This window comes from Spinacia oleracea, chromosome 3, assembly GCF_020520425.1.
Source record: "Spinacia oleracea cultivar Varoflay chromosome 3, BTI_SOV_V1, whole genome shotgun sequence".
In the NCBI taxonomy this organism is placed as follows: domain Eukaryota; kingdom Viridiplantae; phylum Streptophyta; class Magnoliopsida; order Caryophyllales; family Amaranthaceae; genus Spinacia; species Spinacia oleracea.
In genome coordinates, this window is record NC_079489.1 from 4,519,476 (window position 1) to 4,580,423 (window position 60,948).

The window sequence follows — 60,948 nt, forward strand, 5'->3', positions numbered from 1 at the left end:
TGATTTAGGCAATTAAAAGTGTAATTATATAATGACGAAGTTTAACTATTTGATTGATTATAACTAATTAAACACATGTTAAAAACGAATCTAGGCCGCACTCGTTATCAAGGGTCATTAATTAAACATATTGCATAATTTTGAATTTATTTTTTAAAAAGAGGATGTTAAGAGGGTGACACATGATATGCAACTTTTTTTTGTTTTAAAATATTAGTATACGTAGTACATATCAATATAGGGGGTCGGGAGTAATCAAAAGTGATCATTAACCACTACAACATATAAGATCAAAGAGGGCGAAAAATGTCTAATATCGCCCTCTTTGATGTAAATCTCGCCCTTTCAGGCTACCCATCGCCCTATTAATTAGGCTCGTTGTATTAGCTCTTTCTTCTTTTGCTAATGTGGGACACTTATAATGTGATGTGTCATGGGTCAGATATTAACAACATAACTATCTATTTTATATTTTTATCACAACGTATAACTGTTTAATTAAAAAATACAACTATTTAATAAGAAGTTGGTTTATACATAACACCGTCTACTGCATATAAGTTTTTGTATTCTTTTGGGAGGTGTTTGAAGGAGGGGGAATCATGATTCATATCACAAGATTCATAGTACTCTACGAATAAAGCAAGATCTATTTTAATAGTTTTTCCCAATTGTTAATTAAGAGTTCAATATTTTAAATTAAGAAATGAACAAGTAAAGAAAAAGCGGTTGATTAAAGAATTAGTCTATGATGTAAGAAATTTGATTAAAGCTAGTTTTATTGCATTTATTGGAATTAAACTTGTGTAAGGCCCTTTTCACTTCACCTTCATTTCGTTCTAACTGAAATTAAAATTACTAAAACTAAACTAAACTGTACTTGAGATCAAATTGCAATATGAGGTTGAGCTACGTCCGGGTTCAAAAAATAGGCTAATGTTAGCTTGAGATACACGGACGAGGTCTAATCGATTTGAGTCTAATCGGATAGTATATATTATTTATATGGTCATTATACTCAAAAAAATAAGTGTATTGAAAAAACACCTAGTATAATCGGACAAAGTTTTGTGAGAGGCCATCGTGCACATACACGTTAAATGTGTATAAAAAAAATCGGTTTACTTCGATTATTTTCTGATGTCGGTTGGATCGGGTTAATTTTTTACAGCAATATTATCAGATACGTAGTACATAGTATCAAAACATAGATAATTGGTATTGTTCATTATGATTATAATAAAATGCATTATATATGTTATTAGAGAATCAAAATTGTCTTTTGATGCATAATATATGTCAATTGAAGTTTAAAATCGTCTTTTCATGACTTAAAAAGTGAATTACTTTCATATATTAGAGCATAAGCATAACTATAAACCTATAGTTTACATAATCAAATCCAACTTTTTGCTTAGACTAAATGAATTAAAAGAGGTCTTTTTACAAAATCTTTTACTTTAAAACTCTTAATATCGAATAATTACACAAAAAGAAGCCTCTTTCTGCAAAATTAGTGTAAAACGTTTAACTTTGTCCCGTACGGTTTTTATTACAAAGGTCTGTTCGATTTACTGCTTTACTTTGTATCAATTGGTCAATTTAATTACTTAATTAATTAATTAAATTAAAGTATATATTAAATACATAATTAATTAAAGTATATATTAATTTAGTGTATAAAAATGAAAATAGGAAGGTCACGTGAGGGGAATCGTGGTTAATAAGAAACGTACAAGGCTACTAAATTGTGTATTTTGTTTGATTGAGATTAAGAAACAATAATAGATCCTCGTTGAAGGAATGTTTTGCTTAATCCAAAATATAAAGCTTAATGTTTGACAAAATCTCTGCTGTTTCTTTCTGTCTTCTTTGTTACGTCAAGTTTTAAATTTTTTTCAACTTTTTAATTCAATTTTTGTGATAAAATTCTAGTGGTCAATTTCTATATGCACAAAAAAATGTAGTGACATTGATACTCTTCAATTAATTGTCAAATTAAGTTGATTTATTCAGAATTTTAGGCAGTTGGGAAATTTGGGTTAATTAGTTTGGAAACTGTATTGATTATAAATTGAAAGCTCTTGACTCCATCTTTCATTGAATTATTTGATAATATAATTTCAGTAATACGGTTGTACGTACCTAACAAGCTCCCTTGACCTCTGAACTCTAGTTTTACTAAATACACGTATTTCTAAAACCGTGACTTGGAGTTGAACTAGCGTTACCAGAAGTTTGTGTACAAACCCAATCAATTACTCCATTGAACTAACGCAACAGATGACGTTTATTCACTAGTGTGAACTGCATGTGAAGACTATCTTTAAACTTTGACAACACATTAAAATAGTGAAAAGGGATAGAATTTCACGGATGAAAATTAACGAATTTTAAACTTTTATACGGATCACTTTCGTGTTGGGTTATACTAGTAACCTAATTAAATTGAAGAGTGTTGCCCACCACATTCTTCAAATTTAAAGTTTTGGTTGTCCGTTGAACCTTATGTTACAAATACGAGCAAGACACCACCCAAAACCGATCATCCTGCCTTATAAAATTTTATATAACTCCATCAAAAATCAATTTGTATCAGTCAGGTCTCAACACGCTATTGTAACCCATTACCACCTCAGCAACTACTCTTTCGACCACAACATATTTAAGTGTATGTTTCTCCTCACTCATTTCATAAAGTACACATTTTTGTGTAAATCCTAAAAACGACTCTAGGAATCTAGGATAGTACAATAAGCAAGAGACATGAAAGATTAGTTTCTTCCTCTCAAACTCCAATGCTAATGACATACATAAACCTTGAGCCACAAGCAAAATGGAAACTTGATCATATCATTTGCATACAAAAAACACATTAAAAATTAAATAAAAATACTTCACATAGATGTTTGGAATCACTTATCATTTGGTCCAAAATTTGTAGGTTTCTCGTACAGAACACCCATGTCCATACACATGAGACCACCCATCTCCATTTTGCCCCCTTTTTATCAACTTGCTTCTTGTCTGAAATATGAAATGTCATTATTACCCCTTTGTAGTTATACACTAGCTAACTCAATTTTCTCTAGGTCCCATCTTCGTCTGTGTGGTGCAATCCACGCGCTACTTTTGCGAAAATATACTTTAGTTACGTTATCTTCACCTTATTTGTATTGCGACAAATTGCTTATTGGTTCAGTGGTGATTGAGGTTGAACTTGGTAGGGAGGATCCGTGTTCGATACCCCGCAACAACAATTGGGAGGAGAATAGAACCTATCCACCCAGAACTCGACCCGAACTCGGATTAGTTCTAAGGATGAACCAGGTGCTAACACCAAAAAAAAAAAAAACCTTATTCTTATTGCTTATTAGATCTGATAAAAAAAAGATAATTTCAGATCAGGAAAAAAAAAGTACCTCCAGAAAACAACAAGATCTGAACAGACCTAATCAGATCAATCAGATCAGACCAGTCCAGTCCAGTTCGGATAAAGAAAACAAGGCCTTAGACAATTGGAATTACATTGACCGTTGGTTACAGAGCGTGGGGTACACGTAGTAAGATGATACGTTGTAGTGGAAAACAAGAAGATACTCAGGGCCGTACATTTCAAACCGAATTATAAATGGCGGTAAATTCTAGGTTGCCCGCCACGTTACTTGCAGCTGTAAAAAGTTAAATTTAAAATCATTTTGATTTTTTGATTTTTTTTTTCTAACGGTTGTCCAGCAAAAAATGCACTGGTTTGATATTTGTTTTTTTGGTTGGTTGGTGTGATGGTTGAATTTAAATGTTCAATTGTCCTTGATGAAGATCATCATCATCATCATAAGTCCTCTTTTGCTCCATAATTATACACTATTGGTGTATATTTATGGATAAACGTAAGAAGATGTCTTAACCATCAAAAAGTTTGTTTTTAGTATTTATAATTTTATCGGAGCTGGATTCGTGGATATCCAAATTAGAAGAATGGTAGGAGTAAAGGAACTTTATACGCATTAAATCAACAAACATCAAATTAAATGTACAATCTTCACCTACTAAGCCAAACTTATTCGCTTGGTATGTGTTGGTGAAGCATAACATTTGCCAATATCATGATGCGTTTTATGCACGCGAAATCACTTATCTGAAATAAACGTACTTAGCTATACTTATTTTAGAACTAACCGTAATATGTTACAGCTAATTTTAGGAAATAATAACAAACTGTCAATACAGAAGTACGATGAACGAGTATATATTAAGAAGTCTTGTGTTATGCGGTCAGAATAATTTTATTAAGTTAATTTGTAGCTATATAACTACGTACGCCAAACGTTTATTTCTTTTTGGTAGGTAACTAAAATTGTCTTGTTGTACATAATTCTACACAGGGCATCCTTAGGGGGAGAGGGAACAATTTTTCACACCAGGTCAAGCTTGACTCGTAGTTAGTACAGATGAAGCGTCACATTGACCAACATTGATTAAGACGCGTTATAATTTACTTTTTTTTTACAACAACCTTAATTACGTGGGAACACGATCTTGATTTCTCTGAGAAGCTTCATATAATTTGATTTATTACCATAGACTATACATTTTCCCATCGAGTCAACAGGTAATGTTTGATTCAATTCCCTTTTAGACCAGGTTGTAACATGAAGTTTAATTTCACGTGGCACTCCAATAATTGAAGTTACGTCATCAAACTCAGTTACTGATGATTTCATCCCATTTTGACGCGTTGTTCACACACAAAAATTTTACAGTAATAAATCTATTCATCAACATTAAACTAGTTTGGCCTTTCACATTTTTCTCCCTTTGATCATAATTAAGTACTTCAATGAAAGTAATTAAACTGTAGAAATAATATTTCATATCCTGTTCTCATGCTTCGTTCACACACAAAATTTGTACAATAGATCAGTTAATTTTTCAAACATTAAGCTAGTTTGGCCTTTCACATTTTCCTTCCTTCGATCATAATTAAGTACTTTGATGAAAGTAATTAAACCGTAAAATTAGTACTTCATATATTATTATTATTATTATTATTATTATTATTATTAATATAGGATTATTATTATTAAACTATAATTAAATGTTTAATTGAATTAATTATTATTACTCCATAGTAATTAGTGAGTGAGGGAAAGTGATGACCCATGAGTGAAGAGTGATGAGAATTTTTGACCGACAAGTTAAAACGAAGAAGGCCGGGCATCTTGGGTCTCACGTGATAGGCCAACACGTAAACCAATGTTTTTTTTTTTCTTCCTCACAAAAAAAAAAAACAAAAACTCATGTTTTGCTGACTCACTTGTAACTATCAACCTCTTCACTACCCAGTTGGAGCTTCCCCCATTGGATTAATCTTCTCTCTCTTTGGACCACATTCCACGTGTCCAAATCGTGCCCATTCACACACCCTATGCGGCGGTCCGTAAATTTGTGTTGTCTTCCCATTTCACCTCCCCTCGCCGGTTTGTCACCGGCTTGTCACTCTATCATTTCACCTCCTCCTCCCATCCGCAAATATTGTTATGTTCTTTTCGCCTTATTCTGACTGCTTATTAACTTAAATTAAAAAATAGATCAGATTGTATCAGATTAGATTAGAAAAAGCAAAAATATTCACAGTAATCATAGCTCCTCATATTTTATTCACAAGTAGTACTCCGTTCTGTCTAACTTATTTTTATTATTCATTAGATTAGGTCAGTAAAATCAGAACAAACCAGATCAGACTAGACTAGAAAAAACAAAAAGCGAAATCAAACCAGGTGAATAGAACATAACCTTAGATTTCTATAATTAGAGATATTTTTGCCCCCCCTCTCAAGCCAATTATACAAAACCAACAAATAATTAAAAAATAATTAAAAAATTTAACATTTCCAATTTCGGCTGATGGGTATCCTATATAAAACCCATCTCAAGTGTCACTTGCTTACCTTCTTCACTCTCCCTCATTTTTCTCTATCTCTCTACATTTTCTCTCTCTAGAGTCATTAGTAAAATAATTTGAACTTTCCCATAAACCTCCAACCCCTTTAATTTCCTTTTCTCCCAACATTGAATCTTTCCTTTTCAAAGATATTGAGTATTTTTTGGTATCGATAATCTTTGATTTCTTCCAATTTCCACCCACCCCTTTTTTGACGCCTTTTTTCCATCCCTTCTTGATGTTAAGAAGAAGTGGAGGAAATCACTGAATTTGTTGAAGACTGAAAGAGGAAAAAAAAAACAATGGATTATTCACAGTTGTTATGCCCGGTGAAATACACCGAACATCGCAGCGTGACAAAGAAGCAGAATCTTATCAAACCAACGAAGAAATCGGTCCCAAAACCACCGCCAAGGGTGGTTCGAGTATCGGTTGTCGATAACGACGCCACTGATTCCTCCAGCGATGAGGAGGCGGAGATTTTCGGCCGTCACCGTGTGCGACGGTACTTGAACGAGATTGTGATTGAGCAAACGACTAGTTTGACAACAAATGCTGTAGCGGCGGTGCCACCGGTTGTTGCCCCTGTTTGTAAAAAGGGTGGTTCGAGGAAGAAGTCAACTAATACAGCCGCGACACCGCAGCCCGGCGGTGTTCTGATGACTTCCGGTGGTGTGAGGAAGTTCAGAGGAGTACGTCAACGGCCGTGGGGAAAATGGGCGGCGGAGATTCGAGACCCGGCTAGACGGGTTCGTCTCTGGCTCGGCACTTACGACACCGCTGAGGAAGCTGCTATGGTTTATGACAACGCCGCGATTAAACTCCGCGGTCCGGATGCGCTTACTAACTTTGCTACTCCTCCGCCCCGTGAGCCACCGCCACCAGTGGTGGTTGAGGCTCACGCGCCATCAACCTCGACCGGTTACGAATCCGGCGACGAATCTGCCTCACACAACCTCCTCTGCTCTCCCACCTCTGTCCTACACTTCCGCGGCGGGTCGGAGGAACTTTCCCGGTTCAAACCGGATATCGAACCCGAACCCGAGAATGAGCTTATTTTTCCGGTTCATGAACCAAGTACTACCCATAGTGTCAGCACTAGCAGTACTAGTTGTTACAACTTGGAAGAATGTCAAGGTGAGTCATCATCGAATATCGGCGACTTATTAGACACCCCGTTTTTGAACGATTTCTTCAACTTCGAAACGCCGGAACCGATGATTTTCGACGATTCCAAATCGTCGGAAAGTCTCTTCACAATAAGCGACGATAACGATCAACAATTTCATCATCAGTTCGATTTCGGTGATGTGTTCGATGATTCGTTTATGGATGATTTTGATTTTAGTACGATGAATAACAACATCAACAACAATGATTATTCATCGTCTAATATGTTGCAAGTGGATGATTATTTTCAAGACATCAATGACATTTTTGCGTCGGATCCTCTTGTAGCTTTGTAGTTCCGACACTAAAAGAGAAAAAAAATGGAGAGAGGTTGAGTTGAACAGTCATCTTTCCGGCCGATTTATCGGCAAGTTTTGTACCGGCGGCGGCTAATAGATTTTATTTTTTTATTTTATTTAATTATTGTTGCTTATATTTAGTAAGTAGTACTAATATAGAGTATTATTCTCTGTTAGCAAATATAGCGGGGAATTTTTGAGTGTTAGTGGAAATTATAATTATTAATAATAATAATAAAATTATATAGAGTAATTATTAATTATATAGGCTTTTACTTATTTATTTTTTTTGTTAATTTTGTGATGATGAGTTGTACACAATAATTTTGGTTGAAAAATGGAAATAAAGATATCAATTTGTTTCCTACTTTTTACTATTTCATTAGTTGTGCTTCTTGATTTTCTACCATATTTGTTTTGTTTCCTTGAGTCATATCATTCGTTTCTTTAACTATCAACCTCAAAAGATATTTCAAAAGATTCATGTACACATTGATTGTCTGGACTTACTTTTACGCATTACAACTTACCGCCACGAGAACTGTCAAATAATATTATTACTATCCTTATTATCAAGATCGTTTATACTATTCTTAACCATTTGCAAGTTTGCAACGTAAAATAAATTTTAATTAACAACAACAATAATCGCCTATAAATTATTTGATAATAACCATTTGCTAGTTCGCAACGTGTAACGAGTATAAATTAACAATAATAATAATGGAGCAACATAGTAAGAAGTATATTTTGGACAATAATTAATTTGGTGGCCTAAATATTTTTTGTATAACAAAGGTATCTATAAAAAAAAATATAAAAGGGTAGAATATGGGAAGGACGTGGGATTGGCAGCTAAGATACTACAGGATCTTACTACTAAAGAATTGACTTACAAATTTAGAATTTATAAGATCCTCCAATAATATAAAAAAATATAAATACTATGGGAGTACAATATTTTGGTACCTTGTATAACTATATTTTAGGTAGGAAATATGTCGTATAAATATTATGGACCCAACTGTTTTCTTGTACAACTTTCTTACCTTAATTGTTATATTTCCTCAATATTCTATTTGTTGCAAACTTGCAACAGTTTGACGATTTCATTTTAGTTGCAACGTTAGTATTTTTCACAAATTTTTCACTATTTGAATTACAACTTTCTCCTTATTCCAATGTGACGTTAGCTGAATCTACTAACACCTTGTTATTCTTGACTTTATTTAGCTAAATTGAATTGAATGGAGTTGAATTGAACTGAATTGAGTTACATGGAGCTGAACTAAACTAAATAAAACTGAAACAAAACCACAAAGAACAGGGCCTAATTAAGTGGAGACCAACGCTCCAAAATCCAGTATTTTCCGTTTTCTTAATTCTCTTGCCCAAATCAAGTTGCAGTAATTAGAGAATGGAAGAAGTACTACTCAATCTGCCTCCTTCCGTTTCTAAACAAATGCATCACTTGAAATTAGTCTGAATATATTATTCATATACTACTTTTGGCTTGATCTTTTACTAATATATACTTCCTCCATTTTTTTTAACTGCACCATCTGTGATTTCACGCTTGCCAATGCACTATTTTAACCACTAATATCTCTCATTATACATTTTAAAAAGTTATAAAAATTTGATATTCCCTCCGTCCCGGAATACTTGACCTGTTTTACTTATCGGGTCGTCCCTTAATACTTGACCTGTTTCTAAAAATGGAAATATTCTAACAATATTATATTATTTCTCACTCCACCCCTATTAACCCACCTACCCCCTACTCCATACAAAAAATAATTAAAAATTCAACCCCTACTCTCCCCCAACCCCACCTTCTTAACCCACCCCCCACTAACTACATTAAAATAATACCCCACTATCAACTACTACGTATTAAATTAAATAAGTCAATTCAAGTCCCTTAAACTCTGTGCCGGTCAAACCGGGTCGAGTATTCCGGGACGGAGGGAGTAATTTGAAAGTATATTTCGAGACGAATCTAACAAGATCCCACATGAATATATTTTTCCTTACATATAAATCACAAAAAATAACTATATAAGAATATGTGAATAGTGCTAAAACCAAGATGGTGCAATTATTAAAAAATGGAGGAAGTACAAAATTAAATGTTCTTATGAGTTGTGAAAATATAATTTTAGATTAGCCACGATATATATTTTCATTAGATTAATTTTTTTATTATATTTTTCAATTAAAGTGATGCTTTTGTTCACAAAAAATGAATGGAGCAATATTTGTACTAGGTGCTAGTGAAAGGGTGAAATTAATTTTGGCAATGATAAATGTTTTTAAATTTTTAAAAAGTCAATCAAAAAAACTGGAAGTTAGTTGTGGTATTTATTTTAGTTTAATTTAATTACTGAGGATGTTGTCCCTCTTGTGTCGTTGCAACAGTGTGAGCACGTGGGTTGCAAGATTTACTACTTCAACTTTGTGTAAAAATAAATATAAATATTAAAATAAAAGGAAAAAGAAAAAAGCTGAAAATTGATAAAGAAAAAAAAGTTTCAGTCAAAAAACAGAAAATAAAATAAAAAAAAAAATATAAAAAAAAAAAAAAAAAAAAAGTGTGGAGAGAGAGTGTGGGGATGCCATGGTGGCATTCTTTTTGCCGCTCCAACCCACACGAGTAGGCGCAATTTCCGCTTTTTCTTGCGGTTTGTTTGACCCCTTACAAACTCCCCAACTTGTCTTTCTTTTGTTTTGTTTACTTTTTGGGTTTTTATTTAGGGGAATTATTTAGGAACTTTTTTTACTTATCAAATTACAAAATATTAAACTTTTAATTGATATAAATCTGGTTTAAGTGTAGTTTTTCTTTTTGTTCTTTAGTTAATGGGAAAGCAAGGGGCTAGAGTGAGATTTATGATATATTGATATTGGTGGTTTAGTCAATCTAGTTAGCTATGAAGTCAATGAGTTGAACACTTGAATATATATATTGGTCCTAATTTCTTTAATTTTGGTAAAAATAAGTTTCACTAATATTAATTTTGATATTGAAACTCGACTTTTTTTTTTAATTTTTTTTTATTATTCCGGATGATGTATGATTACGTTATAAACGATATTACAAACTACAAATAAGAAAGGGAGTTTAAATATGTGATTTGTCGTACAGAATCCGTCTTTACGTTCTTATGGGATGTTCAAGGAATAATTCAATGGATACAACAACATCACTGTCAAATGCAGATGTCTGATCACTTACAATAATGTAAGGAAACTCAGGAAAGTCGTCAATGACCATAGAAAAATGGGCGACGGATATTAGAAACCCGACAAGACATGTTCGTTCATTGCTCAATATTTACGACAACACCGAGGAGCTTGAATGGTCTATGACAACGTTGCGATTAAAATCCGTGTCTGGCAGGAGCCAGAGATAATGCACTTACGAACTTTGCTAGTCATTTGGGTGTGTTGAGTTTCACGCGTCATCAATCTCAACTGATTATGAGTCGGGTGACGAATCTGACTCATACTACACCCTTTGATCTCCCACCTTTGTGCACTGATTTTTCGGAATCTGACTCATACTACACCCTTTGATCTCCCACCTTTGTGCACTGATTTTTCGAGTCAACTTGACGCTTGTCCACTACTTGACTACACCTTGAATCGAGTGAGTTCCGACCGAGTCAAGTGACTCAAGTGTGCTCGTGTATTAAAGACAATTATATTATCTCATTTACTCGGAATTTTCTATTTAGGTTTTTGTAAATGACAAAAGAATACCCAAAATTCAAAAAAAAAATGTAAACTCTCGTATAACTTACCGCCTCTATTCCAGAATAAAAGAATCACACACCTTCTCATAACATATCTACAATGGCGTACTTGGTGAAGATGGAATTTTCTCTCCAGTTCACAAAGTAACTAATATTGTCATCAATAGTTGAGTTTAACTGATTCAAACCAGTAATTTGTTACGAAGTTTAACAAATCTTCATAAAATTTAGCAAAAACCATTTTGTAACGACTAAAGGCCTATTTTTTAATTTCAATAACCAAAACTACAGAAAAATCTTGTTTTTGATAACAAATAAAAAACAACTTAGCTCGAACATCTACTACAAATTGGTCCGTAATATTGTAGCACACATAATTACAAGGTGGAATACAAGTAGTAGCTTGAAGTTATTTTTCATGGTTTTATGTGCACAAAGTGATGGATCACTTTGACATAAATTGATTTGCTATAATAAAATGTGCACTACGATACGATTTTGTTAAGGGTGAAAGTATGCAAGAGAGTTTCAATGGCTGTTTTTATTTCTTGAGAGCGACTACAATTTTGCAACTATATATACAAATGAATGGGGGTGTCTATATATACGTACCTTAGTCCCTAGAACATTCCTACTCTACAATACTCTATAATCTCCTCCTACAATCCTACATAGTGTTCTTTACAATTCTAGAAAGTTCTCATTGCTAAAAATCAATTCACAATAGTTCTCGCCTTTTGATGCTAGAACCTTCGGCAACTTTTGTGTAAGACCGCCTTACCAGAAAGACCACTTTAGTTGCTTAACTAATTGGTTCAATTTGTTAACTAATTGGTTACATTACTTAATTAATTGATTCATTTGCTTAACTAATTACTTCCTTTGCTTAACTAATTGGTTTCAGTGCTTAACTAATTATTTCAAGTGTTTAACTAATTGGTTCCATTGCTTAACTGATATGATACCAAAGTGGTCTTTTGTGTAAGACCGTCTTATAGAAAAATTTGTATAGAACCTTCCACACAATTTTCATGCTACCCCAATTTCACTTATCAAAATAATAAAATCTGACATTTTAATTCCTTAATATAGGTGTACCCGACGACCATTCCTACTACTTTCTTTGGAGTATTCAAATACGTATGTAATATAAAAAAATATACTCCCTCCGTCCTAGTTTCCAAAGGAGTTTATATGCCACGTGTTTAAACAATGAAGTGTTTACCATTGAGCTATAACACATTACATGCTATCATTGTAAAAAAATATACTAATAAATGTAATAAAAATGAATTGGTTAATAACATTTTCAAAATACGAAATAAGAATAATATAAATGTTACTAATGCAGTAACCTGGGACATCGTCCAGTCCTAAAAACTAGTTTCAATGTTATAAGTAGTCTCATACAAATTTACATATTTATTCGAAATACGAGTAATTAAATTAGAAATATGTTAAGTACCACTTCCCGTTAACAATAAAAAAATATATTTAAAAGTGTTTTTCTCCTTTTCTTATTTAAAATTGTAGGAGGTGGGTTCAGAAGATCGAGACTTGCAACGATCAAATTCAACCTCGAAAACAAAATGCCAACAATTATGTAATGAGAGAGTACCATATACACATTACTACGACTATTTTAAGTGAATATTACTTTTAATTTGGTTAATTGGACTTCTATGCTAGCTTAATTAAGGGAAGAGAGATCGATCATTTGGTTATATAATTGAAGTATAAAGTCTAAACATAATAATCTGTAAAGTTTATATGTATAGATGGAATGCATTATGCAAACAAGAATTACTACTAATTGGATATACTAATAAGAATGTTTATTTAACCTATATTAATCAATAAAATTATCACCTAATTTCATGTTAAAGTAATATTGTTGTCTGCCATATTATGTTAATGAGCGAAGAATTTAAGTTCTCATTGGTTAGCCAATAATAATTATCATATAACGACAAATTAAAAAGGAGTGAAATGCTGAATTGCTTAGCTCAAAAAGGCAAAAGATGTGCTACCACTAATATCATATTAGCTACATTATAACTATATATTATCTAATTATACTATGTATTTGTAATTTTGGGTTTAATATTAATGTGGTTAGTATGTAACAAAAAGTTGATTTTGTTTGACCATGGCTTTTATATTTGTATTTCTTAGGCTTTTATGAACTTGTCGGTCTAATACTAGCCGAATTTTATTTATTTTCATACAAAAATATGTCATTTTTGTCCAAAGTCAATTGTACTCCTCTTGCTATTTGCCTAGTGGTTTGATTTATTTTATTTGCTCATTTGGTTCAATTTTATCCATTTTCCTCCATTATTTTTGACCCATTTAAGCAATGTTTATTCAATAAAGTAATTTCCAAATTACGTAATTTGTCGATAATATATTACACCATTTTTTCTATTTTAGTGGCGATAAGTGACACGACAAGACGCAATAGCACAATTTTCTATTCAATTTTTCATATATAGAAAAGGGAGAGGGTTGTAATGAATTGTGATATTTTAGTACAATTCCTACCATTAGCTCTAAAAGACCAAAAAAATGAAAGATCTAGCTAACTAAGTTGTGGCCAAATATTTTTAAAAAAAAATCCTCTATTCACGATTTTTTTGTCTCTTAGACAATAACAATACAGTTTAATTAAATGGATACAATAGAACTGATCAACATGAATGTTACCCACACAATGCCTGAGGTTAATAGTATTAATGAGATCCGACTATGATTATGAATTGCTCAACTTTGGTTGAAAATGGAAAAAAAGATATTGTATAATTTGTTTCCAACTTTTACTATTACATTAGTTGTGTTGCTTGATTTTCTACCATATTTGTTTTTCTTCCTTGACTCTCAATAAATTCAAATGATTTATCAAATATTCTTGTTGCTCAACTCTAATACACTTCTTATAATAAAAAGATAAAAAATGAAAAGAGCAAGAAAATCCATTATATCTTTGATGAATTTTATATCTACCTCTTAGCTCCAATTTTAGAAATTTGATATTAATTTTTTGATGACTTTTTTTTATAATTTTTAAAAGACTATATTATTTGAATATAAGATGAATGTTTTTATTTTTCCTTAAACGAATGACTTATGTATTTGTCAAATGTAGAATGAAAATTAGCTCATCTATACATTAGTTCGTCTGAGAGAGTTTAATAGTGACTTTGCGTTACCCTCAAATCTTAATGATAATGCTTCTAAACGGTATTATATACTCCGTAGGAGAATGACCAAAGAAATTCGTATTGGGTTAGTTTGACAATTCATCTAAGAATTAAATCGAGGACATAGAAAAACAATGTACGTGTCAGCCATATAAACAATAAAAAAATCATAGTATATTGTTATTGTATGTCTTATATAGACAAAATGTGTCCCAAAAATTTTACCGTATCGGGAGAGTACCATTCTATGATGGGTTGTGGATTAGGCTAGCAGGTCGGGCTCGTATAGCCCGTTGCCCACTAGTATCACAATTTTTCATAACACTAATCAAGATAGCCAATTGTTGTTCTTGTGCTACAATTAGGCTAAGGAAGAAGTAAGAGAGTTTGGAAGAAATTGCTTTGGAGAAACTACTAGTGTGTTAGTTGAATGTACAAAATTACAAAGGAAGGGATGTCTATTTATTGTTCCTTAATCCCTAGCCTACAATATTCTTTAACCTTCTCCTGAGGACAATTCTACAACAATCAAGTATAAATCTTTCTATCTAGAATGCTCCACCTTTAATTAAGGGATTAAATATGTACAAGAGTTTTCTACATTACACCTAACTACTTCATAGAACGAACCTTCTACATTAGATAGAACATACAAAAGATCACGAATTTCATCCACAACCCTTTAGTTTTTAGATCAAGATTAATGCTAGTTTGAGTAATAGTTTTATTGAGTATTAACCTAAAACTTTCCATTTATGTGGGAGAGTATGAAAAAAGTTTGAGCAAGAGTCTTGGAATTTCAAGACTCTATTTAAGACGTTTAAATAGTAAATTCTATTTTAATTATTTAAAAAATTAATTTTTATTTTTTAGTTTCACAAGTTTGAGAAGTATGAATGAGTATCAGCGGAAAAGTGAAAAATTTAAGTAAGTCTGAAAAGATCTCGACAAGAATCTGAGAAATTAAAAGTAAATATAAATTAATAAAAAGTTGACGTGGAAAACTCAAACTCGCGTTAATTTGGACGTTTCAGAGAGCATCGTTGAATATGTTGTGGACTATCTCCTATTTCAGGTTTTATTCCGAAAAAATGGCACAACCATTTAAAAGAAAAGAAAAAAACATTTTGACTTTTTTTAATTTTTGATTTTTTTTATTATTAAGGAAAGATAAGCAAGAAAATATGTTGCAGCTGACATATATTATTGAGAACTAGCTATAGTGTTATGAATAATAATCTAGGACACGTTATACTCTGGGATTTTCTGGCTTGCTTATATTTCACTCAAATTAAAGTTGCATGGCATGAAATATTTGTCCCCATCGCATAATTATTATGTCTATATAACAAATCAACAAGATAACGTTATTAATTTTATCATATAGTTTTATAAATATAAATATATTGTAGGACAAGGAACACAATACTGAGGAAGTGAGTGAGTAGTACTACTATAGATTACGGTCACGCTTGTTGCACATGCTACACCAAATTTAGTATCAGCATATAAGAACATTCTACAATTATTATGTTTGTTCTAAAATATATACCATGATATTCTACTATTGTACTTCAACCATTTTGACTTAATTATAAATCTCATTAGTTAATTTAATTAGCCTAATTGTGATTAAATACTTTACTTAATTATACGGAGTACGTAGCTAACTTTAAGTAAGTAGCGTGCTTAATAGTTATTAGCCTGTTAATGATTTGTGTAGGCATGCAATGCAGCGTAATGTGTACTCAAGTATATATAGGGATGTTTTGAATGTTAGTTATGTTAGTTACAACCTAGTACTGTTTTCTGTTTTTATGGTTGCATGGAAATGCATGACTAGCAAGGGTAAGAAGTTAAAACTTGAAATGCTAATCTTTGTTACATGGAAATGCTAACGATTATCATCAAATTAATGATAATGTGATTTTGTTAAATTATAACACTTTCAATATGAGAAAAGGAGGAAATGATTTTGGCACCTAATTGTATTTCTGCACTATAGGTATATACGTGCTAGTCTTATTATATTGTGAGAGCAAATTTTGTACTCTACTCGCAAAAAGCAATGTAAAATAAATTTTAGAAGGGTACAAAATAATTAAGTTCCTCATGAAATTCCTTTTATGTCATTGTAGCACGATCCATGTGTTTCGAGTCTAAATAATATGGAGTAATCAACTATTTAATTCTCCCTTCATGTCACTCGTACTACACGACTATGTACATTTTACTATTTTAGATAGGGAATACATATATTGTAGCTCGCGCGCATACACTTTAATTAGCTAAAACTATAATCTGATTTCCACGTAGAAGTCATCTCGGACACTAGTTAGCTTTCTTCTGTGTAGAAGTCATTTCGGACACTACCTTTGTTCCAGGTAAAAGTCATCAAAAGATACATCCTACGTGCACTGTAAGACAAACATTTTCCCTTAACGAGTGAGGAAAAATTTACATTTATACGGTATTCCTTAGCTTATTCACCTTTCATTTTTCCTTCATTAAGCGTATTTTATAACATGTTTCCGGATTGGTTTAGATTAATAAAAAAAATCTTGATGATGTATGAACGTGTCTATAACATTTTATTGACCTTTGATCACCACACAAAGTCACAAATAAGTTGAAATAACTTTAACACTCCATAACTTTGGGTTTTTGCTAATAAGTTGAAACATACACAAAATTGTCTCCAAAAAGCAACGATATAATGCCGACTTCCAAGCTTAATTTCATGGGTGCATGTTGCCATTTGCTAATCCTTTAGATGATTTAATTCCAAGTGATTAGACATTAACCATATTAATTATAAGTGGAAAAAAACTTAATAATTAAATTATTAAAATAAAACAAAAAACAAAAAAAAGGAGGTGTCACGTGTGCGTCTTTGCTGGTCCGTGTTCCATATGATAGTGGTTGCCGGTCGGATTAAAAGGTTAACAAAAAAAAAAGTTGGAATAACAAATTAAATTGAAGAGTCCCTATCAAATAAATTAATTAATTAAAGAAAATAGATTTTCCAACATAAATTCATAATTAATAATAATTAGATTAGGGTCCCATAAATATGAAAGTTACATTAATTTAGAATAATGTCAACTGTCAAGTCAAAATTTCCAGCCTCATGTAAAATGTGGTGCTCACATCTTCTTGCTTTTAATTTCCTTCATTTACACCCTTATTAATTGGACCCCCTCAAAAAATTAAAGACGATTTGTGCGTGTGATTATGTAAAACATTAATCGACTTATCAAAACTTAAATTATATCCCGTACTTCCTACTTCCTAGCTATGAGTATTTAAGTATTTTCCTCTATGTTCTATAGTACGGAGTAGCGCGTAATAATATTGATAACGTTCATACGTACTATTAACAATTTTAGAGTAAGTATGAGTATTATGTCTCACATTTTAGAGTAAGTGTGAGTATTATGTCTCACATCAGAAGATAAAACAATGAGTTTCTAGTTTATGTTTCAACTTCTAAGTGGGCGACTCATTTTATAAGATGAACACATAACGACGCTCCGCTCTATTGGACTTATTTTGACTGAACTTATATTATCTGAACTTATCTGAACATAACTGAAATTATCTTAACTTATTTTATCTGAAAAAAACTTATTTTGTCTGAATAGACTTATTTGTGTGTAAAAATGTCTAGAAAAAACTTATTTTTGCTGAACTTATATCTGAAATTAACTGAACTTATCTGAACTTATTTTGTCTGAAATAAGTCAAAATAAGTCGAACAGAACATGGCCTAATTGAGCTCTGTTCAAGGTTCTGCTTCTTCTTTGATTTCCCCCTTAATTAACATCAGTGACGTACGGAGTACACAAGATCGTATCCTGATTAATCACAAGTGTGTTAGATCGCGTGATAAGTGAAAATGTCGATGACCAATTGGACATGAAGTCACGAACTGTCCATTTTATTACTACGATAAGTGTACCCTAGAATTTACTTATTGATGCAATGATGCCAAAATTGTTATGAAGTTGAGCTCCATGACTTAAATTAGATTTACTCAGGGACAGAGCTACTGTATTAATTGTGGGGTCATTTGACCCCGCTTACAATATAAACTCGCTTCAATTATTAAAAGAAACAGTTTACACCCACTAATATAATTGTTCTAGATTTGCCATTTGGTTTACTATTCCATAATGATTATATTATAGGTTTTCATTTATGAAAAAGAATGATCATATTATAGGCGTAGTTCTACATTAATTTGTGTATTAAACTTCAAATTAAGCATAGTAATTATAATTATAATTATAATTATATTTTATTTTTTTTGGAAAGAGGGTCCTCTGGAAAATGATTGCACTACTTTTTCAGAAAATATAAATACAAAATCTGAGCGTAAGAGCAGAGATTGTAACGGCATGGTTAGACATGATGAGCTTCTACTAAATCATCATCATAATCACTAAATGATTGCATTTTTAAGCGTTGTACATTATGGCACTAATTTTATACGTTATCTTTTTTACGCTTTTAAGTATTTCTTAAATGATTTTTAATTTAAATTATACATGTTTAATTTTATATAATATGGTTATTAGTTAGATTTTTATGGTTATATATATAATTAATTATTTGAACCTCTATGTATTAGCAAAGCGTATGACATGCACGTGAAATAGAATGGGAAATTCAGCTTTTGAATTTTGGTTTCAGACTTTGTTTAGTACTTTGTTGATTTTTATTGGGAGAGGGTGTGTTGAGCAGAAAGTGTTTTTTTCCGAGAGCTTTAATTTTTTAGGATTTTAATGGTTACTATTATTATTATTAAGTACGTTTATGCTTTTAAATGTATAATAAACTAATACAATTATACAAAATTATATCAATATTCATTACAAAATTATACTTCATACATTATTAGAGACCAATACTATAAACGTACATCTCAAACTTGAGATGAATTACTATGATTTTGTCTTTAAATAATACGAAGAATTACGTACGGAGTATTTGAGATGGAATTGTTTGGAGATTTTTTAAAATTCCGTCTTAAATTTGTATCAGACTTGTTAAAATTTCGTTTCAAATATATTTGAGAAGATCTTTATAGGGCGTTCCCTATTTCATCAAGTACGTCTCCAATCAATATTTGATAGACGGATTTGGAATAATTAGAGACCGAATTTTCAATCTATAAAGTAATATATTTTGTAATGATTTTGTTATACTCATTCTGTTACAAAAAAAATTGCAATAACTCTATTTATATACTTCATATATGCTTGCAATTTTATTTTTTACAATATTTTTTTACTAATACATGAAAATACTAGATTAGGTTCGTGTACGCACGGATATTCGAAAATTATTATTTGACCATTTTTTTGTAAAATATTTAACTGAAATATTTCACCCATTACAACTAATGCATAACTAATAAATCTATGAACATACTCATTTAATATACAATTTTTCATCTTATTACGTATTACATATTTTATGCGTAATATGTTAATTTGACAAAAATATTCGATAAGGTTAATATTCTAATATGACCAAAATCTGGAGTAAGTACGGAGTATATTTCTATTATTGATATAATGATTTGACTAAAATATTTCAATATCATTTTTAGCAAATAATTATTATGTGGTACTACGTATCTATTATTGTCATATTTTACAATCCAATATATTTTATATACAGAAACAATTCGAAAAGAAGAAGAGAAAAAAATAAATTAGGAAAGGGGTTTTTGGCGAAAAAAATTTGCACCAGAAATTGACATGTGTCATTTTTGGACTTTTGGCGTCTATTTTAGTATAAAGTTATAGAAGATGATACTATGTACCTTGTAATATGTTGATTGTTGGATTGCCATAATTTCAGAGCATTATATATTTGATGGTAAGCAATGATATGTTGCTTTCTTTTGCCACATCAAATTTTCTCTTTACGTTCAACATATGTCTACCCCTTAAAAAAAATCCTTACTGATGCGTTCATATATAATTAAATTATGTTTTATTTACAAGTAGGTATATACTCTAATAGTAAATAATTGTAAAAAACAAGTTTGCTAAAATTATACTCTACAAGACCGGCCAAATTGATCAAATTAGTAATCCATATACATATATTTAACACAACAAGTTAGTCATACAATTAACCTAGACAAATTACCATCTACTCCGTAGTAATTTATAGTTAATGAGATGCATTGGACACTGGCCACCATTCTTCAACATGGTCAGGATTTTACGTATTGTGACATAAAGTTGATCGAGATCAGGTAAGTACATCTCATGCTTTGGCGCATATGTCAATCAATGGATGCATTACATTCGCTATCTTTTCTCGACCCCACTAGTAGAAAAAACCCTTGTTGCAGCGGGCTTTTAGACCCCTGTTGCAGCGTACATCGTATGCTGCAACTGGGGGGCCTGCAACAAGTATTGACTTGTTGCAGCGTACAATGTACGCTGCGAAAAGTACTTTTTTGCAGCGTACATTTGCATGTACGCTGCAACAAGTGTGTAAAATTAGGCAAAATTCAAGACTTGTTGCAGCGTACAAAATGATGTACGCTGCAACAGACTGGTTTGTTGCAGCGGGCTTTTATTTGTACGCTGCTGCAACAAACCAGTTTGTTGCAGCAGCGTACAAATAAAAGCCCGCTGCAACAAACCAGTCTGTTGCAGCGTACATCATTTTGTACGCTGCAACAAGTCTTGAATTTTGCCTAATTTTACACACTTGTTGCAGCGAACAAGTATATGCCCCCTGCAACAAAGCTGTGCTTTTGGCGGGAAAATTTTAGTTTTATTTATCTATACCTAGGGTGTCTTGCACCAAATATAGGAACCTGTCAACAACAATAAATAAAATATCGCAACCTGTAGAACAAATATAAAAAATAATAACTGGTGTTTTGTATACATATATATATATCCCAAAACCAAAGTGCACGTACTACATTCAAATATACGTTCCAATTTCAATGTACGCATACATTTTAATGGAAACGATTGTTCTATAACAACTAAACCACCTCGATCAAGCGCGCTCAAGCCAATAGTAAATACTTGCGGGTAAAACACTTAGCCCGTTGCTCACTAACCACATCAATTTCCTCACTAGTATAGGCGCATTCCTCGGAGTGTAGACCTTTACAAAAACAGAAATTTCAACTAAGCATTAGATTAAATTCAAATTAAATATCACACTTTAACATTCAAGCAACTAATAACAATGTCCTAATAGTCTTGGAAACTTAAAGCTAAGCATATTAATCATGTAAAAGGTATAAAATGAATTCTTAGGTTATGTAGCTCAAATTTGGGAGCGAAAATGTCATTTTAGCCTAAATAAAACCTATAACGACCCAATGAGCCTTAAATGTGCGTAAATAGATTGGAATGAGTCTTAGAAAGTTAAAACTATGCATATTAAACATGTAAAAAGTTTAAAATGAGTCATTAGGTTCTTTAGTTCAAAGTTGGGAGCGAAAATGTCAATCCAGCCTAAATAAGACCTATAACGACCCAATGAACCTTAAATGTGCATAAATAGATTGGAACGAGTCTTGGAAACTTAAAGCTAAGTATATTAATCATTTAAAAGGTTTAAAATGAGTCCTTAGGTTCTTTATTTCAAATTTGGGAGAGAAAATACTCATTTTAGCCTAAATATGGCCAATAACGACCAAACAAACCTTAAATGTGCATAAATAGATTGGAATAAGTCTTGGAAACTTCAAACTAAGCATATTAATCATGTACAAAGTTTAAAATAAGTCCTTAGGTTCTTGAGTTCAAATTTGGGAGCGAAAATATCATTTTAGCCTAAATATGACCTATAACGAACCAATGAGCCTTAAATGTGCATTAATAGATTCGAATGAGTCTTAGAAAGTTAAAACTATGCATATTAAACATGTAAAAAGTTTAAAATGAGTCATTAGGTTCTTTAGTTCAAAGTTGGGAGCGAAAATGTCAATCCAGCCTAAATAAGACCTATAACGACCCAATGAACCTTAAATGTGCATAAATAGATTGGAACGAGTCTTGGAAACTTAAAGCTAAGTATATTAATCATTTAAAAGGTTTAAAATGAGTCCTTAGGTTCTTTATTTCAAATTTGGGAGAGAAAATGCTCATTTTAGCCTAAATATGACCTATAACGACCCAATGAGCCTATAGGTGCATAAATAGATTGGAACGAGTCTTAGATCGTTAAAATTATGCATATTAAACATGTAATAAGTTTTAAATGAGTCCTTAGGTTCTTTATTTTAAAGTTGGGAGCAAAAATGCCTTATTTTAGCCTAGATATGACCTAGAACGATCAAACAAGCATTAAATGGGTATAAGTAGATTAGAATAAGTCCTAGAAACTCAAAACTAAGCTTATTAATCATATAATAATTTAAAAATGAGTCCTTAGGTTCTTAAGTTCAAAGTTGGGAGCGAAAATGTCATTTTAGCCTAAATATGACCTAAAACGACACAATGAGCCTTAAATGTGCATAAATGGATTGGAATGAGTCCTAGAAAGTTAAAAATAAGCATATAAAACATTTAGTAAGTTTAAAATGAGTCCTTAGGTTCTTTGGTTCATAGTTGGGAGCGAAAATGTCATTTTAGCCTAAATATGTCATATAACGACCAAACAAGCCTTAAATGTGTATAAGTAGTTAGAATAAGTCTTAGAAACTTAAAACTAAGCATATTAAACATGTAATAAGTTTAAAATAAGTCCTTAGGTTCTTTATTTTAAAGTTGGGATCGAAAATGCCTTATTTTATCCTAAATATGACCTATAACGATCAAACAAGCATTAAATGGGTATAAGTAGATTAGAATAAGTCTTAGAAACTTAAAACTAAGCATATTTATCATATAATAAGTTTAAAATGAGTCATTAGGTTCTTAAGTTCAAAGTTGGGAGCGAAAATGTCATTTTAGCCTAAACATGACCCATAACGACACAATGAGCCTTAAATGTGCATAAATGGATTGGAATGAGTCCTAGAAAGTTAAAAATAAGCATATAAAACATTTAGTAAGTTTAAAATGAGTCCTTAGGTTCTTTGGTTCATAGTTGGGACCTATAACGATCAAACAAGTCTCAAATGTGCATAATAGATAGGATTGAGTCTTAAAAAGTTAAAAATAATCATATGAATCATGTAATAAGTTTGAAATTAGTTTTTAAGTTCGTTAGATCAAAGTTGGGAGCGAAAATGTCATTTTAGCCTAAATATGACCTATAACGGCCAAAGAAGTCATGAATGTGCATAAATAGATTGGATTAAGTCTTGTAAAGTTAAAACTAATCATATAAAACATTTAATATGTTTAAAATGAGTCCTAAGGTTCTTTATTTCATATTTGGGAGCAAAAAAGCCTCATTTTAGCCTAATATGACCTATAACGACCAAACAAGCCTTAAATTTGCATAAGTAGATTGGAATGAGTGTTAGAAAGTTAAAACTATTCATATTAAACATGTAATAAGTGTAATACTCTGAGAAAATATGTAGCTTTTCCTATTTGGTTTATTGTTCACAAATCAGGATCTTTGGACAACAACAAATGCTTATTAATCCAAGAAGCTTTTCCTATTTGGTTAAAACCCACACATTATTCACAATCTTCAACTTTTGTGATAATCATAAATCATAATGGACAAGCACTGTAGAATAGAGGTAGTCTAGATGCCTGAAAAACCTATAGCCTGGATATCGAACCTCCTAGTTAGATGAAAGCTCATACCTGACCAGATGCGGCCAATCCATCAGTTAAAAGAGAGACAACCAACCACACTTGCATACAGATTTGATGAGCAGCCATAGCTAGAGGACCTTGACGAGCAGCCATCGAGGTCCCAATCGTCATAGTTATCAAAACAGCCACAGTTCTTCCAATCAGAAATCCACCTGGAAAAAAGGTAAACATAACGAAACAGACGGCAATCCAAACATTTACGAGTAACACTTTAAGTAGGTACAAACAATGGCCACTTAAGCAGACTAATTTAAGAAGTTTGTAATGGTGATTATTAAGTAGAAGGTTATTAAAATCAATGTGTTGGATAAAGAATCAAAAACAGAAAATAACCATAAACATTTCTCTGACACTCACCAGATTTTAAATAGACCCCAAACTTCAGATCTCCAAATTTTGGAGGTAATAATATTACTCTCTTGCTAAGAAACCAAATCATCAAGAAGCTACCTATGTATCTGGAGCACAAACAAGCAGCATGATTACCAATATAGTTAAAAGAAAGCCGACTAACAGACTTCAGGAAGAAAGTGCATACTGAGACACAACGGTGGCAGTGGCTGCTCCAGTGACACCCATCTGAAAATAATTTATGAAAAGCGGGAACAGAAAAACAGCTGCAAGATTGGCAACACCTGCATGCAGATCATCAATGTACAGACATAAAAAGTCAAAAAGTCAATATCTACACCTGCATTGGCCGTATCTGATCCCACAATAGAATTCAGTGAAGATTTACCAGTAGGACTATTAGAAAGAGCTAGCTGGCTAATCTGAGAAGTAGCAGACTCCAGAGATTGCTTTAAATTTGGATCTTTAACATCTGTCTCCTCCATATCCTCATCAGCTGAATATTTTGAGTTCTTAGCTCTATGAACGACAGCCTACCAAAGCCGAATTAACTAATCAATCTTCTGTTAAAAACTTAAAACATATATACAAATGGGGGGGGGGGGATTATACTATTTTGAGATTGAGGCTATCACGAATGATTTATTTTCAGGGATGAAGAAGCTATGCTGACCTAAAAATTATACTCACAAGCAAGAATGATTATCACCCGGAATCTACACTACAACAAACTAATAACCGACCTTACATATCATATGGAAAAATGGTAGTTGCAAAGAGATCATTGACTTCTTGGACTCTACCGAGATCTCACAACTTTATGAGAATAACTGGGTACGACCTCTAAGAATAGTACTTTCATGAAAAAAATTGTTACACTTTCAAATTAGGATGTCTTTTAAGCAAAAAGCTTGTAATGTGGAACAGAGATGAAGGCCAAAATATAATCATAACGGGAAGACCAGAACTCGTCATCAAAACATGATTTGGAATAAAGCAAGGGAAGTTAAGCCAAACCAATGAGTCAGTGACAACAACTGTACACTACCTCACTAAGTCTATATACACGAAAATCTAGCAGAGGATGCGCATAGAAAATAGTTGCATTGTTACATTGATTTATTTTGTCAGTGTCTCTCACATACTCCTACCATGTTAGGCCTAGCTACAGTGACTGGACAAACGAATTGAACAAACAAATTAAACAAACCGTAAAAACAAATTGAACAAACCCTAAAAACGAATTGAACAAACGAATTGAACCCTAAAAACGAATTGAAAAAATGAATTGAAGAAACGAATTGAACAAACCCTAAAAAAGAATTGAACAAACGCAAAGAACCCTAAAAACGAATTGAAAAACCCTAATTCTTAAAACAAAAATCAGGTAAACGAATCGAGCAAACCTAAAAGAGGGGACAGGTAGCCGCGGCGAAGAGGTTGACGGAAAATAGGACGCGAGCAACTTTCTTTCTTGAAACCACCGGCTCATGTTTCATTATCCAATCCCACATCTAATAAGACCACACCAAATATACTTGTGGAAGAAATCAAATTACTAGTCGTCTTATAATAAACAATGATTACATTCATGATACACAGACTACCAAATAAACAAAAATATCACATAAATGGAGGAAAAGATTGGCATTAGAATGCAGAACAATGAAATCCAACTATCTAATGGAACCAATTACAAAAAAAATTTATATATTTGATTTCCAGAATTCCTTGCTTTTCTACACAGTAACTGGTTGCAACATGTAATTATCTTTGCTCAGGAGTTTCTTAGCATAGGAAAAATAACACATGAAAATGAGATCCTCTATTAACCAAACCATACAATCGAATCTATGAACTGAATCCCCAATTAAAAGCTGACCCATGGTTCCTTTGCCAATCCCCCCCACATAAAAGGCTTTAAATTCAATCAAAACAAACAAATTCACAAGCATAACCAACTCAATTATACAGTAGCTCACACTTTATCATTACTTAATGGAAAAACCCAGTTAATGATGTTCAAATTCGCAGCAACAACAACAACAACAAAGAAAACTGAAATTGTGCATAAATTAAGGTGCTTAAGAGAAAATTTTACCCATTGTTAATTTGGCGACGTTTGGAGTCGACATCTTTGCTCAATCGAACCGCCTTCCTTTTCCGCACATCAAGAATAGGACTCAAACAAACAAAAAAAATTAAATGTATGAATCCACCAAAATCAAGTTCCGCAATTCCAATTGATTAGAAATTGCAACTCGACATCTACAATACCAAAACCTAGTTGTGAAATTGGAATCGAAATCAAAAGGCAGAATGATGATAAAAACTGTACCTGGATTTCTTCCCGGTGTCGAATTCATGTGCATTTATTCGAGTTAGACGATGGGCATCTCTGCGCCAACCCAAACCCTTTTCTTCCCCAATTCCCTTTTCCATTAAATCTCTTTCTCTCTCGCTTCTAAATTTGGCGCGTCACTTTAGGATCTGATTTTTAAAACCCTAATTCTTAAAACAAAAATCAGGTAAACGAATCGAGCAAACCTAAAAGAGGGGACAGGTAGCCGCGGCGAAGAGGTTGACGGAAAATAGGACGCGAGCAACTTTCTTTCTTGAAACCACCGGCGCGAGCAAGCTAAGTTTTTCCTTGGAACCAACGGCCGAGCAAGCTAATAGGTGGCCTCTGGCGAGGAGGCTAGAACCACCGAAGAAGAGAAAGGGTTTTTTTTTGAGGGGATGACGCAGGGAAAGTTAAGGGAGAAGAAGGGAGTTGAGAGTGAGAGATGCTTAATTTGTTTTGAATTAGTTTCAACGAATATTGCAGCGAAATTTTTTTTACCCGGGTTATTGCAGGGGGCTTTAACAAGTACGCTGCAACAAAAACGAGCTATTGCAGCGGGCTTTTAAAATGTACGCTGCAACAAACTTTTTTGCAGGGAACAATTAAATTGTACGCTGCAATAACCCTTTAAAGGGTTTGACCCGCGTTGACCGACTGGTTGTTGAAGCGTATTAACACATGTACGCTGCAACAAGGGGGTTGCAACAGGGGCTGCAACAAGCGTATTTTCTCTTTACGTTCAACATATGTCTACCCCTTAAAAAAAATCCTTACTGATGCGTTCATATATAATTAAATTATGTTTTATTTACAAGTAGGTATATACTCTAATAGTAAATAATTGTAAAAAACAAGTTTGCTAAAATTATACTCTACAAGACCGGCCAAATTGATCAAATTAGTAATCCATATACATATATTTAACACAACAAGTTAGTCATACAATTAACCTAGACAAATTACCATCTACTCCGTAGTAATTTATAGTTAATGAGATGCATTGGACACTGGCCACCATTCTTCAACATGGTCAGGATTTTACGTATTGTGACATAAAGTTGATCGAGATCAGGTAAGTACATCTCATGCTTTGGCGCATATGTCAATCAATGGATGCATTACATTCGCTATCTTTTCTCGACCCGACTAGGTTTTTTCTTTTGGTTTTGTTTTTAGTACTTTTACTATACGTAAAAAAACACATATATATATAATTAACGACCAACAGTTGATTGTCAAATAGCGCGTGGTCAGCTATAAATAGGCGTATCCAAAAAAAAGATTGAAAAACAGAGTGACATAACAGTCACTGACTAGAAAATGAGATATATGGGATGAAATCAAAAGATTGCAGGCATATAAGATCTGATCTTAGCTCAATGTACAGTAATACACACACTAGTGAATGAATCTGAGAAGAAGCTGGGTTAAACTACGTATGTACAAGTTGCAAGTTTTTTCTGCAAGAGTTGCAAAGCATAAAATATATTAATGGATTAAAAGGGACAACACATAACACATAACACAAACACATAATCTTTTCATTTTTTTTTTTGGTCCCCTAGCTAGGACCCCCCAGCCTCAGCCTTTTTCTTTCTTCAGGCTACGCTCCTAACCACATTAATATGTTAGTCCGTACTTTTGTTTTATCTTGGTTTTTTTTTTTTTTTTTTTCGTCGGATATAACCTAAGTTTGTTGGAAATGATTCAGTCTGATTGATCTGATAGAACTTGGTTAAATCTGATTTAAACTTATTAGATGCAATCAGACATGATTTTGTTTGGTTGCAAGAGAGTAAACTTATAGGATCTGGTTGTACCTTATCTGAATGTATCAGACAAGAAATCAAACCCGAAGTCGATCCATAGACCCGAATTCCTACCCCCTAATTAGTTGGAACTGAATAACCCTAATTAGAACTGATTATTCCTGATTGGCACGATAATGACTTGGTCAAACCTGATTGAAATTTGAACTTACAATACCTGATTGCAAAAGGAAAAACCTAAGAGAATCAACTTACATCACCTGTTTGAGAAATATTGACCTGATAAGACGTGATTGTAATTTATCTATACTTATTAGACCTAAACTTTTTTTTCTTAGGTGAAAAGAAAACACTGTTGGTCTAGTGGTTAAGAGCATGATATGTATACGATATGTCACATGTTCATATCTACCTCACTCATTTATAATTTGCATTGCCCTAATGAATATTTCGCGTAACTCATTTCCAACTTTATTTTATTTAAAATTGGAATTCTATTGAATCAGATTTTATAGTTATTTAAAATTGGAATTTTATTGAATCAGATTTTATAGTTGGGAGATGTTTGGTGTTTGTGGGGGCAGAAAATAGAGTTTAGTTGAATGAAGTTGCATTCATTGTTTTCCACTTGCTACCACGCCATTGCCCTGAGAAGTGATAAATCCAAGGAAATTTTTATTTCTTCCAAGGAAATCCACATTTTTTCAAAGATGATTTCCTTGGAAGAAGTGAATTATTCCTTGGACTTATCATTTCCCTATTGCCCCCACTCTCTTTACCATTTTGTTCAAATTGTTATTTTAACTCTTAGTTTTTTTTTTACACTTGGTTATATTTTTATTTTTACGGTTGATAAAAATATATCCAGGCAAAGAAAGTGCATACTCGTAATATACTTCTACTACAAGAATTTGTATCTTTAATGACAACCTAATAACGACGGGTCAAAAATCTCATCGTAAAAGTTTTTTGCGACGGAGATAACAACCAAACAATGACGGAAACAACAGTCGCAAATATCTTATACGACGGGTTAACGACGGGATTTTCCATTAACGACGGCCCTTTTTTATGACAGAATCGCGACTATAAAATCCCGTCATTAAATCAACGATTATTGACCTTTAGCGACGGAATTTTCCGTCGTTAATGGTACAATTTCTTGTAGTGTTCGTGTTTATTAGTTACTTACTACTCCGTACATACTTACATCGTACTCTGAGTATGATTATTTATCATGTATGAAAGAAAATTGAGATTTGATAGCTAAATACTATGTATAATAATAATATTCTCACAATGAACGATTGTGACATATTCCCTTTTCTCCCCTCCCGTAAAGTTTTTCTATTAGTTTTAATGTACATCTTAGACTATTAAGACTTATTACAAATCAAAAGAAGGGAAAAAAAAACATTTGGTCTTTATAATTAATTTGAGAAATTTCAACCTTAGTAAGAACAATTGTTGACATAAAAATTGTATTTATGACCCCACAAATCAAGATTTGGTAACCTAATCATGCAATCGTGGCATTGGTCGTAGGCTTTTGGGGTTGAGAAATTTTTATGGTGTATGAGGGATCCACCTTTGAAATTACTTTTCCGACGTGGCATTAAATAATATTTAAAAAATACAAAAAAGTTGAAGCCGGGCTGGAATATATGGGCCAATCATGAGTTGGTGGTCAACTAGGCCCATATTGAAATCATAGGCCATGCATAAGGTTTTCGTATGGGGCGGCTATAAAATGTGGGCCTTGTTGGGCCCACCATTAAACCTCCCCGCAAGTAAAGGAATTGTCAATAAAATTTGCCTTAAATTTACCATATTTGCTCTCAATTCTAATTAGGGCCCACATTAAAGAAAATTCTTCGAGTTGTTTTCAATGTTTATGCCTCTCTTGCCTTTACACAACTTTATACTCAATTCTGAATTATCAATACAGAATGTGAATGTCTCCTTTTCTTGTGTGGAATGTCATCCCTTTTTTCTTTTCTTCTTTCTTATTTTTTTTTTTTTTTAGAAAAAAAAAAAAAAAACTCATCTTGTTATTTACATGGTGATTATTATGAACATCTTAATGTAAAAGAAAAGTGACCGTCACTTTCCAGGTTACAAACTCAAACTTTTATTTTTACAAATTACAACATGAAAAATTACCGACCCTTAAACTATACTACGAAGATTGAAAAATCCGGCAAATGGAGACTTCTAAGCATTATGCGCAAGGATGAATCGTCTTCTTCCGCTACTCAGGGGTTACATAAATTATATACGTTAGTGTTCGTCGTTAGAGAGGGAGAGATAAGCCAAGCATCTTATCATGGTATACCAACCACGTACTAGTATCTAGTTATGTATGTAGTTATATAGAGCTATCAAAAATTAAATGTGAAACCATTATAATATAGGACTTTTCTATGATTGACATTCTAATTCGGCACCGAAATGATAAGAAATTCAAGATTTAGTATAAGATTGAGGGTAGCAAAAAAGGCAGAGGATATAACATATCCTTATAAGTATATGATTGGGACACAAATGATGAGACATGAGAAGAAAAGGTGAACAAACAAGGGTAAAAGTAGTAAAGATGTTTGCTTGTTGCCTGCTCAATACAAATATTTACACCCTTTAACTAACATAAAGAGTTGTTATACACTTATACCTAGAATTGGGCATTGGTTGGGCCAGCTCTAAAGAGGCCCGACCCAACACGAGCCCGTTGTTAGCACCACACGTCACGAGAGTCACGTTGATGAGTCACGGGCCGTTTCTGGACATCATTTTAGAAAGTAGACACAAAAGCGACACGAGCATGATGGACTGTCCCGCACAGAGGCACACTTATTTTTAACCAATTAACAAAAATCTTAAAATTAATAGGGGGCAAGTCACGAGACGGAACGACACGACTTTTCCTTGACCCGCTTCAGGCACGCAGGCCTATAGCGTGTCCCTACACTAGCTAGGCATCGGCCAGACCGACTTTAAATTGACCCAACCCAACATGAACCCGTTGTTAGCACATTAGCACCGCATGGCACGAGAGCCACGTCGATGGGTCATGGGTCGTGCATTGACATCATTTTAGAAAATAGGCACACTTGTTTTTTACCAATTAACAAAAAAAACTTAAAATTACTAACAGGGACGAGCCCGGAACAACTTGACTTTTCCTTGGCCCACTTCAGGCACGCAAGCCTATAATGTGGCCCTACACTAGATGGACATTGGCCGGACCAACTTTAAATTGGCCCAACCCAACACAATGCCGTTGTTAGCACATTAGGACCGCACGACACGAGAGCCACGTCGATGGGCCATGGGTCGTACATGAACATCATTTTAGAAAGTAGCTACACTTGTTTTTGACCAATTAACAAAAAATCTTAAAATTATTAACAGGGACGAGCACAAGCTCGAAACGACACAACTGTTCCTTGACCCGCTCCAAACACGGACGGTTTGTAGACGAATATACGGGCCTATAACATGGCCCTACATGGCCCGACACGTTCCCACTTCCCACCTTATTTCTACCCATATCATAGGAATTTAGAGGATCCAATGGCAAGTCAAAGAAACTGTAATAGTCATGATGTTTACACTTAAATGCCATAAGTTATACTAGCTGTTTTACTATGTTATGGCCCCTTATTCTGAAAAGGATTAAGAAGCGTAAACGAACGGAAAAACTTTCCGACATCATAATTTCGTTATCGTCCACTTCGATTTATTTCTAACATGGTAAGTGTAAACGTTATGTTTTTGTGGGGGATGATTGCAACTATGAGGTGATTGAAGGGAAACATAGGGACCAAATACTCCCATAGTCCCATCCTGTAAAGTGTACCTGGCTGCTCAATAAGGGTAGACTTTTCAATTCATTATTCATCGATCCTAAATCTTTCTTGTTTGTGTGCGAAATCGTGATCACGGGGCGAACGTAATACTAGTGTGACAATCTACACGCCCTTTTCATTAAACAATCAACTGGGAGGGATGCTACCCATCGAGGTACCCATACAAACTCCCGTGGATGATTAGTCCACTCGCCGAAGGCGGTTAGAACTCCTCGTAGTAGAACAAAAAAAAAAAAAACAATCAACATCCTGCAACTTACATGGGTTAGGCTTGTTATTTTGAGCTAGACTTTGCTGAATTGAACTGAACTGAATATTATTGAAATTCAACCAAATATGGTTTGTCACAAAGAAAAAGAGGTGTTTTCAATTAATGGTTCCTAAAATCTTTCTTGTTTGTGTGTGAAATCGTGTTCACGGGCCAAAACATAATACTAGTGTGACAATCTACACGCCCTTTATATTAAGCAAACAATATCTTGCAGCTTACATGAGGTAGACCCTGTTCTTCTGAGCTGAATTGAATTGAACTGAACTGAATATTAATGAAATTCAACCATGAAGAGCAGGACCTTACATCAAAAGACGCCATTCATACGCAATAACAACACTCCACTAAACCTGGATGCGACGAAAATAAAAATGAAAATAAGTGGATTTGAAATTACTATAGGACAAAGGTATTTTCACATCAAAATGGACACAACCAATTTCCATTCTTCCTTCTCATGTTGAAAAATCTTCATCAACCATATTTTCCACACAAGACAGCTTCAACTGACATATTCAGAAAATAACACACTACTCACCTTACACAACAAAATCAGTGGAAGACAAAACTTCATTACAGAATGTCAGAAACCCGTGGTAGGGCCAAGTATACTACTCCCTTCGTCTCGTTTTAGTTGCTCAAAAAAGCTCTCAAAAAAAATAGTCAAATAGATCAAGTAAAACGAGGCGGAGGCTGTATAAGAATCCACTGACCTAAAAAAAACAGGATAGCCTGATATATACAAGCAATTTAGAAGAATTCGTAGCTACAAAAACCCTAAATCTGCCAACATTTTCTTATACCATACGTAGCAAAACTCTTGTTGAAACGACTAATTCCTACAAAACTCGATAAACAAAACAAAAAACGGAACTCACATTTTAACCTCTTGCCAAACGTACATCCAAGGACCCGGTGGAAGAAGAGCCTTTCTTGGTCATTCTGTCTTGATTCAGGGTGATGTTTAACACGTCGTTATGTTTGTATGTTGCTTGTTGAAGATGAAGTAATGCAACCATGCTAAATGCAAATAAAGCAGCATTTCCTAAAACTCCACCTAATTTGTCCAGTTGAAGTGTTCTTTTTGCAGAATCCAAACCAGAGAATAGAAGTCTTACAAAAATGTTAGGGTTTACCCCTTTTTTCTGCATGGAATCCATAGGTGCACTTGCAGGAGGATTGGAGATATTATCAGGTCCGACAAAGCAGCTTGCATCTCTTACGTTTCCCACGAAATCCATAGCTTCGTCTATTACTTTGTATCTTTTCCCGTGGTGTTCAGCTAATCTCAAAGCGAGGATGACCCGGCTTTGCTCTAATCGTGCAAGTGCAGCGTCCCTTTCTGCACGCTGCTGAATCTGCACAGTCTGGCAACATTATCATGCAAATTAGACGTTTAGTCACATAAGGATGTATGATTACCAGCTGAAATCCACAGGAAGCAAACATTTAAAGAGTCACACATAACAAGACAATAGTATAATAACACTAATCATGGACTGATAAATGATTTAGCCACTATTATATATCTTTCTGAAAATTTCAGGTCCATAGATCAACAAACTCAGGTTCACCGGTTGAGAAGAGACTCAGAGAGTCAGAGAAAGAGAGAGTACGTGTGTGTGTGTGTGTGTGTGTGTGTGTGTGTGTGTGTGTGTGTGTGTGTGTGTTTTCTAATCCTAGCTACAGTGCTACATATCTACATTGAACTGGGACTCAAGTTCACACGAACTAAGTGAAACTACATCTTCAAAATGAATCAAAAACCGAATCAATGTTCAGCTCATTGTGAGTGTATGCAAGACACTTTATTTAAGAGAATACTATACTCAAAATCTAAAGTCCCTCACCATAAACATCAACCAAGAACTGTAAGTAATTACTGATACCTGCAACTTTTACCTATTCCTTAATCTTTAGTGCAAAAATGAAACTTCTGAATCCCTTTTGACCGTGTCATTATATTAACACTAGATTTTTTTAGAAGGGTTTGAATGAATCATGGGGAAACATTGAGTTCAACAACCTTCCATCTTCAAACACAACTTCAAGAGGTTGTAATTTTCTTTAGGAATTCTCCACATCTCTCACTTATTAGTAAGTCCAAAATCAGCCTGTATTTGCAATTTTTCGTTTCACTAATCATATCAACCAAACAATTACCGGTAGCATAAAATATACGCATGTACAACATTTCCATCAAATGCCGCTGGGGGAACAAAGTTTTCCTTATAGAGACCAACATCTAGTCCTACCAGATGCTTGTGTCCTCCATTTTCCTAATCCTCGTTAACTCCCTCAAAAAACACACATCTTATTTACCATCAAACAGCACACTGCAGGCAACACCATAAAGCCAGATGCACACCTCTGACATCAATGTTACCACCAATACCCCTAAACAAACTTCTTCCTTACCCCTATGAAAACAGTGTATTTCAATTGACCCGTAATATGATACAAAAACGATCATCCCGCTCTTCCAAAATCAATAAGAAGCGTAGACAATTTTAAGAGTTGTCAAGTTAATCTAAACAGCTCAGAATATAAAATCTCCGACTCCTTAGATATGAACAAGAAACCCAGCCCCCATTAGGCCCAAACTAAAGGATGGAAAGGGGTTGGAGCCTTGGAGGAGAAAGTTGAATGCGCATAAACCCAAGCATTAACAGAGACAATTAGAATTCAAAATTACAGCTCCAAGTGGAAGCAATAATAACTTAGTTAGATCCAGATTATACTACAGCAACAAACCTATGAACTACTCATATTATCCAATTGATATTGTACTCCATACATAATGCTTACTTAGGCAGCCTTATTTGAATACATTAAGTTCTTATGAAAACTTCCCAAATGAACAGAGAATAGCCAAGGCAAACTAGTAATCAACAGCCAAGCCTACATCCATGCATCTGTTAGCCTCTGATGAGTTTTACACCTAAAAGGCAACAATTTCTCACCATCATATCGCTAGAGCCCATGGACTTGGCTAGGAGAAGAAGACAATTGTGTAATGACCTATCCCCATTTGCTTGTCAATTCAGTGGAAAAAAAAAACACCCCACCTTAACATGTTACTGTTTAGTTTCCACCTTTAATCGTTGATGAGGAGACTCTCTTCATAGTTTTACCTACTAGGTATTCAAGAGATCAACATGGAAAGAGACAAACCTAGGCAAATATTTGGATTTTCAGAACTTCATCTAAAGAGAGAAGTACCCCAAAAAAAAATACTGCTTGTTGTAGAACTTCAACAGCTCATATTTACCTATACTCCTATATACAACTGCAGTAACATTCCCATCAAGCCATATATACTAAATGCAAAAGAAAAGGTCCATGGTAAAATTTTTCAAATACAGAGTAGTACGTAAATAAATTCATGACAAGAAATAAGAGGTGAATCAGTTTTCCCGAAATCAATGGGCTTAAAATGTCAAAGCAAATCATACCCTAAAAAACATTAACCAGCTTGTAGATTCAGCTAACAAGGGAGAAAAGTGGAAACGTTCCAGTCACTCGGCTTATTAGTATAAAACGGGATCAAAATTTGGGAGTTCTACAGCTCACCGAATGAGGTAATATTGTCATAAGAAAATCACTTATAGAACTATAGTGATCGTGTTAATGACTACAATCTAGGAATAACATATTCAACCACAGAAAGCTATCTACAAAGCCAAGGAAGCATGCTTGGAGCTTAGACTCTTAGAGATGTTTTATAGAACCCGTCACTGAATCACCGATTACAACTTTTACCTCAATCTGTCAGAATAATCGGTACCATCCACTGTTCATCGCCCATATACACAAATAAAACGAGACACTAATAGAAACAAAAACAACCCAAAAGAAAACTTGGAAACAAAGAAGCTAATACCCACCTAAAACTACTCCTGGGAAGTCTTGTATACAAAATGAAGCAACACATATATAAGTACAATATAAACTACGAAGTACATAGCAATAAATTCATTGACTATTCTTCATTTACTAGTATATTATAATCTTATTGATTACTAACAGGATCCAAGAGCCACAATCTGGATATATAACAATTATGAGTAAGCGACATCAACAAAACAAACAAACAAACAGAAACAATATGTTTATTCCACAACCATTAGATTAACAGAAAGAAAAAGACAATCACAACAACCAGATGACAAACAAATCCAGCAATAATTTGGTGACTGCATCATCTGAGTTAGATATATGCAATTATAATACGAAATAACCAATTAACCTACCACTTATAAATATTAATGTACAGTCAAATTCTCCTGGGGAAAAAAATGGCAGTCTAAAAATCGAGCTCGATTTCTTAGAGAACCCAACATTGCACATCAACAAACCACCCGATATATCAACCCCAGAAATTTCTAATTTTTTGTGTAACAAAAATTCAAACAAATCCCGTCTTCATCACTTCCTTTTGTGGCTTTCTGTGCCTTACATTCTACAATAACGATGGTTCTGAGCAGAATATTACAAGCTCTACATGTTGGCCATAAGAACATTTAAACATGATACCGGTAAATCTAAAATTCTAATCAATTGACCTGTTAAAATCAGAACACATATTGTAGGAATACCCAGAAAAACGTCAAATTATGCAAAAATCAACAATCTGGAGCTGAAATTTAATTATCAACATAACAAATTTACCTACATTTCTCACAAACAATTATTCAGAAAACAGAAACGATTAAAATGCATAATAGAAAAAACTAACATGGAAAAACTCTAGCTGTTCTTCGAGATTCTCGAGGGCAGAGCGGATAGAATTAAGACTCTTAGCCTCAGCAATGGCGCAATTCTTGTCAAAATCCTTAAAAAAAACAAACCCATTAGAATTATTATTCATGTAATCCTTAAAATCATCAAAAAACTGAGGCTGAGATTGATGTTTGTTGTTGTTGTTGTTCTTGTCATTTTGAATGTTGGAATTTTTGAGGGATTTAGTGGAATTAACGAAATGGGTACGAGAAATGGAATGAATTTCATCACTAAGTTTATCATGTAAATCCCAAATCTTCTCTAGAACAGCTTCAACCTCATCCATCTCAACATCTCGTTTCATTTTTAATTTTTTTCCCCCTAGGGTTGCGAAAAATGGAGGGAAAATCGATGAGATATTTGGGAATTTCTTTTGGTATTGCTTGATGTTGGAGGCTAATGAATGGAAGAGAGAGAAAAGCGAAAAAAAGCAACAGCAACCCCAGACAGTTTCTTCCCAGGAGCTGGCAAAGTAAGAGAGAGAAATGAGAGAGAAAGAAGAAAAGAGGTTGTAAGCACGATTTTGAATTTGGACCAATTTTTTTTGTGTAGTGTTGGTGAAGGGATTGTTTGCCACACAACACATATGGACATTCTATTTTTTGTATGTGGGCTTTTTTTCATTTTGGTGGCCCCTTTTTAACGAAAGATGTTGAATTTGTGTTTTGGGGTTTTCCGATGTCGAAAAGGGTGGTGATGTAGATGGAACACCGCTTGTATCGTGGTCCTCGTGGTGGTGGTTTCGCGTACCAAGGTGCAATTTACGTGAAAATTATTAGGTGAACTCGGGGTGCATTGTGCACCCATAGGTATTTTTGTATACATTGCTGATCTCTATCACATTGTCTCCTCATATATGAGGAGAAAATATGAGAAGGTGCACCGTGCACCCTGGTGCATGTAATATGTTCTACGACTTAGGAGGGAGAGTAATAGTACATACATGCAAGTGTACACGAGTAAATGACACGTGCTAGCGTTTTTAAAGTGTGGTTGTGTAGTGTTGTGGATGAAGTATCGCTTGTGTTGTGGTCCTCGTTAGGGGTGTTCATAAAAAACCGTAACCGCGTACCGTACCGAAAACCGAAAAAACCGACCTAAATGGGCGGTAAACCGAACCGAAAAAATAATATAAACGGTTACGGTTACCGAACCGGCAAAATTAACGGTTAAACGGGTCGGTTACGGTTACAATTTTTGACAAAACGGTTAACCGAATAAACCGAAACTTATTTTTTCAAAAAAATTATTCAATTTGATTTAGTTGAAGGTGACAAAATCACAAAATTATAGGTGAAGTATTTTAGTAAAAAAATGTTTGTTTGTGCACAACTAGCCCAATTAGTGTACTTACTTCTTAGGCTCTTAGCCCATTAGTCCGTTCTTGAAACAATAAGTACGTTACTTCGTAATTTTGTTTGAATTTGATGAAATTGTGTAATTTTAGACGTTGTTTAGACTTATTTTTCTTTGACTTGATCTTCTATTTCAAATTGTTGTTTTTTGTAAAAAAAAATAATACGATAAATGTGATCCAAAATAAAAATAAATAATTTAATAGCGGTTTATGGTTAACCGGGTAACCGTACCGAAACCGCGGTTAACCGTTTAAACGGTAACCGGTTTAAACGATACGGCTACGGTTCATGAAAATGCCGAACCGAAATTTTCGGTTACCGAACCGAATCCAATTTCGGGACGGTTAACCACCCATGAACACCCCTAGTCCTCGTGGAGGTGGTTTCGCGTACCAAGGTGCAACTTAGTACGGCGAATAAAAGTATATACATGCAAGTGTGCGCGAGCAAATGACATGTGCTCACGTTTTCAAAGTGTGGGTGTGTAATCGTTTGTGTTGTGGTCCTCGCGGAGCTGGTTTCGTGTGCAATTTAGGAGGGCGAATGTAAATAATATATGCGCAAGTTCGCGCGAGTAGAAGACACTTGATAGCGTTTTCAAAGTGCGATTTTGTTGGACAAGTTTTCTTGAGATCAAGTTGGGAGGAAGGGGTTCGAAAAGCACTTATGAATTTTTTTTGTTCTTGATTGAATTTGTTGATGTTTTTGTGTTATTAATAGGTGGTTGATCATGAAATTCATACATTATCCGTAAGTACCACAACCTTATAATTAAGTGCGTGTTCAATTTAACTTATTTTAATTACTTTGATTTATTTAGTAAAATTAAGTCCAGATAAATTCAATACAACAAAAATAAGTTTTTCCAAACAATTGAGAGACACAGACAAAATAAGTTTTTCATCAAAAATAAGTTCAAATAAATTCAATAAGTCCAATTAAGTTCATATAAACTCATATAAGTGCATATAAGTTAATCTTAATCAAATTCAGTTGAACCAAACAAAGGATAAAATACTTTTAACTTAACTACTCCATATAGCAAATAGATGTCCCAAAAAGAACTATTGAGTACTCCTATATTATTAAGACATTCCAATTTATGTGACCTAGAAATTGAATTTGATTTATTGAGACTCTTATTTTTTTTTATACAAAAATTCTAATAATCGTTGGTGGTTTTATCATTGCCCCCTCATGTGCACTTTAATTTGGAGGACAATTTATGTATATATGTTCCAAGATAAGGCAGCCCTACATACTTGAGCATTACCACTAATACGTAGAACAACCGTACCCTTTATGAAAAAGAGCCACTCGATTTTTTGTGGTAACGCCCTAAACACCTTTAATGTTAGTAAATTAGCATCCATTAACATGATCCTTAGTACAAAATTTCGACCATAAATCTTATTCTTGACTTCTAGATCGATACTCCGTAGTTATTCACTGACATAATGGTTGACAGATTTCAATCTTACTACTCCTTCCGTCCCTTAATACTCGCATCGATTTGATCGGTGTGGAGTTTAAGACACTTAAATTGACTTATTAATTTAATTGGTGGTAGTTGATAGTGGGGTTACTCGGTTAGGTCGTGTACTAGTGGTTAAAATTTTGTTCTCTTCACCTGGTATTGTCGGATTTGAATGGCTTATATGAATGTTTATTTGGTTTTTCTGGTCTGATTTGATCTAATAAATAATAAGAACAACTTAACAAGTTGAATAAAATAAGGCCTAATACGTCATATGGTATGTAAGAAAGGTTACACATTCGAATACCCCCATTTGTAATTTGTATTTTCTTTATAGCTCAATAGCGCACAAAGAATTCTATCAACAAAAAAAATAGTGCACAAGGAAAATAAAATACGTTGAATTTCACCATATTATATTAGTGATTAAGTAAACCAACTTAAGTTGGGAGTTGGTGGGGAACTCAACTTGTAACTTAGAGGTCACAGGGTCGAACCCCTTCAAATGGGTTATGCTTGGGAGTGGCTCAAACAATGACCTACGTAGCTGGGTTGGTTAACCTGCGATATGTGATGGTTCAATAGGGTCATTCTTCATATTCTCTCCGTCCCGAAATACTCACAACGTTTTGACCGGACAGGTTTGCCAATGCACAAGTTTGACCACCACTATCTTAACTACATATTATAAAAACTTATAAAATATTACTATTTTGAAAATATACATTAAGATGAAGCCAATAATATATTATATATTCAAATTTGTTTTTATACACTTAAGGTCAAAATGATTGTGTAAATAATGCAAAAAGTCAAACCGTTTCGTATATTACGGGACAGAGAGAGTACCTATTAACAAAAATGAGTGATTAAGGCATTATCTTCTAGACTCTAGGGGGCCGTTTGGTTCGCAAGGGGTAAACGGAATGGAATCAAGAATGGGATAGAAGGGTAATGGAAATCATTCCCTTTGATATAAAATGTTGTTTGGGAGCTTTTTATTAATTTCATTCACCTTCCTTCTCACCATTTTTTCTGACCACCTCCACCTCCCCCTCCCTCCGGCGCCGCCCCCTTCGTCTCCTTCTCTCCTCTTCGCCGCCGCGCCCTTCCCTCTCCTTCTCCCTCTGTCGCCGCCGCCCCCCCTCCGTCGAGCTCCTTCTCTCCTCTTCGCTGCCCCTCCCTTTCCTTCTCTCTGTCGCCGCCGCCCCTCCCCCGCCCCCTCCGTCTCCTTCTCTCCTCTTCGCCGCCCTTCCCTCTCCTTCTCCCTCTATCGCCGCCGTCTCTCCCCCACCCCCTCCGTCTCCTTATCTCCTCTTCGTTTCCCTTCCCTCTCCTTCTCCATTTTCGCCGCCGCCCCTCTCCGCCCCCTCCGTCTCCTTCTCTCCTTTTCGCCGCCGCCCCCTCCGTCTCCATCTCTCCTTTTCGCCGGTGGTTGATCTGGTGGCTGGGTGAGGTGGGGGTTCAGGTGACTTAGGTTGATCAAGGTTGGTCAAGTGGTGGTCAACGTTTTTGAGAGGTGTTGGGGGGAATGGGAATGGAAAAGTCTAGGGGGGGTGGGGAATCAAGGTAGAAGGTTTTGGGGTAACCCAAAAATGAAATTGGGTAAAGGAAATGGTGAAACATGCCAAACAAACGACAACAAAGGGAATGATATCAGTCCATTCCTTTTCCCTTTCCTGAATACCCCCAACCAAACGCCCCCTAGATGTCAATTAAATTGATGAATTTTCTTTTGAGGAATACAATCAAAAGTTTGTAATTAACAAGCCATTTTTTTATTCACGTGTTAAATCCAAGTAAAGTCCACATAATGACAAAGTTTTGATCTCCAAAGTAGATAATTAAAGGAGAATACATGCATTATTACAGTTATAAATCCAACGATATCCTGCTTAATTATAACCATTTTTGTAGGATCTCCATCAGATATACTAGCTTGACCAAACTCTCCTTCTAAATTGTTGAACATTTATTTAACAACTTAAAAAATACTAAAAACAAATCTTCATTGCTCTCGTTGAGAGTCGAACTCAAGACCTCCCGCTTACTAAACGGGTGCTCTAACCAACTGAGCTACGAGAGCTTTACGTTCAGTTGCAAAAACTAAATGCTTACAAACTACTCTATCCAACTGCCACTGGCGACGAAAGCTTGAATTATAGCAACTGAATGTAAAGCTCTCGTAGCTCAGTTGGTTAGAGCACCCGTTTAGTAAGCGGGAGGTCTTGAGTTCGACTCTCAACGAGAGCAATGAAAGATGTGTTATATTCTTTTTGTCGTTATTTATGCTCTACACTGGGTAAACGTGACGGGTCTTGATCAAAAAATTATGGGGGATTAAGGTTTGATATTTTAACGTTTTACTCAATATAGATGCATATCACCATCATTTTATATGCATATGTTTATATAATTAATAATTTTCAAAACCTTATTAGCAACCTGATCCCGAACGGTCCCGGTGGAAAATCTTCCCCTGTCTACGAGGTAGAGTAATAATTCAACAAGAGTTTTGGGTTCGACTCTCAATGAGAGCAATGAATATGTGTTTTTAGTATTTTTGTCGTTACTACAATTGGTAAATCGCATTAGAGAGAGTTTATGTGACGATCTTGATCAAAAAATTATGGGAAACCACGGTCTGATACTTCAACATATTACTAGGGATGTCAGTGGGGTGGGTTTTGCGGGAGACCCGTCCCGCATCCGCCCCAAATAGGCGGGGATGGAGGTAGGTTAGACGGGTGATGGGGCGGGGATGGGTATAAAAATTGTACCCGCCATGGGTGATGGGGCGGGTGTGGATTTTGTGTTGAACCCGCCCCATCGCCGCCCGCCCCGCCCCATCCCCACTCGCTCCGCTTCATACCCGCCATGGGTGATGGGGTGAGTTTGAATTTATTTACATCTTTAGGTGATAATATAAATTTAGGTGAGATTTTTATGTTTTTTGTTTGGATTTTTTTTATGACGAGTATTTTTTCGATTATGTAGGTTACTTTAGTCGTAAGGTATTTTTTTTCTATTGTTAACTTTGATTAATCCGTATATATGGCAAATGTTTGCTAAATAAGAAAAATTAGGCGGGTATTAACGCGGGTATGAAGCGGGGATAAGACGGGGATGGATAACCAGTTGGGTGGCGGGGCGGGGATGGATTTTAGCTTACACCCATTGGGGCGGGGATGGGAATGAATTTTGTATCCGCCATGGGTGATGGGGCGGGGATGGGGATGAAAATTTTAGGTGGGGATGGGAATGGAGGGACCTACATCCGCATCCGGCTCGCCCCATTGACATCCCTACATATTACTCAATATAGGTGTATGTCACCAACATTTTATATGCATATATTTATATAATTAATAATTTCAAAAACCTTATTAGCAACCTGATCCCGAATAGCCCAGGTGAAAGATCTTCCCCTGTCTACGAGGTAGAGTAATAATTCAACAAGAGTTTTGGGTTCGACTCTCAACGAGAGCAATGAAGATGTGTTTTTAGTTTTTTTGTCATTAATTATGCTCTACAATTGGTAAATCGCATTACATGTGGCGGATCTTGATCAAAAAATTATGGGGGTCAAAGTCTGATACATGCATGTCACCAACATTTTATATGCATATTATAGTTTATATAATTAATAATTTTAAAAACCTTATTAGCAACCTGATTCCAAAAAACCCATGTGGAAGCTCTTCTTTTGTCTACGAAGTAGAGTAATAATTCAACAAGTGTTTTTGAGTTGGACAAGAGTACTAACCATTAAAAGGGATTGTCTATATTTTACCTCTTTTTGGTCTTAAAGGGTGGCTCTCAAGTTATACTATATGTCTAAAAGAACATATTCCGTTTTATGGGGAAAATGCAAGCTAGATCATGCATGGTTAATTTGTTATAATAATATTCGATTTCCCACTTTATATAATTTCGTCTAATTCCTCTCTCTATATAAGCTTGACATATTGAGAGATCTTGATATAATATATACACACAATGCAATCCAATGTAGAGAGCAACATTTATTTGTTATTGGAGAGGTGTAATACCCTTATTGCCCTTGTAGCTTATTCAAAAAAAAAAAAAGTGTTGTTGAAAAGGAGAGAAAGAGAGTGTATGTTTACGTGCGAGCGTGTGGGATCGAGGAGAGGGCTTACATGAAAATGGGAGGGATAGTTGAGTAGCCAAGGATGACTTGCCTGCTTCTTAGTGCAGTGATCGAGGGTCGTCGATCTGTTTCTGATCGACACTCGCTCTCTATGAGGTGTCAGGCAGTCTCCTTGGCTATCTTAACGGCCTCCTATGTCTCTCATGCTAGCCCCCCGGCCTCTCGACTCTTCTTTCGTCTAATGGCCAAATTTAAACAACATTTTGTCTCACAATTATTAAACTCAAGGTATCATGTAATTTACTTTCTTAATTTCTTTGTCCCCCCACCTCACCTCCATCAACGAACAAAAAGAGGAATTAGGTGTTATATTTTATTTTATTTTTAAATTATCCTGAAAAGAATCATAGAAATATAATAATATAGACGAGATTTGATCTCACGTTTTGAATCCCTCTTCCAAATTTAAAAAACGTTGACCAACAAAGTTAATTGGCACCAAATATAATCTACCTCATATAAGAATGCAAAACATATATCTATGTATTATATATCAACGTGTCAATCATTCTAATTTCTCTTAATTAACATGAATAATTCATTTAAATAAATAGTATGGTGAAATTTTGTTTAACGTTGCTATTGTGTAGAAATGGTTCAGGCCAAGAAAGTGACGAACTAGTCTGGTGAAGTATACGGGCCGGGCCATCAACAACTATCCGAAACCCAAGATAGTGAAGTACTCCAAAGTCAAAAGTGGTTTTCAAGAGATGCAAACGGGTCAATCTGATCCAATGTTCTCGGTGTATATTATTGGGTTACAAACTCAAATGAAGCCGAAATTTTGGCCATAATCTTTGCACTTTAATAGAAGGGCCACTTTCTACAACATGACATACTAAGAATAAATCAAGGGGTAAAATCTTACCATGAAAGCATACATGCTCTCAGATTCAATCTCAGGTTTTGGGAACCTCTTAGTACTTTACGACCTAAGTTAGTTGATATCTACTATCTAATTAAATCGTCATGGCCCGCGTGCAAACAAAGAGCGACCATGGAGTTTGGCCTAAGATATACTTCCTCCATTTTTTTTAATTGCACCATCTGTGATTTCACGCTTGCCAATGCACTATTTTAACCACTAATATCTCTCATTATACATTTTAAAAAGTTATAAAAATTTGATAATTTGAAAGTATATTTCGAGACGAATCTAACAAGATCCCACATGAATATATTTTTCCTTACATATAAATCACAAAAAATAACTATATAAGAATATGTGAATAGTGCTAAAACCAAGATGGTGCAATTATTAAAAAATGGAGGAAGTATAAGACTCACTAGATTAGATCTCGTGCATGCATGTATATTACAAAAAGTATATTTTACCATATTTTTGTAAAATAATTGAGTAACAAAATAATTGTTCAAAAATAAAATAGCTAGTACGGAGTACAAACGATCTTGCAGATTTTCAAAAGATTAATAAAGTTAAGATATGTTTTACTTCCTCCGTTTGTTTTTACTCGCAACATTGGTTACTTTCACGCGTGTCAATGCACAACTTTGGTCATTAATATCTATAATTTTTTTTAAGCAAAAATTATAAAAAGTTGATATTCTAAAAATACACATTGAGACGAATCTAACAAGACTCAACATGACTATGTATACACTGAGACAAATTCAACAAGATTTCACTTTCCACCATAAAATAGTATACACTGAGACAAATTCAACAAGATTTCACTTTCCACCAATTTAACTATCCCAAATTCTTATATGAGACTGTCCTCACCATCAACTGATGGTGAGACCAGTTCACACTTGCGAATTTAGGTATGTTACTTCTATAGCTTAGACATGTTACTTTTTTCTTATAATTTTAGAGGAATTACTTTTTTTTAGTTTAGATATGTTACTTCTATAGTTTATACATGTTACTTTTTTTATACGGAGTAGTTTTAGGGGAGATACCTTCTTAGTTTAGGTATGTTACTTCTATAGTTTAGACATGTTACTTTTTTTTTAATAATTTTAGAGGAGGTATTTTTTTTAGTTTAGGTATGTTACTTCTATAGTTTAGACATGTTACTTTTTTTTATACGGAATAGTTTTAGGGGAGGTACATTTTTAGTTTAGGTATGTTACTTCTATAGTTTAGACATGTTACTTCTTTTTTATATATAATTTTAGAGGAGGTACTTTTTTAGTTTAGGTATGTTATTTCTATAGTTTAGATCTGTTACTTTTTTTTATATATAGTTTTAGAGGAGGTACGCTATTGGTTTCACGCTCGTCACACCATTGATGGTGTGACTGGTCTTACAAGAGACGCGCTGTTTAACTATTTATACATTAGCGTACAATTAGGGTCAAAGTTTAGTTAAATCACAAGGTAAGATTGTACCAGACTAGAAAACAAAGAAAATTATACCAAAGCAGACCAAGTCTTTAAAACTCCTATCATAAGTTCATAACATACGGAGTAACATACATTATATTTCAGGTGAAGAAAATATATCCAATTTTGAGTAAAATAAGTTATAATAACCATTAATTATAAGTCCATGTCAAGAAAACATTAAAATCTACTACTAAAATAAGTTTAACGCAAGAAAAAATAAATTCATTAGGTCTACAATAAGTTCAGATTATTGAAAATTCAGTAGAATTGTACAATCGCATACCTTTCAAAATTTGTATACCCATTGAGTCGGGGGTGGGGGGTGGGGACGTGGGGTAACAGTCAATCGAATAGTTGTGAAAAAAGTTATGCCCTCGGGAAAATATAGTTTTGCTGGCTCAAGATTTGAGCAAATCAAACTCAAAAGTCAACTTCCCTAAGGGTTAGTTGATTTCTTTGACTTTTTTAAAATTTTCTGTTAGAAGAATATATACTCTCCAGTCTGCATGGCCTGCCATAGTGCCATGCATGCAAATAGTATATCATATGAAAAGGATAAGATTCCAAGAAATTAGTTAAATAAAATTGTACCCTTTTAACCTTTTTGGTAGCCTATATATATAGAACTAATTCAAACAATGCTATAATGCAAATTCAGACATAGTTTCTCCTAGAGTACGTATATAATTAATGCATGAAGTGAAATGTTATATGTTTATTGTTTGGTAGCTAAGGATGACTTGCCTGCTTATTTCTCGATCTTTTGATTGAGAGTTTTTCTCAATCAAATACGGAGTAGTTGTCAGACAGTCTCCTTGGCTATCTTGACAAGCTCTCATCTTTCATGCTAGGCTTTCCTCTTCGGTCCATCTACGAATATGCACAAGTGTGCGAATAATGTATACCATAATTAAGATCGAGAGTGAGCACGAAGATAAGCTAAATCCTTTCGTTTTAAGGTAAACTCACATAGTGTATGTGCTATGGACCGATTATATCTTGGTCCAGTTGCTAAGACTAAGGATCTGTATACGATAAGTTTTAAGTTGAGATTTTCTCTTCCTCCATTTGTAATTTATATTGCCCTTGTAACCCTCATTTAGAAAAATAAAATTAAAAAATCACAATGTGATGTGGACTCCAACGACTATACTCCGTACAAGCTTAACTCAACCCGAGATGGGCCGCAAGACATGACACATCTATTAAAGATGCCTACGTACATAATTATTATGAACTGTAAAATTTGGGCTTATAGTTTATTAGGATATAATTCCTCCGTTCCACAAAGATGCATCATTTCTCATTGTACGTATACCAACGCACTTATTTGATCATTAATATAGCTAAATGCGTATAAGTAAAAATTATAAAAAGTTGATATTTGGAATCCTTGCATTAATACGAATTTAACAAGATCTCACTTGACTATGTTTTTTCTTACACAACAGTGAAAGAAAGGTTGTCAAAGTTGATTGATGAATAGTGCGCAAATGAGAAATGATGCATCTATTGTGGAATAGAGGAAGTATAAACAACACTATTATAGTATCATGACTATCATCTAACAATAACGTCTAAAGATTCAACACTTAAATTGTTGGCCTTACATCTTGATACGTACAACACTGCTACAACGGTACAAGTATACAAAGTGTAATCTAAATGCTATCTTAGTTCTCATTGTCATTTGTAGTGTAAGAGAATATGGAAGATTTTCTACGTACAATAGTCCTATATTCGTTCTCAAATTGTCATGTGCACGTTACATTATTAGTACGTAATTAATATTGCAGAAAGATAAGATAAACTCTATTATAACTTCATTTTATTGTTGGGTCTCTTAAGCCCATTTACCACCCAAAATTGAGTAAATTTTTGGCTATACCCGGGTACAGCCAAAGCTGGCTGTACCCCCATCCAAAACGATGTCGTTTTGTGTTGTTTAAAATGAACATTAATATACTGGTACAAAAATGAACATTTACTATTTCGGAAATGAACATTTATTTATTTATTTGGAATGAACATTGACTATTTTGGAAATGAACATTTATTTATTTATTTGGAAATAAACTACAAAAATGAACATTTACTATTTCGAAAAAGAACATTTATTTAGTTATTTGGAATGAACATTTACTATTTTGGAAATGAACATTTATTTATTTATTTGGAAATAAACAATATAGGCGCTTGTAAAAACATAAAAAACCAATGAAGTGAATAATTTCATTATGAACATTAACCATATATTTATTGTGAACAAACAAATAAACAAGAAAGAACAAATAATTCAACAAAAAAGAACAAACAATATAAAAAAGAACATAAAATTCCAGAAAAAAGAACAACCAATACAACAATTATGAACAATTTTATGATGAATTTTAAAGCCAACATGAAAAAACAAACAATACAACAAGAAAGAACAAATACTGGTACAAAAATGAACATTTACTATTGCGGAAATGAACATTTATTTATTTATTTGGAATGAACATTTACTATTTTGGAAATGAACATTTATTTATTTATTTGGAAATAAACTACAAAAATGAACATTTACTATTTCGGAAATGAACATTTATTTAGTTATTTGGAATGAACATTTACTATTTTGGAAATGAACATTTATTTATTTATTTGGAAATAAACAATATAGGCGCTTGTAAAAACATAAAAGACCAATGAAGTGAACAATTTCATTATGAACATTAACCATATATTTATTGTGAACAAACAAATAAACAAGAAAGAACAAATAATTCAACAAAAAAGAACAAACAATATAAAAAAGAACATAAAATTCCAGAAAAAAGAACAACTAATACAACAATTATGAACAATTTTATGATGAATTTTAAAGCCAACATGAAAAAACAAACAATTCAACAAGAAAGAACAAATACTGGTACAAAAATGAACATTTACTATTTCGGAAATGAACATTTATTTATTTATTTGGAATGAACATTTACTATTTTGGAAATGAACATTTATTTATTTATTTGGAAATAAACTACAAAAATGAACATTTACTATTTCGGAAATGAACATTTATTTATTTATTTGGAATGAACATTTACTATTTTGGAAATGAACATTTATTTATTTATTGGGAAATACACAATATAGGCGCTTGTAAAAACATAAAAGATCAATGAAGTGAACAATTTCATTATGAATTTTAAAGCCAACATGAAAGAACAAACAATATAACAAGAAAGAACAAACAATAAAGCAGATAATTATTATGAACAAAAAAATAAACAAAAAATAACAAAAAATTCAACAAAAAATAACAAACAATATAAAAAAGAACATAAAATTCCAGAAAAAAGAACAAACAATACAACAATTATGAACAATTTTATGATGAATTTTAAAGCCAACATGAAAGAACAAACAATACAACAATAAGTTTGATGAATGAATTTAAAAAACAACAAGAAAGAACAAACAGTACAACAAGAAAGAACAAACAATACAAAAAGAAATAATAAAAGATTAATGAAGAGTTTAATTATGAACATTAACCATATGATTATTATAAAAAACAAATAGACAAGAAAGAACAAGCAATATTAAAAAAAAACATAAAGTTCTAGAAGAAAGAAAAAAAAATACAACAATTATGAAAATTTGATGATGAATTTAAAAAACAACATGAAAGAACAAACAGTACAACAAAAATGAACAAACAGTACAACAAGAAAGAACAAACAGTACAATAAGAATGAACAAACAGTACAATAAAAAAGAACAAACCGTCGACAAGAATGAACAAACAATATGAGCGTGTCATTTTTGGGGGGTACAGCCAGAGTTGGCTGTACCCGGGTATAGCAGTTAGCAATTATTTGCAACATTTTATTCTCCAACAATTTTGGCAGGCTCAGCCCATTTGTAATAAGCACATCTTAAATACTATCATTAAATAATTATATTCCAAAGACATATCACTGATTAATGAGTTCTTGACCACACGGTTAAGACTTAAGAGTAGACATGTCAAAACACTACAAGAACTTGTAATATTTTGACATGTCTACTCTTAAGTCTTAACCGTGTCAAAACTACTTTAGCGACGGGATTTCCCGTTGTTAATGGTACAATTTCTTGTGGTGAAAATCGTCTCAAACCCGACCCGAAAATATTAGGTCTTGGACAAGATTTTGTAACCCGTAACCCGATTTTATCCGAACCTGAAAAGTAATGCGCCAAAACCTGACTGAACCTGTTTTTGACCTCACCGATTGAAAAGCTTTATATTTATAGTAATAAATGAGATTATGAGTAATTTTAAGCATAATAAAGACGTTGTTGTTACTATTGTTGGGTGCAATATGATTTTTGTTGTGGGGTTTTTCCGGTGAGATACCTTGGAGGTTTCTTGGTAACTTTTACAGATTAAACAAGATTGTATTTTTATAGAGAGAGAAAGTAGAGAGAAGGCAGAGCAGCAATTGCTCTAGAATGTATTGATTGTGACCCCTTTTTCTAGGGAAGTGGGAATATTTATAGTACTAGGTTTTTGAGGGATTGACCTAATATTCCCCTTACATGATTGGCTGGGGAATGGGAGGAGGACACGTGTCCTTTCTCCTTACAATTCTCTGGTCTCTTTTGGCAATAGTGGGCTGTTTGGGCCTATTGTGCTTAGTCATTCACTTGGGATACATACTAATTAAGCCCCTTTCCAGGTATAGGTTTTATACATACATTTATACACACTTAAATACATACATTGTAGATACCTAGATTAATACTCATGCCTCGGAGTAGACTTCGTATGATTTCTGCTTAGGGGGCGCAATACGTGCCATGTGTCACGTCCTCATTGGTACACGAAGGCACGGTAATTTTGCCCACAACATTTGCCCCTCAAGAAGGGCATTTCTGGAAACACATTCCGGGTATCGCTTCTTGACTCTTGTTTTGCATCTTCATCTTTGGGTCAGGTGTTGAGATGGTGACACGTGTCACCTTTCTCCATTTTGCCCCTCCCTATATATAGAGGTGAGGGGGGTAAATTTCATTTTTTACATTTCGTTTTCACAGAGCTTTCATAGGCGATTTCCGGCGTGTTCCTACCACCATCAGGCGATTTCCGGCCACCACGAGACTCATCCTTTTCCTCGTCACACTCATCCTGTTCTTCGCGAAATTCATCCCGTTCTTCGCGATACTCATCCTGTTCTTCACCAAGTACTTCGCAGATCTTTCAAGGTTAGTTTTCGCCATTTTTGTTATCCTCTTGTCATTTTTCTCTTTGTTAGCGGCCGACCTCTTAGTACTAGGTAAGGGTTTAAAGGTTTTATTTAAGATTTTTCCGCCGTTCATCTTTTGTCGGGGCGGACGTCCAATCGCGTCTTTTTCTTCATTGTTGGTCACCCCTAAGCCGTGCTTCGTTCACTATGCAGAAGGCATGGCTAGAACCAAGCAAACGGCAGATCCTACGCGCCTGCGCTTGCGGGAAGAAGCATCGACACCTCCTAGGGAGAGATATTCTTCCACCGCTTCGGCAGTCGACGAAGAATTTGCCGAACTCTTTCAAGAGATCGACGAGTACGTCGAGGCGGGGGAGCAGGCGGCAAGCTCGTCGGAGGGTACAGCGAGCCAGGCAGTGGGGGAGCCAAGCGTCGCTCCATTGTCATCGGCCGCCGAGGAACAAGAAGCTGCTCCCCAGCTTATTAGGCCCAGAGGACGGGAGGAGGCCCAATTGCTTCCGTCAGAGATTCACCCAGACGTGGGCTGGATGCGGTGGCTAGACAGGCACGGAGCCAAGATGAGGGATGACCTCTGCGTGGGGGAAGGGTACCAAATGCGCGTGCCGGCCGGTCTGGACTCGACCGTCAGCCTGCTTGCCGAGGGAGAATTCCCTGTGTATGCCGCGTCAATCAAACTCGGCATGAGATTCCCTCCACACCCCTTCGTTGTGGAGGTGTTAGATGGTTTTAATATTGGGGTGGCCCAGCTGACCCCCAACTCATGGGCGGATATCTTTGGCTACATTGCCAAATGTGCACTGAACGACGTGGAGCCGTCCTTCAACGCCTTTCTGCATCTGGTCTCCCTCTCTCGTTCCCCCAGTGCCGCCAAAGGGTGGTTTAATCTGAGCAGCCGTGGTACCTACCAGACAGTGGTCGGCAAGCTCAGCAAGTGGCATATGTGGAGGAAGAGGTGGGTCGTGTTTTACACTGACGACCAGGAGATGTATGAGCGAATGAGCCGTTGGAACTGTGACGCCAACTTCATGGATCGTGACGAGCCCCTTCCCCCCCTTACTGCCGAAGAGTGGGATCAGATAATGGTCCTGTTCAGGGCCAACACTTACCACTTAACAGTGGATAAGAGTTTTCATGTGCCGGCCGAGTGGTTGCCGCACATTAGCCAGTTTCGGAACGAGGCCTTTCTAGCGGCCGTAGGCTTAGGATATTCCATGACTCGAGGTTGTATGCCAATTTATGTGCCGTTCCGCGTTGGTCTATTCATTTTTTCTAACTTTGGATTTCTTTTGTTCACAGAGGAAGGAATGAGCAAGTTATCGGCGGCGGATATTGGGAAGGGCGATATGACCGATTGGATGGCGGACATCTATGAGGCCAAGATGCAGAAAGCCAAGGCCGAGTTGGAGGAGAAGGTGAGTATTCTCTTAGGTTGTTGTTTTTTGCAAGTTAAACTTCTCCCGTCCAGCGTCTACAGTGGACGTCTTTTTAGTGACGAGCCGATATCCTGATATCTGACCCGTGTTTGCTAAGGTAGGCCTCGTCACTTTTTATTGACGGGCCCCTTAGTTAGTGTTTTTTCAAGTGACTCGTGATTGATAGGGTACGCCTCGTCATTTTTGAGACGGGCGTCCTTTTTAATGACGAGCCACTACATGGTGAGTGACTTGCGATAGATGACGAGGCCTAATATTTGACTGTCCTTTCTTTTTTAGCAAGCTAAGGACGCGGCTAGGGCGTCAGGGAAGAAGAAGGGGACGACTCTGTCCCAGCTGAAGAAGAGAGCTGTGCCGGCTGGCTCGGAGACTCCGAGTACCTTCAAGAAGCCAAAACCCCTACCTCGCCGTCTCGTGAAGAAAGACGAGTCGAAGGTTGCTGAGGGGGGATGCCCTGATGACGAAGAGATGGGCGTGGACAAGCCGTCTCTGGTGGTGGACTTGGTGGAGGACCCTCTTTCGGGAATCCCGGCCGACGTCCGCTCTCAGATACCGGCGGAGGTGGCCCGCCGAGCTAGGTCTTCGGGCGGTAAGTATTATTCGAACGTCGTTCAGACGTATCGAGCCTCCTCTGGCAGTTCTTCTTACTCTCCGCGTCATCATAAGGCCGTTGTTTTTCCTATAGCCAAAGACAAAGGGAAGGATGCAGCTGCTGCCGAGGATGAGAACGTACCTGCTACTCCCCACTATTCGTCAAAGGATAGGGTGGCTATATGCCGCAAGGTTTTTAAGGCCGTCCCCGCAGAGTATGTTGCTTCTCTTCCTGGCCGCAAGACTGACGCCCAGTTTGGTGCGATCCAGGCCACTCTTCTCGACGTAAGTCTATTTCCAACTTGCTTGTACTTGTCTTCCCTTTTAGAGTCATTTACTAATATGTAGCTTCTTCTGCAGTTGTTCTGCCGCATGGAATTCTGCAAGAGCTGGAAGACCCGCACTGCTGAGGAGCTCAAAGCTCAGGTGGCTGAGTCCACCCACCATGGTGACTATGCGTTCAAGTCCATTGAAGAGGTCCGCCTGCAGATGCAGACGACCATAGACCTTCAAGCGAAGGAGGTGGCTGCGTTGAGATCTGACAAGGCCGAGCTGCTTAAGAAGATCTTGGCGCAGGACAAGGACATGGTGGCAATGGTCGAGGAGGCCAAGACAGCGGCGGCGGAAATACGGGCGCTTCAGGACCAGTTGCGGGAGTACCCTCAGGTCAAAGAGGCGGCTGAGGAAGCCGAGCATCTTCGTGGGGAGCTAGAGACGGCCAGATCGCAAGTTCGCACCTTGCGTGAGCGTCTTCTGGAATCCTATGATCAGGGGGAACAAGCGACCAAGGACGCTGTTAAGCACGCCTGGGAGAGCCACATGTCAGAGTATGATCTTGGGTGGTTCCAGCGGCGAATGGAGCACAGTGCCGCTGTGTTGGCTGCTGAACGTCTTGGTCAGCCGCCCCCTGAGTTTGTATCATCTGATGACGAGGACGATGCGGCCGCCCCCTGATTTGATTCCTTTCCTATTTTTTTTAAAATTTTATTCAAGCGTTCCCGTGCCTAAGGGCAAAAACAATTATGTTGTAAAGTTTTGGCGCTGATGGCGTCTGTATCATTGTGCCTGCTGAGCACACAACAATTCTCTTTCTTTTTCCTGGTCAAGAATTCTGAGCTACTTTCACACGCCTTTCTACGGGCGTTGTTTTATAAGTAAATAGGTTTTTTGATGTTTCTCCTATCTCGCATTTACTTGCTCTTCATAATTTGATTATTCCTTAATCAATAGGCTTAATAGGCTTAATCAATAGGTATGATTGCCAAGGTGCATCCAAGTGTACACTAAGCACGTTAATGCCGCAGGCAACTGAGTAGGCGCTAGGCCCTACTTTGGTCGTCACTTTCTTTGGCGAGCGTGTCTATAACGATATTGATTGGCGCAAGTCAATCAACAGGTATGATTGCCGCTAGACATGCTCGTCAAATGGACTGTACAGCCAAACGTTCGTGCCGCCTAACTTTGAGCAAACAACCTTTGTTTCGAAGTTAATCGTGCCGCTGAACTTTTGAGCGGACAACCTTTGTTTCCAAGTGGTTGGTGCCGCTGGCAACTGAGCATGCGCTAGGCCCTACTTTGGTCGTCACTTTCTTTGGCGAGCGTGTCTATAACGATATTGATTGACGCAAGTCAATCAATAGGTATGATTGCCGCTAGACATGCTCGTCAAATGGACTGTACGGCCAAACGTTCGTGCCGCCGCGCTTTTTAGCAAGCAACCTTTGTTTCGAAGTTAATCGTGCCGCTGAACTTTTGAGCGGACAACCTTTGTTTCCAAGTGGTTGGTGCCGCTGGCAACTGAGCATGCGCTAGGCCCTACTTTGGTCGTCACTTTCTTTGGCGAGCGTGTCTATAACGATATTGATTGACGCAAGTCAATCAATAGGTATGATTGCCGCTAGACATGCTCGTCAAATGGACTGTACGGCCAAACGTTCGTGCCGCCGCGCTTTTTAGCAAGCAACCTTTGTTTCCAAGTGGTTGGTGCCGCTGGCAACTGAGCATGCGCTAGGCCCTACTTTGGTCGTCACTTTCTTTGGCGAGCGTGTCTATAACGATATTGATTGACGCAAGTCAATCAATAGGTATGATTGCCGCTAGACATGCTCGTCAAATGGACTGTACGGCCAAACGTTCGTGCCGCCGCGCTTTTTAGCAAGCAACCTTTGTTTCCAAGTGGTTGGTGCCGCTGGCAACTGAGCATGCGCTAGGCCCTACTTTGGTCGTCACTTTCTTTGGCGAGCGTGTCTATAACGATATTGATTGACGCAAGTCAATCAATAGGTATGATTGCCGCTAGACATGCTCGTCAAATGGACTGGCCGGCCAAACATGCGTGCCGCCGCGCTTTTTAGCAAACAACCTATGTTTCAAAGTTGTTCATGCCGCTGGGCTTTTGAGCGAACAACCTATGTTTCAAAGTTGTTCATGCCGCTGACACGTATTATGCTGTACTGGTCGGCCAGCGGCTTGCTTATATTAGGAGGGGAGTTGGATAGGTGATCAGCCTACAACTTGGTGCTAATCTGGGCCACTTCTTAGGCTTCAAACAATTAGTCTTGCTGAGTTTTTGCTAATCTGGGCCACTTCTCAGGCCGTCATATAATTAGGCTTTGGTTATGCATTGGAGTGTATATGTTTATATTCATTGTGCGAACAATAAATATTACGAAACAAATAGAGTAGTATTATTTATAACTTTGCAAGGCGAATTTAGCCGGTTACAAAAGTAATTACTACCCTACTATGACCATTAGAGGCCGCCCCTTGGGCAATGGATCGTGGTAAGTAAGACAAGGCTTAGCACATATCTAGAAGAAATATTTCTTGAGGTTGTCGGCATTCCAAGTGCGTGAAATAGGGCGGCCTTGCATGTCTTGAATGCGGTAGGTTCCATCTCTAACTTCATCATAGATCTCGTAAGGTCCCTCCCAAGTGGGCGTCAGCTTACCTTGTTCATTTGCTCGTCCTGTGGACTCCATTTTTCTGAGGACAAAATCTCCCACTTTGAGCACTCTATTAGAGACTCTCTTGTTGTATTCTCTTGCCATCCTTATCTTGTACAGCTGTTGTCTGAGCGCTGCATTTCCTCTAACCTCGGGCAGAAAGTCCAAGGCTGCTTTCATTGTCTCCCAGTTAGCATTTTCGTCATACAGCATGACTCTCAACGTTGGCTCACACATTTCTATGGGTAGGACAGCCTCGGCGCCATAGGCTAGCAAGAAGGGTGTTTCACCGGTTGAATTCTTAGCCGTGGTGCGGATGGACCATAAGACATTTGGCAGCTCATCAGCCCATAGACCTTTGGCTTCGTCAAGCTTCTTTTTAATTCCTTCAGAGATAATTTTGTTGAACGCCTCAACCTGACCATTGGCTTGGGGTCGTCCGACTGATGCAAAACAGGTGTGTATACCGTGATCTGCCAGCCACTCTTTCAGCTTAGGCGTCTCAAACTGGGGCCCATTATCGAAGACGATAGCCTGTGGAATCCCAAAGCGAGTCATGATGTTCTTCCAAATGAATGCTCTCACATCAGCAGTTTTTATGTTTTTGAGCGCTTCTGCCTCCACCCATTTGGTGAAGTAATCTACGGCAACGATGACATAACGCCTTCCTCCTGGTGCGGTCGTGAATGGGCCTAGGAGATCCATCCCCCATTTAGCAAATGGAATTGGGCTTATAATGGGCGTCAGAACTCGTGCCGGTTGATGTATTAGGTGAGAAAAGCGCTGACATTTGTCACACTTCTTGACCAGTGAGATTGCGTCCTCCTTAAGGGTCGGCCAGTAATAGCCGGTTCGAAGTGCCTTTTCAGCCAAAGCCCTTCCACCAATATGCGAGCTGCACAACCCCTGATGAAGGTCTTCTAAAATTTCCTGCCCCTTCTCAGGTGTTACACATCTTAACAAAGGACGGGAGTAGGCCTTTTTGTAGAGGGTGCCGTTCCACATTTCAAACCAAGAACATTTCTTTTGAAGTTTTGCCGCTTCCCTTGAGTCTTCGGGCAAGACTCCATTCATTTTGAAGTTTACTATGTCATCCATCCATGTGGACGTTCTGTCAAGAGTTTCCACTTCCATTTGCTCAACACTTTTGTGCTCTTTTACCTCCCAGAACACGTGCCGAGGGGTATCACAAGACGCGGAACTTGCCAACTTTGACAGGGCATCAGCTTGGTTATTTTCCGAGCGAGGGACTTGCCTTACTTCAAAACTTTTCAGTGGCTCTACTTCCTGATGGACGGCCTGCATGTATTTGACCATAGTCGGATCCCTAGCTTCGTAGGTCCCATTAACTTGGCTCACAATCAGTTGGGAGTCAGATAGTGCTACAATCTCCTCGGCGCCTGCCGCCTTACACATTTTAATGCCACAAAGCAGGGCTTCATATTCGGCTTCATTATTTGACGCCTGGAAGTTAAATCGCATAGCATATTCAAAAGTATCTCCTTCTGGGGAGTGACAGATTATCCCTGCTCCACATCCATTCTGTGTGGATGAGCCGTCTACATACACTGTCCACACTGTGCTTGTATTCTTGGCAAAGTCTGGCCTCGTCATTTCAACAATGAAGTCGGCACATGCCTGCCCCTTGACAGCTTTCCTCGGCTCATAGGTGATATCAAAGGCGTTCAGCTCTATTGCCCAATTCAGCATTCGTCCTGACGCCTCCAGCTTTGTGAAGGGCAGTTTGAGCGGCTGATCGGTGTAGATCACTATTTTGTGAGCTAAGAAATAAGGACGGAGCTTTTTGCTGGCCATGAACAGAGCTAAGCCAAACTTTTCCACTGTAGGATATCTAACTTCAGCATTTTGAAGAACATGACTGACAAAGTATACCGGCATCTGTATTCCCTCCCTCTCTGTCAGTAGAACGGCACTCAACGAGTGCTCGGACACGGCGAGATACATGTACAAAGTCTCTCCTAGCAAGGGACTAACAAGACGAGGCAAGGTGTGTAAGTGCTCCTTTAATCTGACCAATGCCGCCTCGGCCTCGTCCGACCATTCAAACTTGGCCTTCTTTCTGACAGACCTAAAAAAGTAGTGGCACTTGTCTCCAGCCCTGGAAAGGAATCTGCCCAGGGCGGCCAAGCAACCTGTGAGCCGCTGGACCTCCTTCACTGTCTTTGGTGAGCTCATATCAATTACTGCCTGGATTTTGTCTGGGTTGGCTTCAATTCCTCTTTCATCAATCAAGAAACCTAAGAATTTGCCTGCCGTCACCCCGAACACACACTTCTTAGGATTCAACCTCATGTTGTAAGCTCGAATAGTCTCAAATGTCTCTCTGAGATCAGTTATATGCGCCGCCCTCAGCTTACTTTTTACGATCATATCGTCAATGTAAGCTTCAATATTCCTGCCGAGCTGCTTAATGAACACAGTGTTAATAAGACGCTGAAAGGTGGCCGGTGCATTTTTTAACCCAAACGGCATCACCTTGTAGCAGTAAAGGCCTTGTTCAGTAACAAATGACGTTTTCTCCTGGTCGTCAGGCCACAACGGAATCTGGTGAAACCCTGAGTAGGCATCCATAAAGCTCATCATGGCATGCCCCGCTGTAGAGTCGACGAGCCGGTCAATCTTGGGCAATGGAAAACTGTCCTTTGGACATGCCCTATTGAGGTTGGTGTAATCAACACACATTCTCCAGGTACCATTAGGTTTTTTGACGAGGACCACATTAGCAACCCAGTCGGGGTACTGACTAGGCCTGACGAACCCAGCCTCCATCAACTTCTGTATTTCCGCGGCTGCCGCCTGATTTCTATCTTCCCCATGGTTCCTTTTCTTCTGACGAACCGGTTTAAAGTTTGGGTCCACATTCAGCTTATGGACGGCCACAGCAGGGTCAATACCCGGCATTTCGTCCACCGTGAAAGCAAAGATATCTTCAAATTCTCTCAAAAGGTGGACCAATTCTGCCGCCAGCGGGTCGTCAGGAGAAATCCCGATGGGCACTACTCTGTCAGGTTTGTCTGTGTTTAAAACCACATTGAAATGGGCCCCAACAGGCTCTGGGCGTCTCTCTTCCATGTGCCCTGCTGAGATAGTTAATGTTTCTTTGACGACCTTGGGTTGCGTGTCGCCACATTTTCGTTTGTTGCTCGACGTCCCTTTCTCTTCACCCGTCCCCCATGCTTCTGGACTCAAGGTGGTTAGGTAGCAATCTCTAGCTTGTTGCTGGTCACCATGTATAGTGCTGACGCTCCCATCGTCACAAATGATCTTAAGAAGCATCAGATGAGTCACAATGACAGCCTTTGCCCTGTTCAACGTGGGACGCCCCAAGATGATGTTATATGCCGTCAGATCTTTCACTATGAGAAAACGGACATCCATTTGCCGAGATTCCTTTTTATTTCCCATCCTCAGAGGAAGGGTAATTATGCCGACTGGGTGGATGACACTACCTCCGAAGCCTATAATGGGATAGTGGATTTTCTCAATTTTTGAGGGATCATGTTGCAGCCGATTCAAGCACTCTAGACTAATTATGTCCGACGAACTTCCTGTATCAACCAAAATACGCCTAACCCTCAGGTTAGCAACTTTTAACTCAATTACCAAAGGATCGTCATGCGGGGTGGAGATTTTCCCACGGTCGGCCTCGCCGATTTCAACTTTTGGAAACGGGTCAACTGTGGCCTTGCCGGACAGCATCACTTGTCCCAATCGCTTGGCATAATCCTTCTGGCCCCTCATGGTCGGCCCGCCGGCGGCCAATCCTCCTGAGATGACTGCCACGCACTCTGGGTCGGTACGATTCCCATCTTCCTCCGAGGGAGGGGATTTGTTTTTC

At 36.1% G+C, this 60,948-nt stretch overlaps 5 protein-coding genes, 1 long non-coding RNA gene and 2 other non-coding genes across 10 annotated transcripts; 4 read left to right on the forward strand and 4 right to left on the reverse strand.

Annotated features, from left to right (window-relative positions):
* The first annotated feature begins 5,945 nt into the window (after positions 1–5,945).
* On the forward strand, positions 5,946–7,676 carry LOC110779977 (ethylene-responsive transcription factor CRF4). The gene has a single exon (XM_021984422.2). It carries the CDS (start codon positions 6,247–6,249, stop codon positions 7,408–7,410), a length of 1,164 nt encoding a protein of 387 aa, XP_021840114.1. The 5' UTR covers positions 5,946–6,246; the 3' UTR covers positions 7,411–7,676.
* Positions 7,677–23,785: 16,109 nt separating this feature from the next.
* Positions 23,786–27,206, reverse strand: LOC130470624 (protein DETOXIFICATION 45, chloroplastic-like). 3 transcript variants are annotated; one of them, XM_056841131.1, is made up of 6 exons: positions 26,594–27,205; positions 25,899–26,006; positions 24,881–25,025; positions 24,680–24,776; positions 24,499–24,599; positions 23,788–24,293 (listed from the first exon to the last, which is right to left on the reverse strand). In XM_056841131.1, the coding sequence occupies exons 3-6, from the start codon at positions 24,975–24,977 to the stop codon at positions 24,124–24,126; spliced, it is 465 nt and encodes a 154-aa protein (XP_056697109.1). In that variant the 5' UTR covers positions 24,978–25,025; positions 25,899–26,006; positions 26,594–27,205; the 3' UTR covers positions 23,788–24,123. The 3 variants fall into 3 exon arrangements, with proteins under 3 accessions (XP_056697111.1, XP_056697109.1, XP_056697110.1); XM_056841133.1 differs by lacking the exon at positions 25,899–26,006 and having other exon boundaries at positions 23,786–24,293; positions 26,594–27,206; XM_056841132.1 differs by lacking the exon at positions 26,594–27,205 and having other exon boundaries at positions 25,899–26,165.
* Positions 27,207–33,252: 6,046 nt separating this feature from the next.
* LOC110779988 (plastid division protein PDV1) lies at positions 33,253–38,082 on the reverse strand. Its single transcript, XM_021984430.2, has 2 exons — positions 37,484–38,082; positions 33,253–34,112 (listed from the first exon to the last, which is right to left on the reverse strand). The coding sequence occupies exons 1-2, from the start codon at positions 37,829–37,831 to the stop codon at positions 33,627–33,629; spliced, it is 834 nt and encodes a 277-aa protein (XP_021840122.1). The 5' UTR covers positions 37,832–38,082; the 3' UTR covers positions 33,253–33,626.
* A 3,303-nt stretch (positions 38,083–41,385) lies between these two features.
* On the reverse strand, positions 41,386–41,778 carry LOC130470759 (uncharacterized). Its single transcript, XM_056841271.1, has one exon. It carries the CDS (start codon positions 41,776–41,778, stop codon positions 41,386–41,388), a length of 393 nt encoding a protein of 130 aa, XP_056697249.1.
* Positions 41,779–42,374: 596 nt separating this feature from the next.
* TRNAT-AGU (transfer RNA threonine (anticodon AGU)) lies at positions 42,375–42,448 on the reverse strand. The gene has a single exon. It is a non-coding gene; the product is annotated as a tRNA-Thr (tRNA).
* A 93-nt stretch (positions 42,449–42,541) lies between these two features.
* On the forward strand, positions 42,542–42,615 carry TRNAT-AGU (transfer RNA threonine (anticodon AGU)). Its single transcript has one exon. It is a non-coding gene; the product is annotated as a tRNA-Thr (tRNA).
* A 1,748-nt stretch (positions 42,616–44,363) lies between these two features.
* Positions 44,364–45,327, forward strand: LOC130470625 (uncharacterized). The gene is made up of 2 exons (XR_008931343.1): positions 44,364–44,761; positions 45,124–45,327. It is a non-coding gene; the product is annotated as an uncharacterized lncRNA (long non-coding RNA).
* Positions 45,328–53,263: 7,936 nt separating this feature from the next.
* On the forward strand, positions 53,264–55,098 carry LOC130468915 (uncharacterized). Its single transcript, XM_056837967.1, has 4 exons — positions 53,264–53,532; positions 53,833–54,142; positions 54,239–54,429; positions 54,505–55,098. Exons 1-4 carry the CDS (start codon positions 53,332–53,334, stop codon positions 55,096–55,098), a joined length of 1,296 nt encoding a protein of 431 aa, XP_056693945.1. The 5' UTR covers positions 53,264–53,331.
* Positions 55,099–60,948: the final 5,850 nt, after the last annotated feature.

Bases quoted from the DNA above. Each gene is read 5' to 3' on its own strand.
- LOC110779977 (XM_021984422.2), top strand. From the start codon at position 6,247: ATGGATTATTCACAGTTGTTATGCCCGGTGAAATACACCGAACATCGC.
- LOC130470624 (XM_056841133.1), bottom strand. From the start codon at position 24,977: ATGGAGGAGACAGATGTTAAAGATCCAAATTTAAAGCAATCTCTGGAG. The intron at 24,777-24,880 runs GTAAATCTTCAC...ATCTGCATGCAG, and splicing joins TCTTTCTAATAGTCCTACTG to GTGTTGCCAATCTTGCAGCT. The intron at 24,600-24,679 runs GTATGCACTTTC...TTTGTGCTCCAG, and splicing joins ACTGCCACCGTTGTGTCTCA to ATACATAGGTAGCTTCTTGA.
- LOC130468915 (XM_056837967.1), top strand. From the start codon at position 53,332: ATGACTCGAGGTTGTATGCCAATTTATGTGCCGTTCCGCGTTGGTCTA. The intron at 53,533-53,832 runs GTGAGTATTCTC...TTTCTTTTTTAG, and splicing joins AGGCCGAGTTGGAGGAGAAG to CAAGCTAAGGACGCGGCTAG. The intron at 54,430-54,504 runs GTAAGTCTATTT...CTTCTTCTGCAG, and splicing joins TCCAGGCCACTCTTCTCGAC to TTGTTCTGCCGCATGGAATT.
- LOC130470759 (XM_056841271.1), bottom strand. From the start codon at position 41,778: ATGGAGACGGAGGGGGCGGCGGCGAAAAGGAGAGAAGGAGACGGAGGG.
- LOC110779988 (XM_021984430.2), bottom strand. From the start codon at position 37,831: ATGAAACGAGATGTTGAGATGGATGAGGTTGAAGCTGTTCTAGAGAAG. The intron at 34,113-37,483 runs GTTAGTTTTTTC...TAATGTTGCCAG, and splicing joins AACAGCTAGAGTTTTTCCAT to ACTGTGCAGATTCAGCAGCG.